Consider the following 72,089-nt stretch of genomic DNA (forward strand, 5'->3'; position numbering starts at 1 on the left):
ATGGTTTAGGGTGAGCTGGACCGCAGAGTGAAGGCAAAAGGGCCAACAATTGCTAAGCATCACTGGGAACTCCTTCAAGACTGTTGGGAGAACATTTCAGGTGACTACCTCTTGAAGCTCATCAAGAGAATGCCAAGAGTGTGTGAAGTGTGCAAAACAGTAACCAAAGCAAAAGGTGGCTACTTTGAAGAACCTATATGAAATATTTTTCATTGTTTCACACTTTTTGTTATGTTTATAATTCCACATGTGATAATTCACAGTTTTGATGCCTTCAGTGTGAATCTACAATTTTCATAGTCATGAAAATAAAGAAAACTCTTTGAATGAAAAGGTGTGTCCAAACTTTTGGTCTGTACTTTGTATGTATATATGTATATATATTCAGAGCCCGAGTGCACAGGACCATCATTAAATATTAATAATAAAATAAGCTAATTCATATGGAGAACAGGATGGAGCAGCAGTGTTAGGCCTTTTTCTAAAGTAGTGGCCCTTCTCAAGTGCACAGCAGCAACATCAGAGACTTCAGGAGGAGACATGCTGGTGCCTCCAGATGCAGCACAGAGAGGAAGTGCCCAGAGGAGCATCACTAGAATGACGAGCATTTGCCTTTTGAGTATTTGCCTCCACTGATGCACTTATAGTTGAGCTGATGTGCCTGTATAATGCCATTAAACAGATACACATCTCCAAAAGCAGAACCAGATGCACTGTTGTCCTTCACTTGAAAGCAAAAGAAAACATTTTTGACATGGCATATATGAGAAACTGAGAACAAAAAGCAGTTCCCAGTGTTCGGTGAAGTTACATGCACGTGTGACATGTCTTATGCCACTCATTTCAATGACAAAAGAGGCGAAGGTGGCAGGCAGCTCGCATTGTGTCCCATGTTTGCTTTGGGACATGAGCAGTGTATTTACATAAACTGGATTAAATTCAAATCAAGCCGTTTCATCTCTGTCTCCCTGGATTTGAGGGGTTAAAGCATGTGTGGAGAAACGGCACCCCTCAGCAGGGGGAGAAGCGCCTCATTGTTGAGCACTGTGGAGGTCTGGGGCAGTTTTATTTCAGCAACCTCTGCGATTTTCAAATTTAACCCAGATGCCCCCGAAGGAGAAAGGCCAGCCGGCATGTATTTATGATACATTTCACGTAAATGAGGCAGTTTGGCCTTAATCCTCGCCTAATTGAGTGCCAGTCTGCCTGAGCAGAATGCTAAAGGCCAAACTGTAATACCTGAAGAATTATGGGAACAGCTGGTGCTGCCTGCCTGTCTTCAGATCTGCTCGGTTTTATTATTCTGCTCATTTCAGAGGAAGGCAAAAATGGCAGCACTCCACATTTATGTTAAATGTCAGACATTTTTACTGCTTTCCTTTCACTGGTCTTTCTTAAATTGTATCTGTCTGCTCCGTCTCATGACAAATTCTATTAAAAAGAGAGAAAAAAACTTTATTTCACGTAGATATTTATCTTTAAAAAAATTAGAGAGATTGATTTCCTGTAGCAGCCATAGAGGGGCAGCGCATCTAAATTCTGTGCATTAATTAAGCATAAAATCTCACAGTATGTAAATGAAAATCATTGTTAATGAATAATGAATTGGAGAGAGGTGTTTGCCAGAGGGAAAATAATTAATCAAACGATCAGAATGAATAGGCTGCGGGTAGTTTGGAAAAAATGTCACGTATATGTTCTGCCTTCGTCGAACGCTTTGTTTTAAAAATAAACCTGCAGAGTGCATTGTCAGTAATTTGCCAGCTTTGTAAATATGGAAGGTGAAGCCAAACGAGTTCCCATTGGTTAGTGTGTGACCTACATAGTTGTATTTACAATTCTGGGCTCTGTGATCAGCAGCTAATCATGGCTGTCCTACTTATGTAAAGTTACAGAGGGTTAGAGCGCCACCGAGAGGTGTGTCTGCAGGCATAATCAGTTTGGTTTAACCCTTGTGCTATCCTAGGCACTTTACATTGGGAGTTGGGTCATCTAGACCCCACAAGACCTTTTTTTTTTTAATGATTCAATGACCCCTCCTTAAACGTCAATGTAAGGGTGGAGTCATAGGATAGCACAAGGGTTAAATATGACTGACTTACAGTTCATAATGACTGTAATCCTTGTGTTATCTTATGGGGTCCAGAGGACCCCACCCTTACATTGACGTGTTATCCTACCAGGACAAAGGTGAATAGAGGTGAAGAGCATTTCATGCCATCCATGGACACCAGTGAAGATCACAAATCATTGAAGAAAAAAGGTTAGGGCACTGTCTTGTGGGGTCCAGATGACCCCACTCCCGATTTTAAAGTGCCTTGGATGGCACAAGGGCTAAACTGTGTGGCAACAGAGTGGTAACCAAATCAGGGTGTACCCGGCCTTCGCCCAACAGCAGACAGGATAGGTTCCAGCAACCTTCTGACCCCAAAAGGGATTCAGTGGGTTTCTTTAAATACGTCTAAAGAAACATGTAACAGTTCTTCATGTTAATGTAAATGAAGCTGTAGTTAAAAATGGAGATTATTTTACGTTTAAAACAAACATTGATTACTGATTGGAAAAGAGATATATAGATACAAACATTTGAAAGGTTTGTATATATCGCCACCTTCTGGGCACCATAAGGTAGAGGCTAAAACAGACTGTTGGTTATTAGTTCTGAATGAAAACAATATAAACATCTAACGGCTAACAACATATATTTTAAATGTCTCATTAAAACCATCAAGATGTGATGAATTCAAGTTCAAACTGATAAAATAAAATAAATGAAAATTGATTTTGGATGAAAAATCTACTGATGTGAGACTTTTGCTAATACTTAATAAATGCTGCACCTATGTGGTTTAAATTCGACTTTTTTTTGTTACCATATCAGTTCTAAGATGAGTGCCCAAGAGTTCATACCATGAACACCAAAGTTGAAGAAATTATCATGATAAGCAGTTCAAAGCAGTTTGAAAAAGATGCAAAACTTTAAATACAATTAAAACACGGAGGAAATGCCGTTGTTCTGTGGAGATGACGTGTATAGGAATTAAACCTTTGATTTGTTATCTTATAAAAATGTAACAAACAATTTAATAAAATATGCCACATAAACCTGCTTTCATTATTTTAATGGGACAATAAAATGTCTGAGTCGCAAGAGTTAAAACTGAATCTTCCCTTAATGTTCATTTCAGTAGCATTTACAAGCTTACATAAATTATTAAATTTGGCTTTAACATTATTTTAACATTTAGCACTTGGGACTGCATTTTGCTAAGAATGTGTTCTGATGAGCGGTAATGATGAAGCTGTTGAGCTGAAACAAAAAACAAAAGAAAACAACGTGACAACTTAAAATCACTTTTAGCAAACTCATTGACAGGAAACGTTCAATGATTTTTGATTATTATATAAAGAATTTAATGAAAAAATAAGGAACCAGAATCAAACTATTTCCATTTAGTTTTAAAATTCCACACTAAATTATTTTCCACAAGGTGGCAGTATACCACAGCAAATATCTTCTACAATCCTTATAGCCCAAATTCTGCAGATTGTTCATACAGTAGTATGACATTACATTATATCATAATAGATTACATGGCTTATGTTAGCCTAAAATTGAAACATTTTAACGCTTGTGCTATCCTAGGCACTTTAACATTGGGAGTTGGGTCATCTAGACCAGTGTTTTTCAACCTTTTCTGAGCCACGGCACACTTTAACCTTAAAAAAAAACCCGCGGCACACCAGCATCCAAAAAAAAAAAAAAAAGGAGAAACTCAGTCTGTATTGATCTGCAGTCCCTCCACAATCTCATATGCATTTTTGAGATAATTGTTGCAGAAAAAGCTGGAAACTGCAGCTGTTTTTTTCTAAAAGATGCAATAAAAGTTAAGTCAGAAGATTTAAAAACAGTTTGATGTGTGTTCGTTGGTTTCAAGACGTTTAACAACAGATCTCCTTGTGCGCTGTCACTCACACAACCCAATGCATCATGGGAGATGTAGTGCATAAAACGGCAAAAGATCGCTTTTCGGAGCTTCATTGTTTTGTTCACTTGTTCCACGGTCTGACACCGGATTCTGTGGAAAGCTACACCGCTAAAGACGATTTTTGTTAGAACTGAGCGACTTTACGAGCTAAATCGGGACAAGGAAGTGAAGACTTTAACCACTTCTGATTGGTCAGACTGATGACATGTGATTAAGCTCCCCAAGAATGATTGGTGGAGACAGTTAAAGCGACGGGACTTTTCCAAAATACAGCCGGAGCTGCAGCTGAATCGTGGTAACGTCATTCTTATCAAAATGTCTTTAATAGATTTAAATAAACGCAAAAAAAAGTATTTTACGATCTTTTATATTCCTAACTCCTCAGTGTTTTATCAGGGCCTGTTTGAATGAACAGAGAGCTGAAATCCTGGAGATGGGAAATGTTAAATCAGTTAATGAGGGCAATTTCCCACGGCACACTTGACCATCTCCCACGGCACACTAGTGTGCCGCGGCACACTGGTTGAAAAACACTGATCTAGACCCCACAAGACAAGAACTTTTTCTTCAAGGATTTGTGATCTTTCCATAGATTACATGAAATCCTCTCCTTTATCCACCTTTGTCATGGTAGGGATAACACGTCAATGGTCATCTTGACCCCATAGGATAGCACAAGGGTTAATGCAGTAATTGAATGAAAGATCATCTTAAAGGTGAGTTTGTCTGTCTGGAACACATTATGTCTTAATGCTGTTTTTTTTTTGGCCTGAGCTTTTTTTTTTAATTTTTCTTCAAGAGCATCATATTTTGAAAACATAGATACCACATTTTGACAATTTGATTTGCCAAATTTGACATTTTTTTACCATCTAAAAGAGGATTTTGATTTTGGATCTCACTGGCCCACCAGCTTTCCTTCCAGACTAAGCAGCATGTTTTGGAATTTATTTCAATAGGTGAAACTTTGGTCCAGTTTCAATTAGGGAGATTTACCTTATCTTCAGGTATACTGGGTTGCTGATTTTTCTCTCCACGTCACTTATCAATTACTCCTCACTATGAGCCAATATCTAAAGTCCGCACTTTATTCACAGTCAATTACAATCAGATTCCTGCCTTTAAATTCATTGACGTTTGTTTATGTGCATTCCAGACATTTTGCTGGCTCGCCTTCAACCCGTTCTTCTCCTGGCTCTTTGATTCGAAGCGGTCTGGCCTTAACCGCCATCAGCGTCTGACCTCAGGGGTCTCTTGACTTGGTTTGAGGTCATCACAAGCAAGCAACATGTCTCCAGCCCAGAGCCCAACCAACAAAGACGACTGACTGTTCATGCTAAATTCCTGTCTAAATCTGTCAATCAAGATCTCCCATTAATGAAATAACTACTGTTAACCACTTTTAGGATTTGTTTTCTTACTTATCTCATGTTTTTTAAAGGTAAATTGCGGGAAAAAAATTCATTTTATCAATACGTATTCCATTAGGTTTCACAGTGGCGCAACAGTTAGCGCTCTCACCGCACAGCGAGAATACCTTGGTTCAAATCGTAGCAGGGACCTTTCTGAGTGGAGTTTGCATGTTTTTCTCGTGCATGTGTGAGTTTTCTCCAGGCACTCCAGCTTCCTCCCACTGTCCAAAAACAGGATGCACAGGTTACTTGGTGTCTTTAAATTGCTTCCAGGTGTGCGTCCTTGCAACACACACTCACACACCTGTTCAGGACGGACCTTGACTTGGTCCAATAGTAGCTGGGTTGACTCCAGCCACCCCATGACAGTGTAAGGGCATAATGTGGGTTCTCAAGATGGATGGATTTTTAATTATCCTGAAAGTGGTTATTGTGCAAAAAATACAAAATACTTTTTCTGTTTTATTCCATATAAAATAGAATAAAAGTGAATTCAGAAACAGGTTCTAAAGAGTTATAACAAGGTTTATTACAACTTTTTAAATTTAAAACAGAACTTTTACGTTACAAGAACATTTGAAACACAGAGTCACATCCCGTTTTCAGCAGTTAAGCCAGGGTAAAACAAATCACCAAAGCTTTGAATGAATCAAGTTGGAATAACTTGTCTTATTTTCTAAAATGAGACTATAAATAAACAAATTCTCGCAGAGAATTGTTATCTCATGCAGATAGCACATAACAGTAAAACCTTAAAAATCACATAAGAAAACAATGCCTTAGCTGTTTGTAAAACTACACAGTAGTAAGCCAGTAGAGACTAGGAGAAAAAGGCCGACTTCAAGACATGAAATTTTGCTTCATCTTTTGAGTGACAGCTCCAAACTGTTAGAGCTGTTTTTATCATGTTTCTCTAATGTACATGATGTGATTCCAGTTCACATCTGAGTGTTTTCTTTTTACATGAAAACCTACAGAGGCAGAGAGAAATGCATCCTAAAGAGACATCCGTTTTCAGCTTTTAAGACTATTTGTGATGCAAAGAGCTCAGCTACTGAATTCAAGTCCTATAAAATCAAAAAGGACCGCGCACATTGGATCCTTTATGTCATTTACAATGCCTTCTAAAGATGCCAGGAAGTTCATTTAAGGAAACAATGCATTATATGCTACAGCCACAGAAAACAAAATGCTTCTGCAAAGCTTTTATGTTCATGGGACTTTTTTTTCATGATGACAGAACAGCAATCAACTCAAGCTAATCAGCATTAAAAAACTGTAATAGAAAAAAAAAAACCTACATGAAACTGAGAGAAGCCAATGTCACAATTTCAGAGTAATGAAAAGAGTACTGCAATCCTACAATCACTGCTTCAGGAACAATCAAACGACACATGGAATGTCAATGAAGCAACACGCAACTAACCAGCTCACTTCCATGAGATTATTTTACAGGCGGAGACGAGCTCAAACATTCACAGCTGATCACGCTCCATGTCTTTAAGTCCGGCAATGCGGTTCAGCTTTTTTCATTCATGTACTAAAAAGCTGCCATGCCTGACCAAACTTAGACCTGGGGTCTCTCAGAAATGTGCAAAAAAAGAAAAAGCAAAGAACAAATTACATGTCGTTGCTTATCTTCGTTATAAAGATTTAGCTTACAAAAGTAATAACGAAGCAATTGAGTTGAAATGTGCCAAAACACACTTTGGTAAAGTTGTCAACAAATCAGTGATTTAAATAAAAACATATACATAAGATTAATAAATAAGTCACAGAAATACAAAAAGAGTTAAGAACAACGAGTTTTACATCTTACACCTAAAGTGCCTGTTCTTTTGTCTTCATTAATTCCAATAAACATTGCATCTTCAAAAGACTATCAAGTATAAAATGGACCAAACATAAAAGAAATCAATCAAGAACAAATGAAAAACTGTCTGAATTGTAGCTAAGAGAAGTTTTTTTTCCCTCCGTTGGTCAGCAGTGCTCCAGTGTGGACGCTCGGGCTTAGTTTTGTACAATCAGCTTCCTGAAGGCTGGGTCTGGGCAGCGCCCTGCTGTGGCTGCCCGTCCTCTGTGCTGTGGTTGGACGGAGCCGCGGAACAGGCGGCGCTCGGGGGGGCGGTGGAAGAGGCGCTGATCCCGTTGGAGGTGCTGACGGAGCTGTGCTGGATGGCCTCGTTCTGGGGGCTGCTGGGGACGGACATCTCTTCGCAGCTCTCTTCCCTGTCCGAGACTGTGAGGGCATTAAAAAAAAGAAAATGGAACGGTCACGCTGCGTGGATTTTGAACGTGCACTTCTTCGCGTTTTGATGAAGCACATACGCTCCAGCCGACTTGCGATAGACCCTAATCACATGTAAAACAGTTCTAAGCATAGGGTGTATGCAAACTGTTTCATTAATCCCCACATTGCTACTTTTGCTCCCCTTCCTTTAATTAATGCTCCAATGTCAATTTAAACCCACATCATAAGGGTGCATTACATTCTGGGGCATGTGGCTGGGTTTCCCTTCCCTAACTGCATTCTCATTTGTTTTTTGTTACCCTGCCAACTACTGCAGCGACAGATGATTACAGCACCTGATTTTAATGATGCTCACACTGGAGAGTAAGGAAGACTTGGAGTCGAAATGCCACCAGCTGTTAGGCGCTTGCTCGGAATTAATTGGATCCTGATGGAAAAAAAAAAGAGAGACTCTACTCTCATGCTCGGTTTCATACAGGAATAAGGAGCACAATGATAATTAATATTGCTAATGATATGAAGTCACTTGTTCAGGTCCTCTGTGTAGAATGAATGGAAAACCCGGGCGAAAGGGAACCTCTAAAAATGATAAAGTGCATTTTTCTTGCCGTGGAGCTCAAAGGCAGAAAGCATCTTGGTGGTTTTGTGTTCTAGTTCAAGAGAGCATTATGAGTTTTAACAACATGTAGCGATGAACGCCTGATGTACCGTAAATGCTCTGACTTCCTGCTTCCTTGAACAAGCTGATGGTTTATCTTTTTTTTTTTTCCCTCAGCTCTCACAGTTTCTAAAGTGGGGTTTTCTGTAAACAGATGGACGGCTAGCTGTGCCAAGAGAAACCATGTCCTGGCTTGTTTGTGGGGCAGTCTGGGTAATTTCCTTCCACCTGCCTTGCCTATGCTGAAGCAGGACGATGAAGGGTAGTACTGAGTCTGGAGAGCAGCACAGCCTTAGGGGATGTGTAAGTGAGGAAACATGGAGCTTGATGAGGTCTTTACATGAGTGGATTGGTCAGAGTTAAGTGAAGCACTTTACTAATTAGGAAACAGATTACTTCAGTAAGTCTGGTGCTCATGCCTGTGGGAGACTCTTTCATTTTGCTTTTATTTGAGCAAAATATGTGTAAAGACTACAGAGTAAGAAAATACAAACACAAACAGACAAACTTCTATTTAGATGTATAGTAGTAACAATAAATGTTGAGCTTAAATAGCTATGAAATATAAAAAGTACGATATTTTTCAGAATATAAGTCACATTTTTTGCATAGTCTGGCCAGGGGTGCGACTTATTCTAAGGGGCAACTTATATGTGCTTTTTAAGAAATACATTTTGGCTCACATGTTTTTTTTTTCATACGTGGCTCACCAAAGGGCGTATCTTCCGTACATTGTAAATGAGGTATACAGTCAGTGCTTCCATGTGGTGTTTAGGCTAAAAGCTTGATAGCAGCTCCTCCCACAGGCGAAGGGAGCGTCTAGTTAATGAACAGATTTTTGGACAAGCACTAAACATCGAATTTGACCTGCGTCGACAAAGAGGCAGCGGACACCAATTTTGCTGCTACAACTTGTACTCCAGAGTGGTAGAGAGTCCAACCCCTCTCTAAGGACTGAGTTTCAGAGCCCAGGCTATGTGTGGAGGTGAGCCCGACTATATCTAGACGGTATCTCTCAACCTCTCGCACCAGCTCAGGCTCCTTCCCTCCCAGAGAGGTGACATTCCATGTCCCAAAAGCCAGGTTCCATGATCGGGGTCTGGGCCGCCGAGGCACCCGCCCTCGACTGCCACCCAAACCACATTGCACCGGCCCCTTTTGAGGTCTCCTACGGGTGGTGGGCCCATGGGAGAGTGGTCCCACGTCGCTCCTTCGGGCTGTGCCCGACCGGGACCCGTGGGAAGAGCCCCGGCCACCAGGCGCTCGCCTCCGAGCCCCGACCCTGGGCCTGGCTCCAGAGTGGGGCCCCGGTGACGCCAATCCGGGCGACGTAATCGGGTCCTCGTTGTTTCTTTTCATCAGGGGTTTCTGAACCGCTCTTTGTCTGGCTCGTCACCCAGGACCTGTCTGCCATGGGAGACCCTACCAGGGGCTTAAGCCCCAGACAGCTTAGCTCCTGGGATCACCCGAGCTCTCAAACTCCCCCACCACGTTAAGGTGGCGGTTCCTACCAATCACACCCCTCCAGGTGCCACTGTCAATGCCCACGTGGGCAATGACAGTGGCACCTGGAGGGGTGTGATTGGTAGGAACGCCCCCCCTGATCTGAACCCGAGTGGTGTTTTGTTATTGGACTTCTGTGCTCGTCATAGTTTGTCCATAACGAACACCATGTTCGAGCACAAGGGTGTCCATCAGTACACCTGGCATCAGGACGCCCTAGGCAGGAGGTCGATGATCGACTTTGTAGTTGTTTCAGGTGACCTTCGGCCCTGTGTCTTGGACACTCGGGTGAAGAGAGGGGCGGAGCTGTCCACCGATCACTACCTGGTGGTGAGTTGGATTCGCTGGCGGGGAAGGAGGCCGGAAAGACTTGGAAGACCCAAACGTACTGTGAGGGTCTGCTGGGAACGTCTGGCTGAGCTCTCCGTCAGGGAAGTCTTTAACTCCCACATCCGGGAGAACTTCAAACAGGTACCGGGGGAGGTTGGGGACATTGAGTCCGAGTGGACCATGTTTTCCACCTCCATTGTCTCTGCTGCTGCTCGGAGCTGTGGTCGCAAGGTCTCTGGTGCCTGTCGCGGCGGTAACCCCAGAACCCGGTGGTGGACACCGGAAGTAAGGGATGCCGTCAAGCTGAAGAAGGAGTCCTACCAGGCCTGGCTGGCCTGCGGGACTCCAGAGGCAGCTGACAGGTACCGGCAGTCTAAGCGAGCTGCGGCCCGGACTGTTGCGGAGGCGAAAACTCGGTCCTGGGAGGAGTTCGGTGAGGCCATGGAGAAGGACTATCGGTTGGCCTCGAAGAAATTCTGGCAAACCATCCGACGACTCAGGAGGGGAAAGCAGTTCTCCACAGGCACCGTTTTCAGTGCAGGTGGGGAGCTGTTGACTTCGACTGGGGACATCGTCGGGCGGTGGAAGGAGTACTTCGAGGATCTCCTCAATCCCACTGACACGCCTTCTTTTGAAGAAGTGGAGAGTGAGGATTTTGGGGTGGGGCTGTCCATTACCCGGGCTGAAGTCACTGAGGTAGTCAATGAGCTCCTCGGTGGCAAGGCCCCGGGGGTGGATGAAGTCCGCCCTGAGCACCTCAAGTCTCTGGATGCTGTGGGAGTGTCTTGGCTGACACGTCTCTGCAGCATCGCGTGGCGGTCGGGAACCGTACCACTGGACTGGCAGACAGGGGTGGTGGTTCCCCTCTTTAAGAAGGGGGACCGGAGGGTGTGTTCCAACCATAGGGGAATTACACTCCTCAACCTCCCTGGGAAAGTCTATGCCAGGGTACTGGAGAGGAGAGTCCGTCCGATAGTCGAACCTCGGATTCAGGAACAACAGTGCGGTTTCCGTCCTGGTCGTGGAACAGTGGACCAGCTCTACACCCTATCTAGGGTGCTGGAGGGTTTGTGGGAGTTCGCCCATCCAGTCCATATGTGTTTTGTGGATTTGGAGAAGGCGTTCGACCGCGTCCCCCGTGGCATCCTGTGGGGGGTGCTCTGGGAGTATGGGGTCCGGGGAGCCTTACTGAGGGCTGTCCGGTCTCTGTATGACCGGAGTAGGAGCTTGGTCCGCATAGCCGGCAGTAAGTCAGACCTGTTCCCGGTCCACGTTGGACTCCGGCAGGGCTGCCCTCTATCACCGGTTCTGTTCATAGTTTTTATGGACAGAATTTCTAGGCGCAGCCAGGGGCCGGAAGGGATCTGGTTTGGGGACCACAGGATTTCCTCTCTGCTTTTTGCAGATGATGTTGTCCTGTTGGCTTCATCGAACCGGGACCTCCAGCGTGCATTGGGGCGGTTTGCGGCCGAGTGTGAAGCGGCTGGGATGAGGGTCAGCACCGCTAAATCTGAGGCCATGGTCCTTGACCGGAGAAAGGTAGTTTGCCATCTCTCGGTCGGTGGAGTGTCCTTGCCCCAGGTGGAGGAGTTTAAATATCTTGGGGTCTTGTTCACGAGTGAGGGAAAATCGGAGCGTGAGATTGACAGGCGGATCGGAGCAGCGTCCGTAGTTATGCGGTCGCTCTATCGGTCCGTCGTGGTGAAGAGAGAGCTGAGCCGAAAAGCAAAGCTCTCAATTTACCGGTCGATCTACGTTCCAGTACTCACCTATGGTCATGAGCTATGGGTCATGACCGAAAGAACGAGGTCCCGAATACAAGCGGCTGAAATGAGCTTCCTCCGCAGGGTGGCTGGGCGCTCCCTTAGAGATAGGGTGAGAAGCTCGGTCACCCGCGGAGAGCTCGGAGTAGAACCGCTTCTCCTCCACATCGAAAGGAGCCAGTTGAGGTGGCTCGGGCATCTAGTTCGGATGCCTCCTGGACGCCTCCCTGGAGAGGTGTTCCGGGCATGTCCCACTGGGCGGAGGCCCCGGGGAAGACCCAGGACACGCTGGAGAGACTACGTCTCTCGGCTGGCCTGGGAACGTCTCGGGGTCCCCCCAGAGGAGCTGGAGGAAGTGGCTGGGGTGGGGGAAGTCTGGGCATCTCTGCTCAGTCTGCTGCCCCCGCGACCCGGTCCCGGATAAGCGGAGGAAGATGGATGGATGGATGGAACTTGTACTCCGTAGCGACTTATAGTCCAAAAATATGGTAAACAATAAAGCTTAGTTGTTGTGTTTTTGCAACAAAAAAATAGCAGGCAATGTTGGAACTATCCAGCTGTACAGTTTGGAGCCAGACACAAGCTCGGACGAGGAAAACAAGACGTATATGGATCTAGTCGTCTACAAGTGGATGCAACAAATGGGGCGGAGCAGGAAGCTTATGGTCCACCCAACATATCTTCTATGTCACAAATACGCTCTTTTACAAAGTGCATTTTTGCGACTCCTCCTGATTCCCAACCATTTAAAAAAAAGAAATACTCAGAAATGCAATTTTAAGCTCAACTTTCTTAATATGTCCTCTATTATCAGAAAAATGAAAAAGGAACATGTTAAAAACAGTTTTCATTGGAGTGGGTCTTTGAGAGGAGAATGTTGGCAAAATTAAGAAAATTAAGATAGATAGATGTGACAGGAAATAACGAAAAAAAAGATACTTATAATTACAAAGGGTGGGTTTGTTTGTAGGTTGGTGTGTGGTTATATATATGTATATATATGTATATATGGCTAGATTGAGGCAGACACCAAGGGTTGCAATCCCACTCGTTTTCCGCCATACAAGTTCTAACTGGCTGGACACACCAGAATTAGGGTAATCAGCTGTGAGATGGGCAAAAATATTTCAGAACATGCAGACACACCGACCTATTGCCTACTGCTGGGCTAGATGGATGTTTGATACTATAAAGAGAAAAACATGACCGTCTTTTACCAAGCTTCACATTTGCAGTTTTATTTTTAAATATTTACACTTATATCCATCCATCCATCTTCTTCCCCTCATTCCGGAGTGGGAGAGTCAAAGGTAAGAGCTCACCCTTTCCGGCAAAAAACTTTAGATTTCAAATTAAAATGGTTCCAAATAAATTACACTTCAATGACTGAAACTGAGGGGATCACAGGAGTTTTCTTTTTCAATAGGTAAATAAAATGCACAAAATGTCTTCTTTCAAACGCTTAAGAACAGGACACACCTTTTGATTGAATATAGAAAAAAGCACAAACATGTTTAGCTCTAAAGCTTGCTATAAATATTTGTACCAAATGATACAAAGCTCTGGCACCAGCACTCCCATAATGCACATGGTCAATAACATGTGCGTAATGAACGGCACAGCCCCTCGACTAGCCCACAATGAGAATGTTGTGTTGTGAAGCTTGCTGCTTTAATTGAGTCATTTGTGTGGCGATCATTGTCAATACAAAACCACCGAGGTGCTGTAGTGATGCTGGATTGGCTCATCTGCGAGCAACGATGAGTTATGAACACAAAATCATAACGACGGAGCCCCACTCTGAGGGGAAACGAAGAAAAATAGCTGATGTAGTTCTAAATGAGACCGCAGGATGACACGGAGCACAGCAGGCTGACAGGAAGAATTGAAATGACGAACCTGCAACTCGCAAAACCTTCACAAGAGGATCAGAGCAAGCAGAAGCCACTCAAAGTATCAGGTTTGTTCTTCTTCCATCATATGAAAATACAATAAAATTATTGGTCTGAGACACATAAACATAGCTTCATAGATTTGTTTTTTAGGGGTATAACATAAGTGTGCCACATTTATCCACACTTCTATTGGAAATGGAACCGAGGATGCCTTCTATTGTTTTTCAGACTTCCACAATAAGTAAGGTTATAGGATATAAAAAAATAAAAGGGGGTGAAAATATTAAAAATGTATTTTTTATTACATAAATTTTTATACATAAACATGTTCTAACCAAGTAAACCATAGAGCAGAAAATTGAACACTCAGATATAGAAACTGAAAAGTTCATTTACATATACAAACTTCATCTCTGTGCATGCTTGACCGTTTCTGGCTTTGGCTTAAACTACGTTCACATCGGCCTAAGCAACAAACGTTCAAGTGGCCACTTACAATGAAAAATCTACGTAAATGCACGTTTCAGTTTTCTCCCTTCAAAACTCTTACATTCAAGCAAGTTTCTACGCACATTTTCAGGATCTAAGTAAAAAATGTGCAGCCATTGAGCCTGTGTTGCAAGTTGAAGTAGGTCAACCAATCAGGGAATTGGCTTTGGTAATGATGCATCGATGACACCATTTAAATTCATGGAAGTGCCACCCATTTGAGAATTGATCGTGAAGATTAGCAAGATTTGCAGTGCTTCGACATTTCGTACCAAGCCTCTTTAAACTGTAGGTGGCAGACATGTGCTAGTAAACAGTAGAAAAAGAAGAAGTAGCCCATCCCTGCTTGTCCAGTGTGAACACCATGGGCTGAACCGCTTCTAGAACCCCCATTTAGTGCATTCTTGGCGTGCATCACATGCCAGGAAATAAAAGAAGCAACCAAATTTCCCCAAAGGCCTGATAATGTTTGAGAAAATAGATGGTAAAATGGAAACAAGAAGATGGAGAAAAGGTCATTTTTGATACCAAAGCCGAATCTAGCTCATCGTTTACGTCCACTTTCTATGAAAGTCTTTGAACACATTTAAAAATGCAATAAATAAGGTCTCAAACACTGACACATCAGAAGTTTGGCAAAGTTTCTTAAAACAAATATGAGCGCAGAAAAAGAAATAGCTCCTTTCTGCATGGTCATAAGTAAACATGTCCCCTAGTTGGAGCTCATTTTAGGCACGGATCACTAGGAGCCTCAGGCTGAGAATAATGGAGCATTACTCACTGTGATAGCCAGACTTCTTTTGCATGGCAGTTACAGGGCAATCTTTATGAGCCAGAAGAAGCTGCTTCAGCTGAGCCACCTCGTTTCTCAGCAGGGTCACTTCATTCTAGAGGCGAGACGAGAGACACAACAGCACTCAACCGAACAGGTTACGCTAGAGCAGAGCCTTTGTCAAACAAACAAAACATTCAGACATGTCAGGTACAGATGGACAAATTATAAAAACAAGATCAATTTTGAGAAGAAAAAAAAACTCAAGCTTGGATGTTTTTAGACAGAATTTTTTTATTATTTTTTTTTTAAAGATTTATACGTACATTATAAAATAGAAATCTATGAAACTTTTTTTTTAATCTTTAAAAATAACATTGGACTTTGAATAGTACTCTGGAGCAGTCTTATTTTGAAGGAACACCAAAAGGGGAAACTAAGATGTAGAGCTCATTTTACTGCAATACACAGTTTACCCCACAAGATGGCACTGCTTCCCTCATACGAAGAGGAGGCATTGTGTTTGTTTGTTTTTGGAAAGGTCTTGCTTTTGTATGTTTTTTTAGGTTGAAAATTTGTACTATCTACAGCACTTAGTGCTACATATGTATAAAATGCTTTATAAATAAAGTTTTGATTTGATAAATTAAAGCAGATGTTAAACAGTCAAAAACAAAATCCACTGCGCGTTCAGTTAATGTATGGTTGATCTGAATAGACCCACGCACAAAACAAACAACTTTCACGTCAGTTTATGGCTTCTTTACAGTAACAGATACATTTTTATAGTAAATCCTATACATAACAGGAGCAGATGAGGAAATTCTGAAGCCCCTTTTTGTACAGTAAACGTAGAAAGACAATAATTTCTTGAAGATCAAGCATAAAGGATTGTTCATATGCCTTTTTTTCTGAAAAAACAATGACAGACTTTTACCAGCGCACGACCCGCACATTTATCAGAAACGAGCTGTTGGGAGAGTCACGACTCCGTAGATGCAGTTGAGATTTACACTCCTGTGTCATTACAGCTCCCAAGAGGGCTGAGGATTTCTGCATGTCGTAAAAAACCGCCACATTACGCTGAAGGTGACTTTAACTGGATTTGGAGCAGCCAGGGGCTCGCGGAACACCCAATGGCAGATTTAAGCTTCTCCTCCTCTCCTTTAAAGGACTACAGGCGGCTTAATCTATTAGTCTAAAAGCAGGCAATTTATTTGATTCCATTTGTTTAGCTTTGCTGGCGCTGGCAGGCCCGAGCTATTGTAAGACAGATTTAAGCGCAGCTGGAAGAGGCGTATGTACCACAGGTATTAACTTTGCTTTCACCATGACTGCTGCCATTTACAGCCAATATAAACACTTGTAAAGATGTTCTCCTAATTTGCTTCTGGAAAGTTATGATAAAGATTAACATTTGCCCAAAAGGTGGCATCAGCAGCTTAACTTCGGCCCTGCCAAATACGTTTTAAACCCGATTACATAACTCTGCGACAACAGAAAAAAAAAAGGACTTCAGCCTGGAGCAAAACGGACTGTGGAGAGTTAAAACTTGTTTCTAACTTGATGGTAATTGAGCAAATGGGCCTTGGTGATGCTGGAAGCCCTGTGAGCCGCCTGGTCTGACACCTCATTAAAAAAGCCAGTTAAGGATGATGTTAGAATAATTGTGCATCATTAGAGGCAGTTTCGCTGATCTGCTGGGCCATGTCAGCATGGGGTTTTTATAAAAACAGCGCTGCTGATTAATGCCTTCATGTAAGAGGAGCCTTTCTTCTTCTTCACCACATCTTGTTCTCTTCTTAAAAAGTTAACAACAAAACCCAATCTATTGTTGTTCGCAATTATTTAGCGGACCTTCCTTTTATTATTATTTTGTATTTACTCTTTAATGGGAAATGGCAGATAAAAAAGGCAGCCCACCGATGAACGGTGATGGGAAGTTGATGGGGAATCCAATATTAACGCAAATGCATCTGTGCACAGCTGTGCATCCTCTCCTTCACCCCATCCAACCTGTTCTACTTTCATTGAAAAAATAAGGTGGTGCGCATGTAAACATCACATCTCACTTAACTGTCTGGAATACGGATGAGCGGCAGCCCCGACTCCCACTCATCAACAGAGACAGCGGATACATGAACTGTTTCGAACTTGTCAGCATCGGATCCTAATTGCTCGTTGCAAATTGAAGGTTCAAAAAGACACCTTTCCCTGGGAGAGTTTTTGAGGCCACTCGGTAAACTGCTGAGACAGAAGCGGCGACACGCTTGTGTGCGGCTGACATCTGGAGGATACATCTTTATTGACAGGGACACATCGATGTACAGGGCTCATACAATGCTGCTGTCACATGGCAGCTCTGCTTAATCGCCTTTAATGACTTCATCACTGGAGAGGGAAAAGCCAGCGCACACACCAACATCCCCTCATGATGAATAGGGAGACGAGCTGGCGCACACGCAAAAGCAAGAAGAGGTAAACACACAGGTTGTTTGATGCGGTGACTCAGAAGAGGATGTTGAGATTACCTGTAGTTGTCCATTCATGGAGCTGAGGTCTTCAGCTTTCTTCTCCAAAGACTGGACCCAGACTTTCCTCTTCTGCCTGCAGCGAGAAGCTGCAGCTCTGTTGCGCTCCAGGAACTTACGGCGCTTCTCGTCTGGGTCCTCGGATGTGGTCCTGCGCCGCCGGCCTCCTGTGGTTGGAGGGTTTTGTGCAGGGGGAGCTGGAGAGGCCTGTCGAGAAAACAAGAACAGGGACAGTAGGATAAATGCAGACATACTGCAGGTCAAATAGAACTGAGGTGTTTAATAAAACTAAACTATTATGGCTCTTAACGCAGATTTGTAGTTGGTGTACGTAATAATTAGAAATCGAAAAAATTATTAAAAAAAACAAAGTTTGAAGTCGTAAAGAAATGGTTAAAAGATAGACAAAACTATTTTATAAAACATCAACCAAAACTATGTTTCAGTAATCTATAACTCCCATATATTCAATACAAACCTGAATTTTCCTGAAACGGATAAAAGCATGATTTAGCACAGAATTGTATGCTTACGGGTGTCTCTGTGGTGGAGGTGGCTGGCTGCTGAAGGGAATGTGTGGACAGTTCCTCCGTTTTAGGCGGGTGAGGAGCCGGAGTCAGGACGGCGGCTGCGGCGGGAGGTGGGGTCAGACCAGGGGAAGCAGGTGCAGTGTGGGTCACTGCACTACTTTGGATTTCCCCGTTGTCTCCGTTGGTTACCTGAGGAAGCTGCTGGCTTAGTGTGGCTTTCAGCGTCTGGAAAAAGGAATTCCACAAGAAATCAGATGGAGAGAAAAAACTAACTGTAGTTTAAAGAATATTTGAGGCTGATGGACTTGAGGCTGATGATTCTCCCACCTCAGTCCCACCCCAATCATACACCCACATCAATACATGGGATTGACATTCATTAATTCTGATCAGGTTAACTCCAACCGAACCAGTTTTTTAATTGTCTCGACCAGCAGTTGAGAAAACCGATCAGAGCTGAATGCACTTTGTAGGACAGATTTTACTGCTACAATAGGGCGTTATGAATCTTTGAACACACAAGGAATACATTTGTGTAAACTCCTTTTGGGTATAAGGCTAAACTTCATTTATATTGAGAACAAAATACAAACCAGTAGTTTTCTAACCATAAAGTCAATCTAACAGTAATTCAGACCTCAACCAGAAGCCTGGACATTTGTCCTGCTAAAACACAACCAGTCATATGTTCCAACAGGGCTTCTGGTAGAGATTAGGACAATAATGGTATTGACATTGAAAAATAAAAAAATCTACATGTTAAAGCATTTCTGCACATCTCAAACCAGATATTATGAGCACTAACAAGTTAATATCACATCTCCTTAAAGACCCACTCAGCTTTTGTAATATTTTTCTGATGATGGAGGCCATGTATGAAGAAAATTAAGCTTTAAACTGCATTATTGTTATTTCTTTATTCAAATTTGTGAATCAGGAAAAGAAGAAAATGCTGCCTGAAAAAGATCCTTTTTGTGGCGTAGAGAACATGCTGGGTGTGCCACATGCCCCCCGCTCCGCTTCACAATAAGGAGGGGAAGTGAGGGTGGGGTTGCTCCACACCAGCGGCCCCCTCAACAACTCAAGAGGCAAATTTCTAAAAAACTACTGCCGCTCTGCAGAAAATGACACAGGTTTTTTTTCATTTTGGCCACATTTAGGCATAATCATATTTAAAAGGCCATCATTTACAAAAGATCAAAAGATGATTGAAGTGGGACTATATTAGAGTGGAAATAAAACGAGCCCTAATAATTCCAGTAAATAAAGATGAATTTCAAAAGTGCAATAAACAGTTCCAAGAGTAATCTCCAGCTCCAAAAACTTATGAAGGCAATTATGCATCAATGTCGCTTCTGTGTTTCAGTTAGGCAACAGAGGAGAGGCATCACTACTGACTGACTGCTTCTGTGAGTGTTCATCACACCTTGCTAAAAAGAAAAAAAGAAAAGAAAAAAACACTCCGCTGGCTCATTTATATACAAAATGTAACACCATCAAGCTTCAAACCCAAATTAAAGACAAGACTTGGAGAGAATCTGCAGTTTTTAGGAATGTTTCCATTTTCCAGTTTCAATTTTAGATGTTGTATTTGTTCTGTAGCAGAGAGCTAAACTATTAAAAAAGGTTTTTTGATCTCTTCTACCAAAAATAAAAGCCCACAAAAAGGGATGACGCTTATGGGAATTACTCCTCTACAGACCTGTGTCCTCAATTCTCAGGTCGATTCCTTCAACATCAAACTCAGAGCAAACAAGGTGAAAGTGAATGAGCCTTTCCAAGCAATAACAAAGTGAGAGGGAATACATTTACATGAGAAAACAGAGGACCGCATTATTCTAACAGCTACCTTTGCCAGACCAATCTATCTACCAAATTAGTTTATCGTGCAATACCCTTCCAGAAGCTCTCTGGCAGAAACAAGATATTATTCTCCTGGAATGGCCCATAGAAAGAGGGAACAGCTAGTCAGATTCATATTTCATCTCTGCCATGGAAACCTCATCAGTGTAATAACCCTCCATCTCATGGGTGTTATTCAACCATCTGCTACTATATTACTTATCTTTATTTTGCAACTAATTAACAGCATAATCTTCTAAATTCAGCAAGTTAATTATCATTATTGTGGCTTTTGCAGCATCATCAGTCCTTGTAAAGTGCCGTCTAAACCCCCCCCCCCCCCCCCATGAGAGCGAAGTGGGGGGGGGGGGGCAGGACGGTTGAGCTGGGGCTCTGTTTTCTTGATGCGGGCTCATTAGGTGTTTGCTGATGAGCTGCGTGGCGCCGCGAGAAAGAGGTGGGACACAGGTCAGGCAGGATTTTGCTGAACAAAAGGTTCCATGCAGGGTGAGGCTGACTTAATGTGCTTTGCTGAGCGTGTGCCAGGATGCCCCCCCCCCCCCCAGCCATCCCAGTCCCCCTGCCATCACCTAACCCTGGGCGTTGGCCCCGGTGATGGCGTGCTGAGCTCAGCACCGTCTCTGTGTTTGTCACGATCGTCTTCCCTCCTTAACATTTCGAATCAATTCTTCCCTCTCGGCACAAATTGTGCCGTCTAGCTGTTCATTTCCACAGACAGAACACGCTGTGAACACTTACACTTTCTGTGATTTCATTTTCTCACATCAAGCCCCCTAACATCTCCACTTTTAGTGGGAAGTGGCACAACCTCTAGAGGGGCTATCAAAATAAAAGTCTGTATTTTTTTCCCTTCCAACATCCATTTACAATGTAGATGTTTATAAATGTCTCATTTATATCTTCATAAGTTTAGAAGTTTCACTTTTTCTTCGTTTATTAATTTTTTAACTTGTGTTGTCCAACAGCTGAACAAACAGATGAGAGCTGAAGGCCTCTTGTGCTGGACAGATTTTACTTTTACAACATGGGTTTATGAATCTTCTAACACATCAGGAGTATATTTGAATTAATCCCTTTTGTAATTAATACTAAACTTTATTCATATTTATTACATGTGTAAAAGTTTTCTGTTGGACCGGACGGAAAAAAAGGAGGCCACTTTTTTTCCATTTATAAATAATGTTATTAGCTCTAAGTTATTTACACTTGCCTTTTTCTATGGAATTGGTTCATTTTAAGTAATTAAAACAGACAATAAAAGTAAAACAGACAAACAAAAGAACAATATTTACATAAATACATCACTCTAGGATAATATGTTGTGCAAGTCTTTTCTTTCCATTTAAATTATAACAACCAAGAGCCTCATATAAAATATTTCCCCCCGAAAAAAATCGTATTTTTGTCACTGGGAGTTTAAGAGAATGTAATAAAATACATTTCAGCTGAAAAAGTGGTTAAACTGACTGTAGCTTTAAAACTAGTTTATACAAGTGTCATTTCTATCTATAAAGAAGACATATTTGTGCATCTCTGTGGCCATCTTTATCTTCTGCACATGATAATGTCATTTGACTGGTAAAAATAAAACACACACCATCATTTTTCTTAGATTTGTGACAAGCTAGGCAGCACTTTGTGTTTCATCTTTAGCTTTTTTTCGACCTGAATAACAAAACCAGCATCAGAAAACCTGAATGCTTCAACTCAATAGACCAGAAGGGAAGTTGACAAATGAAAGGGCTAATTAAAATCTTAATGGAGAGAAAAGGCTAACTGTGTTATTGTTCCCTCATTGTTGGGCCCACTGATCATTCTGGTTGTTATCTTCCTCAAATGGGAAATAACAGCCACAGCATGGAAATGCTATTGGCTCTAAATTAAAGAAGACATAATAAGTACCAGCTTTGCTTCTGTTTGGGCGGGCGGCGGCTGCGGCGAGGGAGGTCCAGGGATTCCAGGGACGGCAGGCACGACGGTGACGGGTCTGACAAGCTGACGGCGCAGACACACACGCACACACAAACACACACAGATCACCAATGAGAAAATGAGTCTTTGGCAGCATAACGCCGGGGCCCCGCCACAGAAAACAAATGTGCCCACAGTCGTGGCCGTCTCTCAGACCCCCCCCCCCCCATATCTCAGCCTCATTAGGTCGGATGGGCAGTTATTTTGCGGAGGCAGCGCCACATGGAGATGCCGTGTGCACGCTAATGAACCTCTGCCTGCTTGAGTGAGAGCATATGGACAGGGAAGCTGAGAGGCCAGACTCAGGCCTCAATTCAAAACCACTGACAATAAGGAGGAGAGGGGGGGCAAATGATGGAGTGAAAGGCCCACCGGTGGCTTATGTTTTCCATGTACTTCTGCCCTCTTTAACTTGTCAGGAGGCTTTCCCTATCCCTGCAGACTGGGAAGATGGAGGGTTTTCCCTGCTGTGCTCCTATCAGGAGATAATCATGCGGTGCTCACTGTTCCACACAGACGACCAGAACCGCAGCGAGCAATAAGACAAGCTTCCACATGGGAGAGTTCACAACGACTACACGTTCATTTAAATACATTCTCTTTTATGAGACACTTTCACCGATTTCGACTAGATTATACTCAAGATCAGGCAGTTTTCCTAAGCATCTGTTTTTATTGAATCAGGATGAGCATTTTAAAAAGAAAGCTGGTCTTAAAAGCAACTCCATGCATTTCAAGTTCTACTCACCTAAAGCCCCAATATAAGACTCCCTTCATCCAAATACACCAGAGGTCTAAGCTTTTCTTTATGGATTCTAAATAGTTTAGGAGCTAAAATATATTAAGCTTTAAATCAGATTTAAGCTTTCTCTGTCTTCTTCTTTTTGCCTCACAGTCAACATTTGGGAAAACTACAACTCTTACTGGAAAATTAAAAGCAGCATCAATGTTAGAGCATCTGTGACATCTATGACATGCAGACACGGGATCATTGATCATATGACAATGCAAAATTCGCCCAGCAGAGGGCACTGTAAGCTAGAGCATCACAGAACACACACTTCTTGTTAAAAGACAATTAACCATCAGTAGCTACAGTCTGGCTCAGGAAAAACTGATTTTCACAGTAAGGTCAAAGTCAAAAGAGCCACATGAGGGAAGAAAAGACCATTTAGATCAGGGCTGTGCACACTTTTTTGTACTTAAATACTCAGACTTATTATGAAAAGCAGACGTTGAATTGAATCTGGCATTTATTTCTAGATTTATTTAGATGAATATGATGACAAAGTGATAAAAAGTTCCTTGGACATTTTCCCAAAACAGCTTGTTGAATTGGACCCGTGTGTTGTCATATCAACGGCGCTTCATTGCACACTGTGCCAGGGACGTTCCACATGTGTTCTGTTTGAGGTTCTTGTCTGATCTCGGGTCAGTCGGGAGAAAAAAAAGGCGCATTAGCAGCTACATCCACGATTAGGAGGTTAGGAGGAAAAAAACTCCATCTGCTAGTGAAGCGTGGCGTTAGTATATCAGAGGATGTTTACTTGGCCATTCTGCATGTCAATCAAGTGATGTATTTAAGCACAGGGGTGATGACTGGCTGACAGTGTTTAAAAAAAAAAAGGCTATTTATTTTTGATGGCCCAAAATCTAAACACACTTACTTTGGAATTAACCGTCAATCGACATATTGGGCACCTTTGATTTCAATCTTTAAAGCTGCATAAAACGTTTCAAACTGCTGACTTCTCTGATCCTGAAGCAAGGCAGCAGCTCAAGATTTGGTAGAAGTTTGGTTCGGGACTGACACTGGGGCAAAACCCAGCTCGACACTGAAAAACTTCTATCTACTGACGCGTTTGACAGAGTATGTTTTCAGTGCAATCAAAATCTCTGAATGAGAAGCTTGGTCAACACTCACAGGGATTGTAGTTGGAATATGAACACTGGAGCTGGTAATAGAGGCAGGTATAGCAACTGGCATGGTCTGACCATTAGGCAACTGTAAGAGCACAGGGAAGGTGCCAGACATCGGTCTAAGAAAACAAAGATAAAAAGAGAAGAACAAGTCACCAACAAATCTGTATTAAACACACAAATAGCAAAAATGTTAAAAACAGATGTCATATTCAAACAGACGATGGGATATGAAAATGAAGACAAAGCACTGTTACCAAAAAAACATTAAAGAGAAGCATTCCATCAGACCATAATTAAAAGAATATTCCTCACAGGTATATGGGAAATGATAACTAGCATCACAATTATCCTCAAATAATCTTCCAAACTTTTTTCTTCTTTTTTTTTAATACAGCCCCTAATTGTTCCTTTGTTTCTGCAAGGCCATCTTTAAACCATCACAATACAATTCTTCAGACCTATTCAAAAATGAATGAAGAGTTAACAACCAGATTTTTTCTCAGAACCTGTGTCCTTTGGTCATATTACAAACGTGGGCTCTGAAAATCAGCTTATGTGTACAAAAATGTGGGTTGTTTACACACTTTGCACATCATACAGGCGCTTCATTAGCTTTAGCTTGATATGGATGCTCTGGTAAATTCACTGCAGAAATGTCATATAAACATCAGAAAGAAAGAAAAATCTTTAGTTCAAGTACTTACTTTGAACAACAAATAAACCAAAGAGAAAATCTGATCTTTAACAAGATCAGTGCCTCCTGCATGTTACATTCATCTTTGTTTCATATTTTTGGAGCATAGAACGATTCTTAACTTAAGTAAAGACCTACAAATGAGCAGTAACATTGAACGTTTCCTAACATCAATGTGAGACAACAAAATACGTACTAAACATTTTTTTTTAAGTTAAATTTAACAAAAATTCACCAATAAATGTGTAATGCTGGGCTATTCCTTTATGGAAAGTGACATTTAGCACCAAAGCATTTGTATTAATTATAGATTACTGCTAATAATATAAGCATTTACTGTTTTTGAGATTAACTTGGTTTTAAATTGTACTCATCCGAAACAACAAACAGAAAAGATTTAAACTCCTTAAGCTTTTGCTCTAAAAATGAGTTTCATTCAATCATCTATTCCTTGGAATTATTAATAACGTCTGTTTTTCTTTATTTTCTACAGGTTGTTTTCTGATCGCTTTGCAAGTTACAAGAAAGTAGAGCTGCACGATATGAGGAAAACTCGCGATTTGCCTTATTAGTGATCAACATTGCGATATAATCTGCGATACATGAACAAATAGCAAAAAAACTAAATACATCATTTTGATTTCACTGCAACAGTTTAATTTAAATAAGAGTGAATATAACTTAAATTAAACTCCAAATGAGCCTCATCTACATCAGAGGGCGAGCATCTCACATAGAAGAGTTCCATCCGTTTGGTCAAATGCATAAAGGGAAACATTTCAATGTTAAATACTCTAAGCTGCCATGAGATTGTTTTAACACATTTAGGGTTAACATTTATTGCCATTTTCACCGACTTTTGCGATATGCATATATCACAGCTTGACAATGCGATAACGATAAATTTGCGACTTATTGTGCAGACCTACAAGAAAGTAAATCTACGCTACAGGATTCCAAATGTTGACTTATGCTGGTGTGTTAGAAGTAAAATAGTAGCCTAAAAATAAATCTATATTTTTGAACAGTACATAATGTGAGTAGCTTTTTAAAGATGTCGCTAAAATTGGAAGAATTCACAGTTGATTTGGCGTTTACAACAAAATGAAAGACTTACACCAGAGTGCAGATTGATTAAAAAAATAAACATAAAATACAAGCACATGCCTCACAAAATGCACAAAACTACACAAAAATGATTAAAAAAAACTAAAAACTAAGATTTGTTTTAAAAATGGACGCATTCCGTTACTTACACTATGGGTCTATTAGTGGATGGAACCTGGGTAATAACAGAGCTAGATGTTGGCGATGGGAGAGCTGGCTGTATTACAACATTAGCGTCCGTGGTTGCTAGAAGTACATTGGGAACTTGGAGGGATGCAGGATGGACTATAGTGGATGTTGGCAGTGAGGCAGGCTGCAAAGTTAAGTCCTGAAAACATCATACAAGACCTTAGCTGCAGAAATGTTTAGTGAACACCAGCTTAGTTAGTTACAAGAACTTTTTGCAAATATTTTTTTGGTTGGTTTTAGGATTTCCAAATCAAAATTAAGAGCAGTGTTTGAATAAAAAAAAAAAAGAGAGTGGGGTTTGAAAATAAAAAACAAATAAATCGAAGAATTCAAGCAGGTGAAAGAAGAAGTACAATTTCTATAGTAAATGAATGATTACAGAAACAGGAGGATTCTTAATTATTCATGTTTAATAGCACTCCTAAAACCCATTAGAGAGCTAACTAAACAGAAAAAAATCTACCTTGTCATCGTTTGTGGTGGACTCAGGATGAGGAAGGGGGCTGTTCCGATGTGCATCTACAGCTGCGGGTTCCTCAGTTTTGTTGCGTATGACTGGTGTAGCAAGAGGTGACAAATCCAGAGGTAGCTTTGGGAAGGTTAAAAGAAAAAGAAAAAAAGCAGATATAAACTCTGGACTTCAGAGATCATCCTAAGAGAAGATTTGACAGAAGTTACAGAACAAACTCAACCTTCTTCAAGTCATCTTCAGCTGCTTTTTTGAAGTCATGGTCAAAAGGACTGGCAAGTTCGTTGAAAAGCCCGACTTCCTCGCAGTTTTTCAAAAAGCGAGTGGGTGTCGGCGTTTGATCTGTAATAGAGAAAAGAAAAGATAAAAGAAGAAAAAAATCACACTTAAGGAGGCAAAAACACACAAACATCTATAGACATAAAACTTAAGAAGGACTCACCAGCAATTATGATATTGTCGGTCCTCGCTGGGCCAAACTTTAGTGTCATCTCGTGTTTGTGTCTGTGGACAGCCAAGTGGTCTTCATTTGTAAATCTCTGAGCAAGGTAAAAAGGAAATAAATGAATAAAAAAACAACTTTATTCTGCATATCCTTTGAGAGACAACAATGACTCACAATGTTAAATATGTTAAAATACTAACAATTTCAAAAAGTAAACGGTGCATTGCTAAAATCCAAAGAAATCAAACCCTAAATAAACATAAACATAGGCTTAATGTGTGTTTTTATGTTTATTGTGACTGTGCGCGTACATTTACCACAATAATTACATATTTTTACCCTTTAGCCAACTTTACTTTGGCACTAGAAATTAAACAGTTGATGTGACTTCAAAAAAGAGATGCTTTTTATTATTTGACCCTTTTGTGAATCCTCAAATTGGATGCAGACTCAGGCTTTTATTAACTCCAGTGATTCTGTTTTTAAGTGGATTTATCTGTACCACAAATAATCACAAATCCTTCAAACAGTAACTTCAGCTTTTAAAATGTCTGATAAGAATGCACAAACTACGTTTTTTAGTTGAATTATTCGATATTATCAGCAAAGATAGCAAATGTATGTAAAATGTACACATTGAGTACCCAAATATTTGGTTACCATATTTGATGCATATATATATATATATATATATATATATATATATATATTAAAGTTAGTCTCTGGAGAAATACAACTACCGTATCTCAAAACATGTAATATTATAATACCTTCAACGTTTTTAAATAATCTAGAATGTAAAGATGTAAGCTCAACAACTCCACCATATAAATTTACAACACATTGGAATTGGTTTTTTTCCTTCTATTTTTCAAAAAATAAAAATAACTGAATCACTAACTAAAAAGAAATAAAAACTATGAAGAACTATGTCAGCTTACCTGTCCACATCCTGGAGCAGTACACTGGAAGGGTTTGTCATCACTCATATTAAGAAATTCTTGCTATATTTTTGTCCTACAATAAATGAATAAAAACAACATATTTCATCTCAATTAACTTAATTTCCATTTAAAACAGAAATAAATTCAACAGCCACAGAAAAGACAACCACGTAATCGTGGCTGATCAAAAGGAGGGTTAGAGGGTTAATTTTTAGATAATAGTAGAAATGACTCGAGACTCGAGTGGGACTGTTAAGGGCAAATCTAGTGAAAGGACAAATAAGATTTTGGACAAAGCCAGTGAGGAGGTGGGGTTGCTCTGTCTGTGCTTATTTATTAGCTCGGTGATGCAGTGCAGGGTCGTTCGGTGTGTGGTCGTTCGGATTGTGTATTTTTCAACACGAACAAAGAAATTATGCATGTTTTTTGTTGGAAAAAAAAGTTTCACGTTTAATTCCGACTAAAGTCATCACACAACAAAAGCTACATTATGATCCGATCCTCCGCTCCAGCCTGAGCTGAGATAACGCACAGCCGTCGCCATGTTAGAACCAACAAATCACTAAACAGATAACCTTTTGGTATTTAATTTGAGGGGGATTAATTTCACTTGGAAGAAAATAACACCGATTTCAGATAAAGGGTGCCCTTTTTTGCATTTGTAATAAAACTCGCTTTCAATTTGAGTTGTTACTTACCCCTTTAGCCACAAACGTTGTTTTCCCAAACCCCAAAGTATCGCGAGAAAACAATTTCTTCTTCCGTAAACGTCACACTAACCCAAACGCCGTAAACATACTAATGGACACTAATAAACCCATTTACCCATAAATTTACCCATTTACCCATAAATTCAATATTTTATAAATAATTGCCATCATTTCTACTGCATTACAACTTTATTTACAGTCTACGGAACCACCTCAAGTTAACATTCCTTTTTTACTCAAAGGCCAAATTTCTTTAAAACAATTCAATTTAGAGAAACATTATCGTGTACTCTATATTAAATTAAATCACAAGGAACTATTTTTGATTGAAGCAGTAAACAAACCACATGGGTAATTTATATTACAAAAAAAAAAAAACATTTGGTCAACTTTGTTGCCAAATATTACTAATTTACTGACTTCCAAATGACAATTACTTTTTAACTGAGAATTTTGTTCTGATGGACCGTTTTAGTGGCAACTCATTCATTTGACAAACCTCGAAACCCTGTTGGGGTCGGGAAATAAATTCAAAAACCCAAATTATAATTCAATCTAGATTTATTCAACGTGATTTACAAAAGCAAGTAATCACTTGTTGCCTCTTACAGTTCTACTTAACTGCAACTGAGTTAAGTGCTTATGACGGTGGACCCCATATAACTCTCAGAAAGCAAGTTGATTCACAAGGGGAGAAGATGTTCTGACATTTGTGAGAGCAAACTGCTTTCAGTTACCATGATATTCCAGACATAGACGTTGCTGCCACTGATAAATACTCAAATGCATGTATTAAATTCACGCACATTGTTATGTTTGTACATGTTTTGTTTAATTTTGACTGTGTCGGAAAGACTTGAAAAATTTACATTTCCATGACACCAACACTGAACAATTTTAGAAGCCACAATAAAATATGTAGTCACATCTGTAATGAAAGTGTTGGGAGGGCAGTGCTTTACATTGCAAACAGGATCAGAAAAGCAACCATCAAACAGAATAGTCCCATAGCTTCAGACAGGGCGAAACCCAGGATGGCATATGAGAACAGCTGCTGCTTCAAAGATGGGTTCCTGCAAACAAAAAGAAGTCAATAAATGTAAAGAAAACATTTGAATTGTACCCCAAAAAAACATGTACACAGTGACCAAATGGCAACAAACCTGGCATAGCCAATAATGAGACTACCGAACACTGTTCCAATTCCAGCACCAGATCCAGCGACTCCGACTGTAGCGGCTCCAGCACCAATGAACTTGGCGGCGGTGTCAATGTCCCTGCTGATGGCACTGGTCTGGAAGCCTCTCAGTGTGACCTGTGTGAGGGGGCTTTGTGGCATCACAGCAACAGAGCTCTGCAGCGAAAGACAAAAAATGAAAACATTCACTTCAAAGAAACACCACAGACAGGCATGGGAAATACAGTTACTGTTAAAAAAACACCACAAGTAGTCAATAATACAAAAGTGTTTATAAACTTTGTTTATCCTTACCTCTGTTTTGCCATCAGGCCTGGAGAGCACAGAGGCAGACATGGGTCTGTAAAGAGCCCGGGAACCAGCACGGACCTGCGGATCAACAAAAAAGAAAAGGATCAGTTTAGTTAGGTTGGAAGTTTTGTGTTTTAGGTCCATATATGCAAAAAGCCTTTCAATGACACTTGGTAAATGTTTATACAGTTGAATATACACAGTTTTGTGTTATGCAAGCATGGACGTCACCACAATTGCTGGTGTCAAGCTTACAATTAGTTTTGTTTCTGTCACACTTTAATGGACACAAGGACAAACCTGACAAAAATCCCTGTTTCCTTCACAAAAAAACATGCCTTTTTATTCAAAAGCAAGTCATATGACCTTAGAGGCATAACATACAACACATAAGTAAAATAAAATAAAAATCCCAAACATCTAACTTGACCATGTATGCATTTGTCTTCAGGGTCTTCCATTGAGTTTACCCAGTCTTTAAGCTAAACTTAACTTAGCTAAAAGAGAAGCTAAATGACCTTAGCCAACATTCACCACTGTAAAATGCATTTAGGAGCAAGAGTAGCCCTTGTGCAGCCTTCGACTCAAAAACATGTAAGACAAAACGCAAAGATAATGCAGTACTTTGGCCCTTATCATGTAAAACATGCGTCAATTCCTTTGTAGATATATAGCTACAAGCTAACCTGCCGGCCTTGTCAGCGTACACCCTTGCAATAAGCTACACTCAAGATCAACCAGAGGCCTTCCCGATAATGGAAGCTATGACAATTGCCTAGTTTTCCCGAATGCAGATTTACAAAGATTAAAAACTCACCAGAGCCGGCGTGGAAACAAACTTCGCACAGGCGTACATTTTTCAAGTTTAGGTAGTTTTAACCGGTTCGGTCAAATATGGTTGAAGCCCGGGTCTCTCTGCGGAAAGAAGATTGGATTGAAGTAAGGTCAAACGGGTGTGAAAATAATCCACAGGTAAAATAAATACATCTGTATGTAAATTCACATTCATTCTGCACATTGTATTTACTTGTGCAATGCAATAAGAAGCCACAAGACAGGATGAACGCGGATTTATAGAGATCTGCTTCTCATTCATACAGCCATTACTTACCTACCGACTGCAGAGGTCGAACCACAGTGGAGTACTGCGCCTGCGCGTTGTGATACGTGTAAAGTCCCGGATGATGACAAGGGAAGGTCATTTAACAAAGCTTTATTTACAACAAGTAGAGAACAACAAATTTATCATTAGTTTAACTAAACACACGCTGACATAGAAACGTTTACTTTAATATTTTTTTTGAAACAACAAAATAAGAAAAAGTCAAACTAAATATGTTTTTTAGATTTTAAAGTGTCTTTAGGTCAGTTTTCTGGAAGCTTAATTGTCAATTGTGTCTGCTCCCATACCATCTGAATCTGACACTAAACTATGAGCTGTGGGTAGTGGAGAAGGTTGTTCAGCCGGATTTGTAATTACGATGAACGATTCTATAACAGCCGTTGAGTGACAAGGAGTTTCTTTGTTGGATGCTAGTTGAAAAAGAGACATTTAGATGTGACTTTTTAAAATTTTACAGAGATTTTAATCAGCAGTTTACAATCAAGGTTGTCCAGAACCACTACACAAAAACATGCTGAAAAAAAATCCCACAACAAATTAAGCTATATTTATTATGATAATCCAATTCAGTCTAGCACAACCAGGTTGTTTAAATTGGTTGTGGTCAACATGATAGATATTAAATTGTTTGTGTTTGTTTAATTTTACTAACCCACTTATTTTTACTTTATTCTATGTGCTTATAAATAAATGATTGACTATTGACCTCTTTTGTTTGCCCCTCCAACAATTTCTCAAGAAAACCACATAGCAAGGAACAGTTTTATGCTTAAATGTGAAGAATTCTAGAAATAATTATCCGAGGACAATTTTAAAACATGCTCTTGCATATTTTCCTGTTCATAATCTAATAAAAACAGCACTTTTTTCCCAATGAAAAAGAGTTATCATAATAAATTGCAACGTTATTGGCATATTTTTTATGGTTTCTTCCGCCACACTTTCTATATGGAAAAGTAATTCTCTGAACGTCCAGCAGAGGATGCAATGTGTTTTTGCTGTAATCAAAGCCATTGTTTGGGCTGCACAACATTTAAAAAAAAGAAGATAATTGGGATTTAGTCTTGCATAGGCAATGCAATCGAAGGGAATTTGTTTAATTTTAAAATTAAACATTTTCCTGTAAGTGAAAAGATTTAGTCAAGATTCCCCTTTAACTACATTTATGTTTGGTTTGAATACAGTTACCTTCTGTTTATAGTTCACGCACACTTCATTCTTTTGAAAGTAAAGGCTGGAGTTCTGCCAGCTGATATAAGGACCAATTTTGATTGATGAAAGAGGAGAAAATTCTCAAGTACAAGTCAAATCTTCCACAAAAACTCAATCTATACATAAAACTCGCTATCACGTGGTTTGCAACGGGTATTTTCTTGCACCACATTTACAGCACTAACCATTGTGCCACCCTTATAAACCACTATATGACATATTTGATTTCACACTGGTGATGCTGAATTCCTGCTAATGCGTGATGTAAAATGAAGGATTGAACAGCGGGCCTGAATGTTCTGCAGCGACTTATAGGTCACCGCTAACCGAATGATAAAACATGAACATTCACAAAACATTAATTGCAAGACAGCATTTATCAAAGTGGCCGTTAACTACCTGAGGTCAATGTCATACTGTCTAATTAACTGGGGTGGCTGTGTGGTCCTACATGGCAGTGGAAGGTGGAGAGAGCAGCTTCCCCCCTCACCCCACCACCATTTACCCGCCTTTTACTTCCTCCCACTCTGAGGCGCAAACTTGCTGTCTGCTTCCTGCATAGAACACAGTGAGACACTCTATTTGCATGCCCACCCCATCAAGCTGGATGCACTCAGACTGGTAATAAAAGGCATTGACCCCCTTAACCTTTATGAATTACAATTTGTGCCTGCAGCACGTCCTGTCAGAGGCCTCAGAAAAGCAGGCACCTCTGCTGAGATGTGTGCGTGTTGTTTTGCAGTTGTTAAGGAGAGGGGAAAAGGTTTTTACAGCTCCTCGTCGGAGCGTCTGACAAGCAGGGAGGAGGCAGTCTGACAGCAGAAGCAGGTTAGGGAGGGACTGCAACACTGTTGATGGCTCCATGCTAATCTCCATTCTTGGATGCTGCACAAACTACAGAGATTTCTTTCTTTGTCAAGACCAGGGAAAGATAGCCTAAAGGGCTGCAGTTCAACCAAGCTCTATCTCTTTATTTGTGTTAAGCATGCTTTTTTCAGAGTTTTTTTTTTTTTAACAAAGATGAAACAAAAAGTGTAATCAAGTATTATGAACTCATCTTCTCCCAGTGAGAATTTTGATTTAGGTGCCATAGGGTCATGTTAAGTTGAGTTCAATGTCACATGATTTTGAAAAAAAAATCAGTCTAGGTTTGGACATTGCATGCAGGAATGACGAGGATGCAAATGGGTTTAGTCCTCTGACCGATCAAACTCCTTAAAGACAGACTTGACAGGAAACACAGACATCAACAGACATCAGAGATTCTCAACGTTAGCAAGCGTGCAATATTTATGTTCATTATGAAATTAAACTAACAGGCATAATAGAATCTACTTCGAATTTGCTGCTTAAAAGTCAATACAGAATCTTACTTTTGGAACATTATTCATAAAACATAATGTGCTATGTACCCCTAATCATTAAACGTTAACACTTCAGATTACTGACATAGTAAATGTTTGCCCTAACATAATACGCAATTGTGAATTATTGTTTCTATAAAGAGGCAAATCTCTGTAGTTTACAGTTGGAGTACTAAGTCGAAATGAAAGTAATCTAACAAAAATAAACAAATCAGTCTTTATCCCTATATCCCTATTAGCATTCATAAAACAGTTTTTCATTAAAAGCAGACAAATATGTGTTGCTGGTGAGCAGACTGGTTGGATATGTCCATGGAAAAGCTGACGTTTCCAGCATCATTAGTCTTAATCGTGAGTTTTTAGAAAAGTCTAACAACTTGATATCCATCAAATGTCCAAGGAGTCTTTTGTTTTGTGCCCAAATAATCCCTCTGAGGAGGTGCCATGATGCTAGTCCTGGCCAGAATTTAAATATTGTTTAAAACTGACACACCCTTCTCACAAATACCAGCATGAACTGAGCTTTAATCCTCTTTTCTCTCTCTGTTTAACATCAGGAAATGCAGTCAGTTGTTGTGTGAACAGGAGCGTGGCTGACAGGGGCAGCCGTGCGATGATTGGTTTACGGATCTCTGCTTTCTCTGTCTTCGCGGTCACTAAGATTTACAATCAAATGGCTTATGACACTTTAGTGAAAGCCACCACAACCGATGACAGGATAAGGAAAGCAGCCGGACACTTCCAAAGTCTGCTTGACCTCTGTCTGCAGTTTGTAATAATGCTCTGCTGCTTTCTCTTGCATTTTTTTATAACGCATCCAGCATACATACAGGATGCATGCGAGTTTTATCAGACAGAAGGTTGTTAAGGATCCCATATGGAAACTGGATTTGATAGACAGACTCTATAAGGTGCCCACTATATGCACACAGTGCATTTTAGGCTGCAGTCAAACTGCAGTTTCAGTTTACCACACAAAAGAGCGATTAAATGTGATTTAAAGGCCAATCTGAAATGGCATTGCCCGCCCCCTACTATTGAAATATTACTGCCCTGCTGCTCGCAGTTTTGGATTGAATTTAGTGCAGTTATCTAGCTAAGTTAATTTCAGTTGCCACTCTAAAATTTATATCTACATTTCAGTTTAAATATCCTTTAATTGCAAAATGCATGTTGCCCTGAAAAAGGCTATTTTTTTGTTGGGAAAAAAGACATTTTAAGGTAATTAAAGCTGCTATTTAACTAAAACCACCACTCAAGCTTTGGTGAATACATCTGCAAATTGTTATTTCAGTGAAACCTAATGCAGATTTTGTTTCAATCATTAACACATTACCCAAACAACAGTGGATGTGGGCCTTGTAAAGTCCGAAGCTTATATTCCCAGAGTGTTTACTTATCAGTCTTATGATTTTTATAGGACACATATGGCTGCAGTTTACTCTGCTTAATTAAATCGTTTTAAACTAGGATTAGGTTTTCAGAGCAGCAATACATTATATAAAGTCCAATTCCTCATAGGCTGTCCAGTGTGCAGCTTCTGAAATTTTCAACTGCACAACCCTCCCACAGATCGCAGCATCAGACTCTGGGCTGTCACAACAGTATTTAGTAAAAGAGCTCTTCCTGCTTTTAATGGCCTGACCTACATCCCAGTTCTGAGAGCTAATAAAGGCAGTCTGGTGTAGGTCTTGGAGCTGCACAATGTCACTCACAGATGCTCAACTCAGCAAAATCCGGAATGCTCAATTAGTTGCTTTTATGGTCCCCATTAATATGCATTAACTCTCTGTCCAGTGCACAGGCAAAAACTAAGTTACTGCAAACTGCATGTCTGCCAGGTCAAAATGAACCTTGAAACAAAACACACTAGTTTGCATCACAAAACACTAGAGTGTCAAAATAGTTTACATATTGAAAACGAGCTTTGTTTGATTCACTTTCCCTTTACACCTTTATCAGTTACATTGCAGAATTCTGCAAAAGAAGGAATGTTTTGTGGATTTGTGGATTGTTTTTTTCTTATTTCAAAGAAAAAAACTAAAATTCTCTCTTGTTTTGGCTTCTAAATTATAATTTGTTGTCAAACGCACTACCATGTGAAATAACATTCCAGGATGGTAATAGGGAGACTGGATTTTGCATTAAAAATGCATCACAGCTCCAGTTTCAGCACCTCCCCTGTAGCAAGACAGTAATAGCTCATCACAGAAACCCACACAATCTGGTACCACTCCTCCCACACAATGAACCGATCTGGCACACAGCAAGCTGAATCAATCATGGCACTTTATTATCCTGTCACTGGTCTGTTTCCTGCAAGTGTGTTTACCCTGTCCGTGGCCCTGCAATCGGTGCTGTTCAGTGTACATTAGGACAGACATAATTGAGAATGTGGGCGGCCCGAAGTACAGGGCTCAACCTGTTGTCGTTAATCTGTCATATTGTCATGAGTCACTCTGGCAGTGACCCATAGGAGCTTCTACTTTGGTGGCATTGCTGATGGCGCTTTGTTGTTTGGGGCAAAGGGCTTCACCTGTATTTTAAGTTTATTGGTCGCCCCCAACAGAGAGGCCCAAAGAAGGTGTGATCTACTGCCCAACCTCTGGCCTCAATTTTCGCCTTCTTTTTTAATTGGTGTTGGCTTCTTTATGCTGAGCTGTTACTCTATTAAAACTCATCACCTCCACTTTCAACAAGAGTAGTCATGATCTGGCACATTAAAGGTCAAACTTATTCCAGTGTGTTATGAGAAAATTAGGAAAAACTTAAAGGAGGAGCAGTCATGCCCCATTTAATAAAAGCTCAATATTGCTTTTTGTATTAAGTAAAATAATTCAGGCACTCTATCCGAGGTAATTGGAAACTTTTCAGACAGCATGACTCCCTCTCTTTAAATTAGATTACTGATGGCTGTGCTGAAATTTGCCTTCACTTTGTATAAATTAAAGCTCTGGAAAAGCATTTACAAAATAACAAGATACAAATGAATGCAATCGTACAGTTGGAAAAGGTGCATTTTACAATCAGGCCCAACATTAGAAATAATAGCTAAATCTTACCTCAGCGGCCTGTTATTAATTACCTGGCAAATAGAACCTGTCTGATTTCAAACTGAGTTATTGTGGTGCCAGGAGATCACCGACAAAAATTAAACAGCAATCAAAGTACATTTCTGTCATCATAATCCTGATTGTCAGCATCACCTTTCCCGAGATAGCTTGCAACAGCAAAATAAAAATACTTTTTAGTAAGTGGCTCCATTTTTTGATGATCATTTATCACATTTATGTCGCATTAAAGCCTTATCATAAATTACATGAATCTTCTCTATTTTTTTTGGTATGAAACACAATTTATCAAACATGAAAAAAGCGAAGCGCTGCGATCAAGCAGCTACGTATTATTTATAGACATTACAGTTTCACAAAAGTCGTTTGTGGCATTTTCTGATATGCCGCATGACATGTTTACACCACAAATGGCAGCTATAATGCAGAGTCACAGGCGGCTTTTTATCACATCATACGTCCATTTTAACAAGTCTTACTTTCGCAGAGCAAAAATTCACAAAGCAATTGGTTAGAACCTTAAAGAGGATGTAAGTTTCTGGCAGTGGCTCTTCAGATTGTGGCTTCTTTTATGGGGGGGAAATTATATCAGCCTGGAGACCAATAAGTTATGAAATGTCAGGATCCTATGCATTCTAATTGAGTGTGGAACAGTTAATGGCTGTGGAAATTCAGCCGCTTGACGTCTTATTCCCCTGTGTGCACTTTCACAGCCGAGCCCATGAGCCTCAATTAAATGACAAAATGGGCCCATTCTTGAAGATAACAACAATAAAAACACAAGCCTATAAAGCAATGATATCAGGTCTCACCTTGAATCAACAATGGCTACAACTTGCAAATGGCACAGACACTGTTCTAAAAGCCCAGGCATCTCCATGTGAGGATCTTTTTCATAATGGAGGCTTTTAGTATAAGTTGTTGCACAAATTTAACATTCTTAATCGACATGTATATTTATGTTCCATCAATACAATTCTACTAAATAGTTCAACAGGTTTGGCAAATATTTCTCTGTGTTTAAATTGCCAAGTAAGTTGTGGAAAAATCCAAAGAGAAAAATGCTTGAAGGACTTTATTTCACATTTTACAATTTACGTGTTTACTGGCATTTATCTATAAACAATTATATAAAAACTGACCATTAAAACAAAGCTTGTGACTCTTTCATATTTTATTTAGCAGTCAAATAGCTGAGCTGTGAAAACAGTGAAGGTGATTGTATTGAGGGACAAAACCATCATCCATCTTCACACAGAAACAAACGGATGAAACTCAGCCTGTCAGCTACACCCTCAGGATGTCTTTCTGGCTTTTTCTCACTCTCAAGGCCTACTTTTTTCACCTAACTAGATCGTGCCCCAAAAGAAGAATTATCCCCCCCCAAAACTTTAGTTACCTGTGTGAAAAAAAAAAAATGTTTTAAAAATCCAAAGTCAGCCTTCTGAAACCATTCCCCAATTCCAGCAGATGTCTGCAATCTATAAATACATATGGAGCATGTCCAATTAAATTCTGTGATATGGAGAGTGGGGTAAATATTGACCCAGTCCTGATTGGAGTGGATTTTTTTCATACCCTCTCTTATTGTTTTTTATAACTCGTTGACTTTTAACTCTTTACTGCTTCACTGATTTCATACAACAAACAATGTGTTTTCAATAATTCAATTTAAAGCTCACCATGAATAGAACTCAAAGGACAATGCAGTTGCAAATGAACAACGGCGATGCCTTTGGCTCCTGCAAGAGCCCTCGGCATCATGGGAAGTAGCAAATATTTATTTTACGCTTGCTTCCCATTCTCATTAAAAACGAGAAAGCTACATTTGCAAGCATGTTGTGCAACTGTAATATACAGAGTTGAAAGAGACAGATGGTAGAGTGAAAATCTCATGTGGCAGCAGCGATATGGTAATGCTGCACTCAGTGCCAGCGGTGAACTCCTTTCCAAACCATCTAAAGCCAGATTAGATCTATTAATACATGTTCATGTGCATCTATCATGTTCATGTCCACATGCATGTCCATGTGGAGAGTCTGACCACGGCAATTGTGGGGCCAAACCTCATTTATCATGCATTGTTAATGCCAAAACACTGAGAGGTGATGTTTGGGGATGGATCTGAGATCCACGTGCAGAAATGAATTACCATCTTATTTATTTATCCAGGCCTTTCTGTCAATCACTGCAATAATCAGAGCTAACTCATACAGATTTTGAGAAAATGAAAGATACATTCCTTCCAATTTTCAATTTGGAAGTGGCCACTATGGCCATGATGAATGTCGGAATGGTCCATCTTCTTTTGCTCATTTCTCCTAACCTTTCCTGACAGCTTAGATATTGCCTACCTGGTAATTTGCTCTCCAATAATTGTTACTGTGAGATTTTCCCCCCACTTTTAACAAGGATTCTTAACACCCTCTGTAGGTGACAAAATGCAATTACAAACACAAGTGCCCCATGGTGACTGGTCATCAGCAGCTGCCACCTCCATTCCCTCTGCCCCAAGTAGTCCTGCTAATGAAGAGAAAGCAAAAGACATGCAGACACAATCGGTAAACATTTTCTATGAATAAAACTTTAATTGAAAGATATGAAGCTGCTTTAGAGATTAACAACATCAGTGATTAAAACGTACGCCTGAGTCTTTTTTTCCCATCTTGCTATTTTGTTCCTGCTCAGAGATCATTTATTGCTGCATGGCTTTATTGATATATGTGTTTGATGAATGCAGATGTGGCTGTTAGGAGAGCGGCCTTGCTGATGGAGCGATCATATTGTGCAAAACACCAGGTTCAGGCGGGAACAGCTGCTGCATCTCGATCCGGTGGGACGCCATGTTCCTCCAGCACCTCCAGCGTATATCCAGACGTTCTGCTGTAAACCAACTTCTTTTTGGCACATTAACAACTCTATGAATATTATGACACATCACCACCAGCTCTCATGTCTCTCCTGCACTAAAGCCTTAATTATTCGACAAATTGCTCTGGTTATAAAACGTACATTCATCTGTAATCCTCTGTGATTACATTTTGTGTTCAATACAGGGCTTATTCTGTAATTAAAAGGATTATTAACCTTTCAAATGAAGTCATGCAGGATTAAACCCACAAATTCGACTTTGGTGCAATTTTTTTTTATAACGATAAAAAAAGTTTTTAATTTCTCATTTCCAGCTTTCTTCTCTGCTACATGTTACCATTTTCAAGAAGTACATCAGCCTTGAGCTATAGTCCATATCTTCTTCCAATTAAAGTCTACAAAATGCTGACACGTAGAGTCTGGTGTGCTAACCATCAGTGCAAATAGATGGATAATGATACTGTGAGAATCTAAGCGTGGTGAGAGCAAGGTGAAAGGGCAAATGAGTCAATAAAGAAAAAGAAGCCCACTGTAATTCAGACATTGAGATTTTTGTCAATGCAAGCTTTCCACTTCGAGAGCAAATGTGTTTAAAGTTCAAAGTTGGCCTAAGTAGACCCTGATTGCAAATCAGCATAACATTTTGGAATAATAAGAGATTTTTGATGCATTTTTGGGTTAGATAAGACCTCTTATTAATCAATACATGGCTTTTTTATGAACACATGAGCATAGCTGACCTGCAAAAACCTCGGATTTATGTGTACCGGTAAATGCAAACAATTAAAGACATTCTGTTAAGAACATCAGGTGCTTCCGTCCAATGTGGTGTAATTTTTTTCTCACTGATACCCGAACTCATCAATAATGCCATTTGGCACCAATAAGGTGAACACGGGCAAGACGCCATGATGCGCAAGCCCCCTCTGTTGTGTCAAGCGCCTAGAGAGATCTGTTTGCTTATGCGCAAGCCCTGCTGCATTATTAAGAGCATGTCTTCATTTGAATGTTCTAATTAGTTAATTAGTTGGTGGTTAAGGATGATATGAGCATCTCATCAATCTCACTATCTGTAAAAGTAAACATCCTGGGATGCCAGTGGTGAGTCATTACAGTCTTGATGGCTGTGGGAAGTGATTTTGAGGAGGAGAGGTCTGCTCGTGACACAAAACACCCTGCAGCATGAAGGAGACTGAGGAGCAATAGCTGCAAGTATTGTATGGATGGCAAGCCAAGCATGATATAATGAGGAAACAGGAGCTCAATTAAAGGTTTTTCAAGCGTAACTTTTTGGTACACATTCCCTCGCTTATCATGATGGAAAGAAATTAGAATTAGACATGAAAATGAAGGCTGCTTTTTCATTCACACGTGATTAAAATAAGGTAGGGTAAACAAGAAGAAATCGGTCATGCTTTAAATGTCAGAGTGGGTGAAGGGACGCTTTTCACACCCAGTAGATTCCTCACTTTTCCCACAGACCTTTAGCAACTCCTCCAGGCAAAGTAAAAACAGTGCAAGACAATAAGTTTGTTCCTTCTCCGTGCAGTGGAGTACATGAAAGAAAGAGGGTAGAGGAGAACAGGTTAAAAATAGTTAGCACATGCCAGCCTGTGATTGAGCTTCCAGGGCTTTGAAAATTCACTCTAATTATTCAACAGTATCCCTCTGTCATCCTTCCCTATATGAATTCCTCTGTGAGGAAGAACAAGTGACTCCAGCTAATATACATAATTCTGCTACTTAATTGGCACAGATCGGGTGAAAGTGGGCTAGGAAAAATCCTCAGAGACTAATGGGGGGCACATATCATTGGCTCCATCAGAACAGCAGTCCCATAGGTGATAGAAGTCAGCAAATATTTCACAAGCTTCTGAAACAGTAATGCTGTCAGGTGTATTTATAGCAGGCTGGCCCATGACTGATGCTAATGCCATGGAAATTATGCAGTTCACTATTGCTTTCATAACGGTATTACTTAAACAGCAAGGTTAACTAAACTAGTCATTTAAATGATAAGTGGACCACTGACACATGCCACAAATATAAATTAGGAAGACTACTGTGTGAAGTTCACTTTGTCCTTTTGAATATTCTGGTCTTAGATTATATGTTGTGTTTTTGAAAGGGGGTACAAAAAATGGTTGCATTAAAAGGGTGATGTAAAGGCAAATATGGTGACTTAATTCATTCTCTTGAAGAGGAGGATGTGAATGATAGACCTTAATAAAGGCATAATATTATCTAATGTTATTAGAGGAAATGCATTGTCTCAATCATAAAGTGCTAGTTTATTTCAGTTGTTGCAAAAAGTACCTTATCTTAAAAAAAGAAAAATTCAAACAAGATTTTTTGTAATTTTGAATAAAATAAGTACAAAATAAATGCTATTTGTAAAGCACTTCAACTTAAAACCCGAAATGATAGTTTTGGAAGAGTAAAACAATAGATGCACATTTAAAAGGCACAACATCTATTTGACTGTTGTTAACCAAGCAATACAACAATTTAAAGTGAAAACTGAGGTATAGATGGCGTTTCATCGCTGCCATATATTGAACGAGCGCAAAGACAACTGAGTGGGTGTATTCAGGAACTGAGTGACTGATCTAACTGAGCGACCCTGCATTTTACAACTGCACACCTGCAATCCTAACCACGCGGTGATCCTGCGCACTCACTTCGCTATTGCGAGCTTGCTGGGTTTGCGCAAGTCATCAATCAGCCTCCAAAAATCCATCAAAGTCCTCATCTTCTGTATCTGAAATGAACAAAACAAACACGCCAGGCTCCCTTTCGTTATTCTCTCGTTGCCGGGCGGCTCCAAAGAACAGTGCAAGCAGACGCATCAGCCCAAGCTTTAGTTCTACAGTCCAAAAGTGTGACGTAACTCGCCAGGCGCTGCCTCCCAGTAAAAGGAGCAGAGGATGGACAGTATTTCATTGTAAGCTGCTGGAAATTGTTGCGCTCGAGTTGATCTTCCAACACAGGCAACCTCGCCTTGGTTCTGCCGAAACTCAGCTGCTGCTGCGTCTTCTTGTCTTGTCGGAGTTTGTTTTCCAGTATCCAAACTTGCGAACCATGGATTCATTCTTCTTGAATTTTTTGGCAGCTGCTCGATTCCCACGTTCCTCCTCGCAGCTGATAGCTTTAGTTTAAACTGTGCTTCATAATCGTGTCTCTTTGCATTTCCATGGTTTCCAAAATGAAGTTGTTCTGCATTATGCACACGTCTGCACCGTTGTACTATGGGGGGGGGGGGGGGGGGGGTCTTCTTTCACGTCCTCACTTCTCTCCGTACCGTTGTCATGATGTTTTTTCCTAGGTCCTCTTTACCGAAGTCACACAACAACACATTAGGGCAGCTCCGTACATTTTGGGGAAAATGTAAGACTTTTATGTTCGCCTTATGGTTGTAAAAAGTACGATATATAGAAAATATGATAAAAGGCAGAGAGCCGCATGCAGCTCAAGAGCCGTCTGATAACCCCCCCCGCTCTAATAAAAAGAAAGTCCCGCCCCGCTGCCTCGCCAGATTTGACACGCAAATTTCGGCCAATCAGATAAACCAGAAAAGTTACTGCCTCAAAGTGACAAAATCGCCCCCTCAACACTACCCGCCATCCCAGCGAACGCGCAGGAGTGAAGTGAGCCCACAGGATCACAGTTCAGTTAGGATTGCAGGCGTACAGTAGTAAAATGCGGGGTCGCTTGGTTATAATTGCGCCTGCGCGGTTGTAAGTTTCGTCTCACTCAGTTCCTGAATACGCCCGCCCGCTCAGTTGTCTTTACGCTCGATCAATATATGGCAGCGATGAAACGCCAGAGGTATATTTATGTTGTACTTATTCTGGGAAATGAGTGCTGAAAGCTGACAGACTTGACTTTGACTGAATGTTTTGACACTGAGACAACACCCTAAAGGTTTGAAACCTTTAGGGGCATTTATTAGTTTTTACTCTTTTCCTGACAAATATTTAAAAACTAAGGCCGTCTAGAGTAGTTACAAAAACATGCACAAGAGTAAGTCTGATATTTAAATCTGTAAAATTTCACAATAAGTAGCAATTGCGGTTTTTGCACCCTGGGGTGTCAAAAAGTCTTAAATTAGAATGCATCTTTGTGTGTTTCCTAAATTGAAATCTGATGACTATACGCTGTTAAATCATGAACAGTTTCCAACAGCATAAATTTAAGTTTTATAGTTAACTGCAGTGTACAATGAGTGCATTATGTAACAACTTGATATTTAGGTGCTGCTGCAGAACATCTAACTTGTTGTTCAGAAGTCTTTTGTTAAACTGTGTGAACTGATCACTGTGAAAGACGATCACTCAACCCACAATTTGTGGATTAAAAATACTAAAACATTTGAACTTTTCCATGGGCTTCAACTAAAATTGACTTGGTATTGCTGGTCACAGACAGACAAACAGGCAAATGCAAATTAGTTTGGGATTTGTTAGAGATTTTTTTTTTTCTGGATACCTATGGGGTGTTATTAAAACAGACGTTGGCCTTTTTTTTCCTTTCAAAAATTAATCAGGGGATATTGCTCGTTTTTTTAAATAGGAGAACACAACCGAACTTGCTTGCTGCTCACACATGCAAATGTAAATTACTTTTTTCCCCACCCAATATGAAATGTTTTGCATATAACTCTGAATTTTTCATTGACAATCAGCTGACCACGTCTACACTATAATCTGTCTTTGGACTCCATCAGGATTACATTTCTTTGAGCTCAATCTTGTAACTTATTTTGAAAATTGCAAATAAAAGACTTGTCATGTCTTTAGTTTAAAATGTAACTTAAATACAACTCTTAAAGCAATTAATTGTCTGAGTGGTATTAATATTCTATAGTCGTGTATATGACTGAGAGGTCCTATGTGCACTTTTCTTTCCTTTCATTCCTTTATTTTTAAATCAATTTTCAAAATTTTTCTTTTCTTTTAAAGTAAATTTTACATTGATTATTTCTATGATGTATTGTGATTTTGATGCATTTTTCTGTTTTGTTATGCACCTTGAATTATTTTGTGTGCGAATTGTGCTACACAAATAAACTTGCCTTGCCTTGCCAAATGTTGCATTTACATTTCCAATGGTTTAGGCCATGGGTCAACAACGATTACCACATTTAGTGAAAATTCAAAATGCTCTCCTTAACAACTGTGCCATCACCACCTATAATGGGAACTATGACACAAAGAAATTCAAATAACTTTTCCAGTACATTTAAAATTTGATTGAATTCACAAACAGTAGGTCAAATAGCATGCTTTAAACATATTTTGACTTTACCTCCAAAAAGTGCTGCATTTGTGGTATGTCCGACCTACAACAATAGAAAAAAATACCATCAGTGTTTCTAAGAACTTCATAACCATTAACATGAGAGAAAAATGCGCATGTTTTTGGTTTATTCACCTTTTGTTACTTCATAAAACAGGGCCTGAGCAACTTAATGTAAGTCAATTCTGTCATGGTGCTAATAGTAATATACATTTTCCTCAATTGGACAGCGTCAGTACTCTTATAAAAGGATGTTGGCGTGTGAAACTGGAATTCCTTCCCAATCTTTTCTCTGTGTGGAGCTCCTCAATGAATCATCACAGCTTCTGATTTCCTTGATAGATTCTCTGATGCTCATTAACAATCTTTACAGGAATGATCTCAAAAAAGAACTGACAAACAAATATATAATTTATCAAAAATTTAAATTATAACATGTTATAGTTAATCCATCCGTCCAAAGCCGTTGATTCAAGGTCATGGAGTAGCTGGAGCCCCATCCCAGCTTCTGTAGGGCAAAGGCAGGGTACATCCTGGACAGATCACAAGTCCATTGCAAGACCAATATACAGTATATAATTTAAAAAAAAAAACAATTTAATGAAGTGAATAATGCTGTAAAACAAGAAACACAGCTGCAATTAAAGCCTTGATATTAAATACATGAAAAGAAGAAGTCGATAAAAAAAGAACATTGTTTTATTATTTATTATTATTATTATTTATCATTTTTAGTGGTGGCTTTTAAACAAAGAAAGTCCCAAGACTTGACCTTTAAGCCTCAAGGAAGTCATTGTGGAGAAAATCAAGCAAATGGCATAATGGCTTCGGTCAAGTGAGTCATAAATTAACTCACATAAAAATATCCACTCAGGTTAGTGCAGGGAACATTTTTGTCCCAGAGGCTGATCACTTCTAAGTGATGATGCCTTAATGAATGACTGCAAAGAAAACTTGACTCCATGCAAAGCATCCTTCAAAAATCATAAGTTTGCTGTTACATCATTTAAAAGTTTTGTTTTACTCTACCTATTGCCCTGGTGAAGATTAGTTTCGTGGTGAACCCTTTTAAACCTTATGTTATCTGTTATCTTGCATTACAAATGAAACAATGTTTGACACAAATTTGCTACTGAACCCTTCAGTTACATGAACGTTGGTCTTTCAGAACACTTTTTCAGTCACCCAATGTGGAAACTGCATCATGTTATCATGTTACCAATGAAAAATCACGGCCATCACATGACCTTTCAGCTTATTCAGATATCTCACCAAAGATGGAAGAAGATGGTTTCTTTGAGTACAGCCCCTGAGTGATGAACAAACAGCAGTAAAATTTTCACTATTAAATGCGGTGGGCCAACAACAGCTTCTCATGGACTTCAATGATGTGAGATGTCAGGTGAGCAGTCTGTATTGAGACGAAAGAGAATTTCTTTGATTTTGAAGCAAGGCAGGATGCCATTCTGAGGACTGAAGACATGTCTCAGAGCCAAAGTTAAGAGGTAATCCAAACAAAAAGGAACCACAAAAAGTTGTTTTTTATGCTGTAAAAGAAAGCCCACTGACCCCTCTTTCCTTTCCCCTTTCCACGAGAATCTAGGAAAATAGAAGCACTCAAGCTGAGGATTGCTTTTAAAGCAGAGATGACTTTTTCCATTGTGGAGAGAAGCTGTTGAGTTAGCCCGCGGAGAGGGATCATGAGTACAATATTGACTTTAAATTACAGCAATAGCTGCTGCTCATGCTGTCTCAAGACCATGCTGTGGATCAAACACAAAGATCAGGCTCGGATTAGGGAAAAGCCACTGACAAGCACAGAGCCGCCTCTGCTGCCGCAGCACCAACACTCACACTGCACCACCCAGATCTCCATCTAAGCTCTCCTCCGCCTTGCAACATACTAACACACCTTGGACTCTGACCTTGCACTTCTCTCATTTGTATTTCCTACTGCTGAAAACAATCCAGAAAAAAGCTATTCAGATGTGAGACATAAAGGTAAATGATTTTGAAAATCTTTCATCCTAAATGATAACATTTGCTCATGTAACTCAAATGTGTGTGGATGGTGTTTTCCGCAATTCTTTACCTTGAGACAAGTGCAGGATATGACTAGCGTGATAAATGATCATTGCTCGTGCCTGGCGTGACAAAGAAACTGCAGAAGGATCTGCATGTGTGCCATCCTTTCACCATCATTAGGTGTAATTGGGACTCATAGTGAGGCGTGTTCTTTTTTCCACTGCAGAAGTGGGGGAATGAAGCTGCTGCTTTAATAGAACAAGTTACAGAGAAAGGCATGTCTGGGTCTGCAACTAACAGACAGAATGAACTTTCAACAGAGATTTGCATCTGTCAAAATCTCCAAAGCTCAGTGCTAAAGAACTTTTATTTTCAAGTTGGACGGCCATTTTTGTTATCACGCTGAAGTTGTTACATGTTTGTTCCTTTGAACACAGTACCTATTATGGTGCTGCTCGTTAGCCATGTGGAACTTTAACAACAAGGTTAACTCGTGACGCAAATCCTGCTGCCCTTTTATTTTAAAAGTCCAAACAACACATTTATATCCTTTAAGGTGGTATCAGAGTAGAAACCTTTAATGAGAAATGTTTGTCCTTGTTATGTCTTTCTCCTCAAATCTGTAAATATGATCCTGTAACACAGCAGAAGTTCTGGCAGCAGCAGCAGAAATCCAAAGTCTTGTTTCATGACCTCAGCCTGTATTTCATTTCCCCTTCTTTGAGTTAAAGCTCCCCCTCCTGCACAATACTCTCGCACACACACGCACACACATATGCGTGCACACTCGCACGCACACAAGCACACAGCATCTTTAGCATTTAGAATTAATTGCACAGTTATCCTCAAATTAATTCCTAACTGTTTTACAACACACACAGAGAAAAGGGCAAAGCAATTATTATTCTGTTTTCACCTTACAGAGGGGGATATTATGCAAATGATCTTCTCTACATGAGGAAGAAAAGGGGGCTTGATTTTCCTCAGCAGATGTTGCTTAGACAGTCTACTGTTCTGGAGGGGACAGAAGTAGGAATGCTGTGAAGATCTGATCGCTCCACCTGGCTTCCTACTGACTCCTTATCTGAGCAATAATAGAAAACACACTGATTAATTATTTATTTCAAAGAGCTGTTTGTTGTGGATCTCTTGCTGGACAACCAAGGTTAAAATGAGCGTTCTCTGCATTGTCTGGAAGTATTTTACAACTTTTGTGCTCATGAGCTTGAGGTGTTTCTTGATGGAAGACAAAGTCACTGGCTTAGGTAGCCTGGCAAAATATTTTATTTGCCTTTTTCCCAGGAATCCACACAAAGACGGAGCTGCAACCCTGTGAACCAGACATGATGTGACTGACAGGCTCACAAAGACTGATGCTCACTTTCAGTGAGGACAGAGGGCATCACACCTGCCTAGGATACCCACTGCGAGCGTTTATTAATCAGAGACCTTGAGACCTTGTAGAAATTGCTAAATAAAAAAAAAAACTAAAGCGTGCAGCAGATCCCACTTCTTAACAGTCAAGAACCATACTGCTTTGGAAGCTGAAGAAAACCTTTTTTTTTCCTAAACAAAAGCTTTAATGAGCTGTAATTATGAGTTAAGGTCAAAACACTTATCATCCTTACAAATCAGGAGAAGATGTGCTCATGGAAATAAGCTCCCATGAGTATCCATCATCACTTCAAAAAACTGCATGCAGTGGCACAGCTCCAGGTGCTCCGGCAAATTGGGCTTTTCGATGTGGAATGGATCAAACGTCAGCTCAATATCCATTATTCTCCCCCAATGTGATCTGCATTCTTTTTTTGAGTGGGTGAGAGTTATTGTGTACCTCGTTGCGAATGTGTTTGGGCCAAACTTAATCATTATGTCAGGCTGTTAATAAAAGGTTATTAAAAGAACAAAGATCCAGGTTTTACATATGTTAGGCAGGGGAGGTCTCTGTAACCCCTGTCTCAGAGGTAAAGATGGGCCCTCATGACAAATGATGCTCATGCTGGGATCAGATAGTTAACAAGAGATCTCCTTATTAACCAGGTCTGCATAGATAATTGGCACTTGAGCCTCACATTTTCAATGTGGCCTGAGTCGTGTCATTTATCAAGAAGCAAGCATGCTGTCAGTGCTCCATAATAAGCTGCGGTAACTGATGAATCAAGATAAAGCAGCTCGGTCGAAAACGACAGAGGGAAAGAAAATGGGCCACAACCATGTTATAAGGGCTTAGCTTAATATTCATAACAATAAAGTGGAGTTACAGCGTTACAACCTCCAACAGTGAAACTCAAGGTCATAAAAAGCAGCTCCTGCTCGGTGGAATCTTGATAAAACATTGTTTTCCAAACACTGAGAGACCTTTAAAAGTGCTTAACAGAATTTTTACACGTAAGAAATGATTTAGTTTAAAAGCATGGTAGTTCTCTGAAAAAAAGGAATGTTCGTTGTTTCAATCAATTAAAGACCGACTCCAATGAAAATCATGTTTTTGGTGTTTTTAAAGTGTTCTTGTGGCATTTTTCTGATGATTGAGGACATCATCAAAAGCATTAGGCTTAAAATTACATTTCTGAGTATTTATTCATTCAAATCATGGAGCAGCCAAATATAGCTAGACAACTGATTCCATGTACGTCTTGGGTGTGAAAGGCTGTAAGTTGATGGGAGAGAGTTTAAACAAATGGATTACGGAAAATTTGGGCAGACGTACCAAGAGTCCTGCCCACATTTCAGAGGGGAATTCCTAATGAACTCCTGCAGAAACTATGTCCTAAAAAACTATTTTTTTTTCATTGTAGCTTAATTAAATATGTAATTCCTACGCTTTTAAAATAATTCAAAAGATGATCGGAGTGGAACTATAAAATGGATTATATAGATAAAGAATTCCTGCTGCTGTTATGTATACATTTTATGTTTTATTTATTATCAAAATCAGATCTTTGCTTTTTTCCCCCTTGATTTTGTGACTTTTTAGCTATGCAAACTATGCCTGTCAAGACGGAAATTGATTTCACTGCTGCCTTTGGTTCGATTTCAGCTATTGTTCTCAGTTTATGCAATCTGCTGCTATTATACTATTTAATTGGTCTTAGCTAAACAATAAAGATGCTCATTATGGCTGCTTTGGCTTCACAAGTATACTAAGGAAAACAAATCATGATACAGAGCGAGAACACACCATTTCCTTGTCAGAACAAAATGATGAGCCGCACTTACAACAAACTCACTTCCTTCCAGTTGATGCTCGCAGCTGATAGTCACTGGCCATGTTGCGTTCTGTGACTGTAAATGTGTGCCACACGTGTGGGATCTCCATCCCTCTGCGTTTCTTGCTGGTATATGAGTGCAGTTAATTACAGATGATGGGCTAGTGATCAGCTGTAGGTATGGGAGTCACCTCAGGCCTCTCCCAGCCGTGCACCTGCAGCACTCCCTCCTTCTGTCTGGCTTGTTTGGCAGCGGCTCCATTCCCTAAGTCTCCAGCTGTCCAGTGGGGTGCGCCAAGTCACAGCAGGAGTGCCTGCCTCCTTTTTGGGAAGGTGAGGTGTCTGTTTGGGAGGACGTGGAGGCGCTCAGATTGCTCACCAGAAGACCGAGCATGCTGCCAGCACTAAGCATGTTTGCCTACACGCCCCTGCCTCGCCAGTTAGACCTCATGGTTGGAGGAAATGATGGAGAGAATCTGGGATCTACAAGGGGGGTGGATCCAAAGGAATCTGAGAGACAGAAACGAAAGCCGAGCCTTGGACAGCCCGCCCTCACATGGTAGTCTGAATCTCCTTGTTGGGTTTGTTATGAAGGGGTCGGGTGGTGGAAGGCGGATCTGGTTTGGATTCCTATTTTAAATAACTTTGTATTTTACAAGAAGCTTTTCAATTTGGAAATTTAAACTTTTAAAGGATTAGGAAAATATTGCTAAACCTTAAGGGGAGAAAAATTCCTTTAATTGAACAATAAACAGAAAAATACATTATACAAAATGGTTGTAAACAAGATAAAATGACATCTGGTCTCGTGATGTCCACTTATGTTAAAAATCAATGAATAATAATCTTTATCGTAAGGAAAAAAAACATTAAAAATCTGATTTGCAGCAGAATATAAACAAAAAATTGTAGGCACAGACACATAAACACACTCAAAAATAGCAATTGCATAATGATAATCATTAGCTGTGGGACAAGCTCTCTACAAAAAACCCTCGTTCAATAATACACAACAATGCTCAGTACTTCCAGATGGTGTTACTTTCATGAGCCCACAGGGGGCTCTAGTGTTCTACAGATTTGAATGCCAAGAGTCTATTAACTGCAGCTTTGAGACCACAACTACAGATTGTGTTGAGGTTGGACCTTTTGAACTGTTATAAGACTGATGAGAAACATTAACCAAATTCATGCACAAATCTTAAGATACGGAGACGCTAATTATGCCTTTTTTAAATACAAGTGTAATACAGTTGCAAGAAAGTACACAATGTGGCCGACGAATCAAAGGGGAAAAGCATGAAACGCAGGAATTGATACGTATCTTTGTGCTTATATATTTGTGTATGGGTGTGTGTGGTGGAGGCTGGGAGGGTGTGCGTATGTCTGTATGAAATTCCAAGGTGGTGAACAGTACTTGATGAGCAAGCTCTGGAGACCTCTGAATTTTAATGATGTTGGAGATGATATTGTGTGTCCTTCAGCTTGTTATACTGACACCAGCACTCCATAAATCATCATACCTAGCTATCGTAAAATCAATACCAAACTGCTACCTCAGCGCTAACCCGTAATAAGTTTTTCAGCCTTCTAACAGCTTAAACTTTGCTGTAATGCTGTTCGACCTATAGGTTAAGATCAGAGCATGCTTAATTTGTTTTGTAATAGAGACTTTCTAATCCTTAATGAAGCGCCTATTAGGGAGGCTTTTTTTGGCACATTGGTGATCAGTTGGTGGAACAGCCACTGCAATTAAGTTTGAATCTTTGTCCTGGAGCAAAAGAAAGAAAGAGAAAATAAAAAAAGGAAGCTTGAGTGGTCAATAAATGTTAATCTAGTCAGAACTCGTCTGTGGCTTTGAATAGGACTCACACTGGGTTTTTTTTCTCGTGCACGTTTCATCCTTCTCCTAAGAGAGGCCATCCCTTAAGGATACTGCCACTGATCCCGAGACCAGACTACCACTCACTAATAAGAGCCCATGTGTAAGCAATATTGTTCACTTTAAATGCATTATTAGTGAGCTTTCTGTAAAACATAAGCCATAAATTCAGCCACAGGAAGAAAAAAAATGACACCAGCTTTACTACAAGAAATCCGAAATAATGGGACCGCTTTGAACTTAACAGTAATATAGCCAAATAATCACTCTGAGGTTCAACTGAGCTATTCCAACCACTTGTATTCATATATTCTATGTACAAAAAAGGATCCATGCACGCTTTTGTCCAAACGCCACAACGACACAAATAACAACAACAAAAAGAAAGAAAAAAATGACAAGCCTCAAGTAACCATGTTTTTTTTTCCAGAATGATAGCTATAACTGGGGCAGCATTTCTGAGTAGCACAACATATGTAAAAGCCTTTGCACAAGAGAGAACCCATTGCCACAATTTCTGAAGCGTAAACAGCCTATGAAAGTCAAATGGATGTGTGGCATAATCTGACACAGCGAGTCGCCGCTTCAAAAACAGCCTTAACAAACCACAAATCCAGACTGCAGGGCCAATGGCAGCAGGATTTTTAGATACTCCAAAGGCAATTGAGTTATATTATCCGTCGACAATAAAATGAGACTTGCACTTTAGACATGTCTGTTTTTAAAAGAAAATGAGGATCAGACTTGAAACTATCTGTGTTAGTTGTTTAACTGAGCTGGTTTCATGATGAAGATTTATGAAATCAATTAAAACTTTATTTTAATTTTCAGCACTTTTTAAAAAACTAATAAATCAGAATTAAAGTGCCCTGACGCAATAAATAATATTCCTCAGGTTAGTTTACCTTGTTTTTTTTACTTTCAGAAACAAAAAGAAGGATTGTGATCTCTCAGAAAACATTTTCTCAGAAATTGTACTTGCTGCCACTGAAACATCGGCGTTTTGAATTTTTTAATGATTAAATGCCAAACAAGACAAAATAAAGTATGCGAAGACTTTGAAAACAAAGCATTGTTAAATACATGGCAGCTATGGTAATATTTTGATCCAAAACATGTGCGAGTTATTTGGACAGATTTAGTATTTGGACAAAGAGTAAATACTTATATCACTTATGAACTGTTGACTTAGTTGATTTATTCTTAGAATAAGATACTGGGGAAATAAACCTAACAAAATGCTAAAAAAAAATTGTTTTCAAACTTTAAACTGTAAATGTAGATTTTTTTAAAATGATTTTTTCTTTATTTATAAAATAAATAAAAGTAAAATACAAAGTAAATTAATCATAAAAAAGTAGTAATAAAAGTAAAATTACATTAAATAAAAAATAAATTACAAATAGACAAATATCTTTGTTTTTCAAAAACAAAATGGAAATTTGTTGTTGTAGATATGAACTTTTGTCTGTTTTTTTAGGTATTAATCAGAGTGCCCCCACCATTGGTTTATTTGGTAAAGTTTTAAAATGTACATTTTGACATAACATATTTAAAATAAAAAAATTAGTAAAAAAAAAGAAACACTCATTTTGCAATTCCAAGAATATTTAAAAAAAAATACATTTTTTTGTCCTTTGGTCTTCAACTGTTTCTCTAAAAAAATATCATCATGCAGGATTTAATGCGAGATAAATATCTGCTTCATGTTTCATTGAAACATGGGGGCAGTGCAGCCTGGTATCCGTGAGATGAGATCTGTTATTGTGGACGGGTTAGGTCAAATGCAGCGTGACCTGCCACTTTGGACAGAGATTTAAAAAGTGAAGCCCGACCCCAGTGAGGAGCAGTCTTTCTTCACTGTCAAGAATCTTCTTATATTGCATAACAGCACTTTTGTGCTCAAATTATTGACCTAATTCTAGTTAAATTAAACACTAATACTGTACACAAATGTTTTATTATTATAAAAAAAGACATCATTGGAAATTTACATTGGTGGGATTCCTTTTATTTCAACTTTTCAGCTTTGAAAATATTTTTTATAAAAGGCTGTTTTTCACAAGTGTATAGTCTGCCAAAAAGTCCAATCTTGCCCTTTGCTGTCCATGTACAGAGAAGGAGGCGTGGATAATAAAGGTGTCTTTATGATGAGAGCAACAAAAAACTTAAGAAAAATATATATCAAGAGGTGAAAATTACATTGCTCTGTGATGGGGTGGGAAGAATAAAGAAGGCATTTCTGAGCAAGCCGGCAACATAACCTTCAGAAACATCCTATTTTTCATTTGAGTTGTGTCAGCCAGGTTTGCCTTTAATAACATTCATCCCAGTAGCAAGGAGAGGATAACTCAAGCTTTAGGCACATAATGAATGGGAGAACAGGCCTCTGTGCTGTTAAGAACAGGATGGCTTGCCAAACAGGCGAAGCCGCACTGCTGCACTTGTGGCAAGCCTCTTATTGCACAGCTTTGTCCTGCTTTCACGCCATGCAAATGAACAGTCAGAGGCTTTCTGAGGTGGCTCTCAAATGTGGCCTTGTTAATTACTGTCATTAAAGCAAGGGCTCAGCGACAATACTAACAAGCCACCATGCTCATGATCTCTGCTTTTAGAAGTCCTCCCAGGTGATAAAAACACATCACAACACGGAAGGAAAATTACGATTTGCCAAATTTGCTGACGGGGTGGAAATTTTCTGCTGGCTCTCAGCACCCTGCTGATGATGGATGCATTCTTGACACAGTCTTGGTGTTTAGACTTAAGAAATAATGAGTATCAATGTCCCAGCCTCAGAATATGCAAAGATGAAGGAGTGCTGTGTGAGTTTAATTAAGGGAGGCAGAGGCAGTACGGCTTTTGAATGGACTGACCCAACATGATCAGATTCTTATTGCTGTCATTTTCATGGAGAAAGAAATGACAGTCAAGCACAAACAGCCCTTCAAAGAACTCCTATAATATTTTGTCTGTCCATCTCTGATAATTCTGTAAACTTGGTATCAGTGGTCATACTTTAGTTTACAGATAACATCTGAATAAATGTGAAAAAGGACTGTTTTATAATTGGTTTTCACTTCTTCATTACAACCGTGGGGTCCTTAGCACTTATTGTTTCCACAGTCAAGTGAAGCATTTTGTTTTACAAATGCCCTCTGGCAATTCATGCTTGCCAGATCGGAAGGGGAGGGAAAACTGTTTCTCATACTTTAAAGAGCAAACCAAAACATGGCCCATTATGTCTGTGATGCATCAACTCCCACGTGTGGCCACAAATTTAGTTTCTCCTCTAAAAGTGGAGGGTGACACGGTCAATAGATTCAACACACAAGGCCACTTCCAGGCTAATATAGAAAACCTTCTGGTTTTTTTCCCTCTTTTTCCTGTCTCAGCTTCGCTTCTTCACTCCCGTCCCTATCTCTGTTTCTCAAACGTCTGTGGTGCTGAGGACAAATCAAAAGCTCCATTTTACTAATGTAACACTGAGCAGACTGTGAGGTGGCTGTGGGGATAATGAGGAAATTCAAAGATGTGAAACAGACAGACTGAAATGGATAATTAGGACAGAAAGTTTCTGCGATGCCAATGACACTCTACAGGAAATAGGATCATTAAGTTCCACAAAAAAATGACTGCACAGAGTATACATTGTTCATCCTTTTCATTCTTTTTATTAAACTTTTTATTTCAACCATTACAACCAGATTCAGTATAACTTCAGCCTTCCCTCCTTTTCTTTTAGAGACATGTCAGAAGAAATCCATTTTCTAAAAGGACCTGTGAATACATGCTGCTAAATTACAGCTTTGACCTGCCAGAGAATTAGATGTTTGTCATCCTTTTGCTCAACCGCACATCATTTCATATTGTGCAAACCAAGAGCCCCTGTTACAAAGTTAAAATCAGGGACAAAAAAATGTAGTAACAAGTCTAAGAAAAGGACAGCAGTTATTTTATGCAGCACCAGAGACTGGTGCAGCCAAACTGGATAATAAGCTGGAGTAACTGCTCAAAGGTGTTTGAGGGAGATATCATGTTATGTTGCTCTATTATGATTAGATTTCTCCTTGACAATATGAAAAGATCAAATCGATATCTACTGAGATTTTTATGATCCACATGACTCCCCCACCCCCCTCCAGTTCTTCCTTCTCCAAGCTCCATGGAGAGGACATGATCTGACTTCAGCACACCACCATCCGGCTTTCCTCTGCTCCTGTGCAACTCCATTTAGTACAGAGATCAACAAAATGACCTGGATTTTGAAACTGTTCCCAAATGTTGCTGTTTGGATATCGATGACAGGACCCATTTTGCTCCACTTTAAAGCAATTCAATTAGGAGTCATTAGTCCTCTGAGTGATTACCAGTGCCCTATCGATGGAGAGAAAGAACACACTAATTAAAGGGCATTTAAATGTTTTCTCATTGCAGAGTAATGGGGGAGAAACAGTGTTTAAAACGCAGTTTGAAGGAAAACATCCCTGCACAGCAAATGACCGACATACCGTCTTCACTTGCTCTCTGCAAAATCCCTTTATAGACACATATGCAGTAATGGATCCCACGGGAAAACCTAAATCTGGTCACAAAAGAGGCAGCGGCTCTACTAAAACACAGGTAAACATCAAGATGATAAGCTTATTCACTTAAGAAAAAAAATTAAAAGACTTGTAAATGGCGGAATTGATGGAACATTCATGTTAGGCTTTCATACCGTGGTGGATATGTGAAAAGGAATTTACCACTCAGAGGAAGGGTTGGATTATATTTCATTTTTAATTGCCTGTCAGAGTTGTGCATCTTTGAATTCATTGTATCAAAGATGGATAGGCACTTTCACTGCCTATCATGAAGTTAATTCCATTCTTAGATGAATCGTAGTGATTATACTGAAGGAAGGTGCTTCCCTTTACCATAATACGTTGCTACTTTTCTTGTCCAATCACTCTCTAAGCTGTGGAAGTCATCAGAAGTGAAACAAGCTATGAGGTATGAGGTAGATAAATACAAAACGTGCTGGTTTTAAGACACAGAAGCACATCCTGATTGAAATGTTTATACAATATGGATCAGATTTTATTTTCTAGAAACTTAATTATGCTCAGCACTATCAGGTTTCTACAACTTCACAGTGTTGAGAGGACTGCTTTTTGGTAACATTTTGAGAGAAATATTGATTAAAGTGTGATAAAAGAAAGCTATAGTTCCCAAGGCAAAACCTAAACAGGGATGATTAAATATGCAGAATAGAGGTAGAACCTAAATCTCATAGAAAAACCTGTTGTGCTGCTTTGTATATAGCAAACAAGCTCTTTCTGTAATCTATTCATGCAATGTTTTTAAATTGAAAAGATTATATTTACTCGTGATTAATTAAGGACATTCTAAACTGTGTCCCCATTTCAGTTGACATTTAGGGGTTTTTCCACGTTGGGAAATGATAAAAGGACATATGAGATAAAAGAAATTGTAGCAAAAAACACCTTAAGATATAGTTCTACATAAAAAAGAAATAAAATCTATTATCATGTGAAGGTACAGATGATGAAAGAGTGATGGACAGCATTTAAACCCAGACTGATTTATATCCAATTTTGTTTATATATGATCCTTTTCTTTTTATATACCGTACATAAACTAAATGTCATGCCACAGTTGAACCCTAGCATAACATCTGCATCAGTATCTTTGTTAGAACTCAACCCTAATAGCCCGAAAATGTGATTGATTGAAAAAAACTTTACATACTTAGTTTTGTCTTTACACAATAAACAGTTTTTGTCTGAAAGAAATCAAAACATGACGCTGACATTTCTTTATAATAGTTTTAATGCTGTGTTTACTATAAAAGCAAAGAAGTTGTACATTTTGTTAATAAAATTATTTTATTGATGATTATAATTTATTAGTACGTATTCCTATTTGTTGTTTTTACATATTCATTAAAAAAACATTTTAGAAAAATTCAAGTTTAATTTTGAAATTCACATTATTTTAGAGAAACTTCTCATGTGTTGCTAAATTTCTAAAATAAGTTAGACAATCTTATTGTATGTTTTTTTTTTTTTTTAACATGGAGCAGCAGCTCAAACTGAAGCTTTACCAGAGATCTTACATCGTACTAATTTTAAAAAGTTAAAAAGAACTGGGACACAGGTGCTGTTTTCTCAATGTCCTTTAATTCAAAAGATAATTCATCTATTGTAATGCTCGTCGCCTTTTACTTTCACTGCTTTATTTTAAGCTGCTCTTGCAGAGTATATGAGCAGCTGTCATAATATTTGACAATAGATCTTATATTCTGTCGCTGCTTTATGGTGTCGGAGAGAAGACACCAACAATACAATAATGGAATTCATATTTTTGTAAGGACATACTTCTTTCTGTTAGGATTTTACAAGTTTGCTGAAATATAGAGCACATCCTGAACACTTTGCCACCTTATTGTGGGGCTTAGGCCGGCGGCAGTGTAGGACAGCGGAGCCGCCATCAGAGAGTGTGCACGGATGAATAGAGCTGTTGCTGCAAAATGTTTTGGCCCTTCAAGGAAGTTAGAAAAGCACTGTTTGAATATACACAATTTACCATTTTATGGGAAAACAACTAAATTAGAATCACTGGTCCTAATGTGCTTAAATCTTTGGGAAAAGGAAAGCATAGACCACATGAAAACCATATACAGACAATCAAGTTCTTTAACTTTGGCTTTTTGCACCCCATAACAATAATGTACCAATGTGCAGTGCATGACGACTGATGGGCTACAACTATTTTTCATTTCTTTGTGAATTTTTGTTTTTTAATAGAAGCAGATCATGTTAATGCTTCAAAAACAGAAGAGTGTCAAAGACACACGAATAAGAAACCTTCTGATGAAGGTAATTAATGAAAACATGAAATAAAACGAAGAAAAATGATATTCAACATAAAAAACCTTATCTTTGTACATTTGTAAGCCTGTTTTAACTTTTTTACTTTGATTCTAGAGGGCATGTTTAATGTGAACTTATCTGCGGTAAATCTTTTTCATGCTTTGCTGTTTATAGATGTTTTGAGATGTGATGAATATTCCTATCCAAGATGTCTTTCTAAATGAATGAGAACAAAACATTCCCAGCTGTGATTTTGTAGTGAAAAATAAAGTGCATCCAATGCAGCCTGGTATAAATATTTATTTTGAACAAAAATCCCCTTTGTTGTCTTCCAAGGCCTAAAAAAAGCTCCTTAAAGACCCACTTCGATAAAAAAATGTTGTTTTGGATGTTTTTAACACGTTTTTGTAGTATTTTTCTCATGATGGAGGACATGTATGAAAGAATTTAAGCTTAAAACTCAATTTGAGTATTTCTTTATTCAAATTGTGGTGAATAAGGATCAGATGAAAAAATGCCATTTAAAAAAGCTCTCATCTGTGACATAGTAACTGCAATAGGTGCGCTAAAGTCTCACCGCTCTGCTCCATTCTGAGACATCCACTTGCAGACAACTAAATCCATTAACCTCTTTGTTTCCCCCGCCTGAGCTTTGATCTGGCTCAAAACTGTACGGCTGGATAACTGCTTGCGATTTTTGTTGCCCTGCTGATGTAAACAAATGGATCATTGGAAATAAGTAGAGGCTTACTTCTGCTGCAACAGTCCACAACTCTGAGGAGAATTTCTAATGAACCTCTGCCGCTCTGCAGAAATTATGTCCTAGAAAACAATAAAGATTTTTTTATTGTGGCTTAAAATAGCATAATCATAATTAAAATACCACTGGAAACACTTTAAAAATAGATCAAAACAGAATTGGAGTGGGACTTTAAGCGTTTTGATAAATTCAAGGTTTATCATTTCTTCTAGGCTGGACATCAGACACATTTATAGATTTCTTTGTGTAAATGATGGGACGGATGGAGCCTTTATGTTGATGTAACATGCCCCTCCGGCCTGCTTTGCCCATAACAATAAAATAATTCCTTACAATAGTGGTTTGGAATGCCTCTCAGCAACAACGTTCAAAATCAAATTGTATTTGAAAAGCGTTCCCATTTGGATAACTATGATTACAGTGTTTTTGGGCAAAAAGAAAAAAATGTGTTGTTTTCTCGAACATAGTTTCTGCAGACCGGCAGGACTTGATTAGAAATTCACCTCTGTGTTGTGGGCAGGATAGTTAGTGCTGGGCAACCCCACCCCCTGAGCAGCCCGAAGTATGGCCCTTAAAATATATATATATATATATATATATATATATATATATATATATATATATATATATATATATATATATATATATATATATATATATATATATATATATATATATATATTTTATACATACAGATATACATACATATATATATCATATATGATATATATATGTATTTTTATCACAAATAGGGTCTTTTTCAAACTGCACTTTTTAAAATCTCCTCCTGAGTCTCAATCTTTTGAAAAAGAAAAATAGCTCAGAAACACAATTGAGGTTAATTCTCCAGATATATGTCCTCCATCAGAGAAATGCCACAAGAGCAAAACACAATTTTCATCAATGTGGGTTTTAAAGGAGTGGGTAGAGAGCTGCTGCAAAGTCATACTGAGAGACCAATAATAATTCTGATTTGACCGTGCTTTGGTCAAAAATCAAAAACAACCACAATGAAGAGCCTTTTTGCTTTAGCATTGCCTCTTGTTTTGCAAAAATATTAACAGCACAAACATTGCTTACTTTGGTCAGTTTGTCTCCAATGTTGGACATTTTGTACTGTTTTAAAGAAGTGTATAATCCCTCCTTGTAGTACAGTTTCTTTGCTAACATTTAGTTTTGGGAGAACCATGATGTCTGAAAATAACATTCTTTCCCACAAACAAAAACATGCATATATATATATATATATATTTTTGACATCTGACAGTCAAGTTAAGGTTTTATAGATGTAAATGAGACAAACTGAAATAAACAAACAAAAAAAAAGTTGGTTTTCAGTTCTGCTCAGTGCTTTTTATAATTTACTGCAGTTAGAATAAAATGACATGACATGCTATGAGTAGAAGATTCCGTCAGCTCTAAAGTGCAGAAAGTGAGAATTGAAAAAGTCAAAAACAGCTGTTCCCTGAATGTTGATCATGACAAGAATTCTTTTTATTTCCCTAAAACTCATTAGTTCTTATGCACATACTGAAAACTAGATGATGGAATCTTGCATGCTGACTGCCTTCCTCTGTTTTTGTTCCGAAGCTGAAATAACTATGACAAATGTCCCCTTGGTCTGACTTTTATTCCTCACCTTATTCCCAATGTCATTCATTTGCCACTGAAGGTAACAAGCCTTTTCCACTCCGTGCTCTGTAACGGCAGACCTTTAATAGCCATTTCCCGGTGTGGCGACGGGAGAGAGGGGGAACAAGTTTATTTGTGTGTCTGCACATGCTTCTCCAGCGATTCTCTCTGCTCCACTCACCCAGCTGCTGGCTGAAGGAGTGATTCATGGGCCTGACAGATGCCTGGTGCAGCTGGATCTGTCCTTGATCATCCCAAAAGCCTGGACAGCACTGTCATTCACCATTGCCCAAATTATCTCTGTATTGACTGCAGAACCCTCTGTGACAGCACTGTAATGGCTAATTACCCAGGATGCTTTGGGTACTTTTAAACCCCAGAGTGTTCTCTCTAGCTGTCTTGCCAGGCTGCTGCTGCTGCTACCATGTTGCTGTGTAGGACCACTGTTTTGTTTTTCTGCCCCACCTGGGCTCCAAAGATACTGAAGCAAAATGTCAAAAGAAATAAAAGTGCAGCATTCTTTTCTCCACAGCACTTTTCATGTGGAGTTGTGGCACATACAGCTTCAGAGAGGCAAATGCGAGCATAAATTGTTGTTTATGGTTTGTCTGTTTCCTTATCCTTGCCTGTGTCAGGGGAATTGCCTCCTTAAACACAAAGTTAATTATCAAAATCTGTCTAAGGATGTCAGAAAATGATCCATTTGAAATCTCTTACAGTTTGAAAATATGACAAAGTCCTCTATAGTTTATGCCAAAATGTTCTCTCATGACATCAACTGCAAGCACACAATTTTAAAGGTAGCAATGTCACTTTAGAGTGAGGGGAATTTCAGGGTGACAGGCAGAAGTGAAAAGAAATGGAGAGACGGAAGGAGAGGAAAGAGAAGGTGAGGGAATAGAGGGTACAAAATCCCATCCTGACTGTTAGAGAAGATGATGAGGTCCCTTGAGAATGGACGGAGGAGAGAGGAAGCAGCTTTTCCTCACAAAGACTCTAGTAATTTGCCACATTCTGTCCGCACACTAGGCGTGGAAGCTGCTCTGTCTTTAATTACCAGGAACCAACCCATCCCCCTCCCTGCTCTTCAGTGTCCTGTCCTCCTCACGTTACGATCTTCCTTCAGTCGATGTCTCCTGCTCCCAAGTATCCTCTCTTCTCCATTCCCATCAGTGTTGGAGTAGGAATGATTGGCCGAAGCTTCTGTCTGCAGGGAGCGGAAGAATGGACACCAAATAAAGTGATAAAAGCTGAGAGAGTGACCCTGACTCAGATAGCAGCTGTGATCTTGATGGACAGAAGCATTTTAATGACACCAAGGTTTCACCTAGATAAACTATCGGTCCTGACAGCCCTGTTATCCACGGACATGAAAAAAACCCTCCTGATGACGGATCAGAATTTACACCTCAATGACAACTAATTATTTATTCCAATCATGGCAGGAGCAATCCAGCAATTCTTGAAACTGCTTAGGCTTTCCAGAAATGAGTAAACACTCAAATGTGTTTCCTGAGACGGTGCAACTGCTGCAGCTTGTAGCAACATCACTGTCAGGGAACAGCCAGAGTGTAGGGGCCGTGGCCTTTTCGTCTGGCCGTCGTCTGTCATCTCCAAGATGGCGCCGTTGTTTCCCTCTGCTTTATTTGCATTTCAGGTTTCGCATACATCTGTGTTTCTGTATGCATCCAGGCTTCGCAAAATCTAAACTCAGAGGGAGATCTGGTAACTACACTACAATCCTGACCTGCTACACCCAGATATGCTCCGCCAAAGAGGAGAGGCTGTGCTGGTGCTGGTGCTGCAGTGTTTGTGTGTTCTTTCAGTGAACAGGCGGTGGGAGGGTCTGATTTTCCTGAGGGTGAAAGGGTTAGAGGGGTGTGTGTGTCTGTGTTACCAGTCACCTGCTGCTAAATCCTATTATCAAGGCCTGGGGGTTAAACCAACCATCACCATTAAAGGCCTGTCAGGGGAAAGCCCACAAATAATAGGGCTGATCGCTACAACTCACAAATAATTAGGTGCTTTGATAGAGGATAATCAATTAGTGATAATAGGAGGTGACTTGGCATTTTGTGATGTATCAAAGATGAAAGGAAATAATACTGAAGACAGCAATTTTCCAGTCCTAAATTATGTTTGATTAAAATTAAAAAAATCTTCTCAGAGTTTTATGAGATTTTTGTTTTTAATTTAGATTTTCATTTTTTGAAGGTTGAGTCACGGCATCTAGACCTTGCCACTCATCCTAGTAGTGTCATCTGTCCTTTTATGCATAGAAGTAAAATAGAAAACTTTTATCCTCATTGTGTTTTGTGAAATTTGTGAACAGGATGCAAATTAATGCCATATCTTTGTATTTTTCTCTTTTAAGTGTTCATATATTGATAGGAAAATACTCAAATGACACAAAAGAAACAGAAATTAATTATCTAAAGTATGTTTAGCTCAATAAGCTATATAATTAAAGTTTCATGGGAAATGGCAAGACTGTTTCTCTAAACTTGACTAACAGATAAAAGAGTACTTACCTTTTGGCCCTATTTTCTTACATACATGTCAAGCTTATAAAGTGTAAACATTTCCATATGCTTCCTAGGAAGGATGCAAGGGGGGAAAAAAAATTCATCAACGCAAGTGTTTAATGAGATTTGAAGTGACAGTTTACATCTCCAGCCACAATTAACACATTGATGGTGTTTTTCGTCGGGCCCCTCACAGTGATAATGCCTGTTGTCAAATCTGTTTAGCGCGCCAAATCTCCTGGAGCCTTCAGCTAGGCGGCAAGCTTTTGACAGATTGAAGGTTCAGAGATAGGCTATCATGACAGATGGAAGCTGGCATCGATGTTCAGCTCTCGCCAATCACAGGGGACCTGCCCCCCTTATTCTGCGGGGCGCAGCTCCGCAACCTTCCCCCCTCTGATGGGAGCAGGGGATGGCATTGTTAAGCAGTGCATCTGTGAGACTGAGTCTCCTCTGATGGAAGCATAAGGCAAAGAGCTCTCAAGCAAAAGACGGCCACTGCTGTAAGCGCATTTCAGATATGATGGGAGGTGAGCTCTAGGGAATTGTGGAAGAGAAAAAGTTTGAAACATTTTGAGGAGCAGTGGAGGACCCAAGAGAGAGAAGAGTGACTGCAGAAAGACTCAGCTATTCAGTAATCATTAAATTTGATCATTACCTAAATGCTGGCAAATGTTCTGTTCAGTCACAGCACAGTGGAATTTGACAGAAAGATTTACTTGATCACTCTCATATCTGATGGGAAGAATGCCATTTTTTCATGGCCAGCCAAATCACACCTGTTAAATGCTCAGTACTGAGAAGGAAAATCAATTTAGATAGCGCAGGCTTGCATATAAAGTCTTCCTTGGAACTCATACTACAGTATGATTACCCTTAATTAGATCCATCTGAAATGGTGGCACAGGAGAAACTCATTAAACTGAGCTTGTTCTAATCAGACAGGCTTATATGGATTTTGCCGACATCAGAAATTGTTCTGAAAAGAAAAATACACCAGGGCCTCTGAAACAGAGGAGGGGATCTGATAATTAAGTATCTGCCATGCGCTGATGATATCACAAGTGTTAATGATCACTATAATGACAGTTCACACAGCATCCAGTTAATTTACAATACACCTACTGTGAGGCACCACTGTGACAGACACAGCAAACACAGCTAAATGAAAACAGTTTAGTATGAATTAAGAAGACATAAGCTAAGTCCAAAAGGTAGTTTTTCAGGAAAGGAATTAAGTGCTTACTTGCGCTGAAACATTGCTGCAGGAGCTAAGTTTGAGATGCAGAGATGTTGATTTGCTTGCTGGCAGGCAACCCTTGAAGTTGTTTGGTCTCTCCCTCCCTGTTTAGGCGAACACATTGTTGATTCAGACCCATCATGTTGAGGCTTGAGGTCACCCTGTCTCAGGCTTGGCTAGTTAGCAGCAGCCCACCTGATAGCCCAAAGGAAATCACAGCAGCCGCACTCACAGGAGAGGGCCTGACAGCCAGGCCCTGCACCAGAGAGAGGGGTCCAGCTATGGGGGTGGAGCGAGGAGGGTCAGGGTGAGGGGGGGGGGCTTAAAATGAAAAGCAAGATGGTTTGAGAAGGGAGGCGCATGTTTTTGAGTGTTAGGGTGGAGGGGGCAAAAAGAAGGGAGGGATTAGATCGAGCTAAAGAGCGTGCAAAACTGCACAGTGGTGGTTTAGCTGAAAAAGGGCGGACAAAGTGAGTGATATTCACAGTTTATTGTGACACTAAAGAAAAAAAGAGTCAGAAAAAAGGAGAAACTGTTCTGGGTGAATCTGTGGAAAAATAAGAAAACTGAAGTCCAGTAAACAGAGCAACGAGGAACCTCATTCATAAAGATGGATGCTTCAAATTTCCATGGGGGTGGAGAGGTTTCTATTCAGGAGTATAAATGGATCTATTAAAGATGCTGGTGGGGTGGTCATGTTGTGCAGTTTTTGCAACGACTAGCAGCAAAACTGCCCTGTGTAAATGAGTCGAGGCATAATTTGAAGCTATCCTGGGGCAGCAGTGCTGCTCTTACAGAGAAAATGTTGGCTGTAAAATGCAGTGATGAACAGCAGACATTTCCAGTTCACAAGACTTCCAGTCTCTCTTGAGAGTCTGCTTCATCCCTATTATAGCCAATAATAGCCCATTGTAGTCAAATGCTCTTTCTCTTCACTGTGACTGAATGAGGACGCATTATTTACTGAGAGGAGACAACACTTATACGCTGCTGCAGAAAACTGCTGACAGGAAGAGGACAAAAATCATGGGTTTTCCCTTTTAGGAGACATTCTACTTCTTTATATTTATAGCTCTGTTTAATAGGATCCCACAATCTAGGGATACAGATCCACACAACTTGCATTGTTGCTCCACCTTCATGTCCAAGTGCAAAGTGTGAAATCCTTTGAAATTTAATGTTATTCTTCAACTAGTTGCATTGACGTCTGTGAATTCACTTGGTTTAAAATGACATGATAATTTAAAGCCTCTAGTTCATTAACCTGTAACATTTCACATATTTGCATTCACAAATTATTTGATCAATATATGATTGTGAAAGTTCATACTAGTAAAACAATGCCCCTTTTTAGCAGCAGTCTAACTTCAAATTGCAGATCTAAACCTTACAGTATTCCTGAACAGTTTATTTAGGTCCCCATTTTCTGCTTATGTCCAAAAGCACCCTGAGACAAATGCCTAACCACAAAGTCATACACCATTAATGCAGTCAGTGGTGCTGCAGCCTCAGAATCTTATTATCTTAGTTGGTTCAGCCTCATTAGCTGTTCCATGCATATTAATGGGCAGGAAATGGAAAACTATACTCCATTTAAGAACAAAACACACTCAAAGTACTTGCTGTTTCTGGGCTATAGGACATAACTCACTCTGCAAATTGCTATCATCGAGCTTGTGGCAGAACCCTGCTGTTTTCTTTACCCAAAAGCCGTTGGTTTCCTTGCAGATACAGAGTTTCATTAACCTGCACTGCATTCAGGCGCCATTATGGTTGTAATTATGACACACACTCCTGTGATGAACTGCCTGGGTTCTCAGGGACTTTTATGTCCGGTGCTCCTGTCACCAAGGCCAGGGTCGTCCCCGCATGGAGGGAAGAAGTGCTAATCTCACATGGCATTGAAGTTAGCTTTGTAGACTTATGTAGGCTTATCTATCATGGTCATGGCTTCATAAGGTAGAGGAGTTTTAGGTGGAAGCCACTAAAAAAGAAAGGAGAGCAAATTGAAGTCCTCTCATCTACCTTCTCACTGTTCCCAGACTGCATCAGTCAAAAGTAAGAAGAAAAGAGTGAGGATCTACTAAGGATAAAATAAAAACACCTTAATGGAGCAGAGGTCCTCTTTGTTCAGTTTGCTTTCCACAGAACAAAGGAAAGAAGAGAAATTAGTTCTTCATACTTTTGTAATTAGCATGCGCTTATTAGTAGTGCAGGACAACAAAAGTCTATCTCCCATTCTATACTCAGCACATCTGCCAAGAGAGCAATGGAGACCTTAACTTGGGAAACAAATAAAACCTCTGTCCAGTGTCTCATTATCCATGAAAGTATCTCCAGACTTCTTCTGTCTAATCAAAGAGAAAGGAAACACTGGAACGGGCTGAAAAATTCTAACATAAGGGAGAGTGAAACCATTCCCCCAGCATTCGACGAATCTCACTCACAGCAGATAGTGAAGGTATGAAGATCCTTTGGCAGGTGCTGTGGGCTGTCAGAGCTAGACAAGCTCTGCTGCTGGATAACATCTTGCCAAATGCTTGAAGCTTGTCAGTTAGCAGTTTGCCAGGAAGAAGTGGACAGATACTAACCTCTCAGAGAAAAAGACTGACCACAACTTGCAAGCCTTGAAAGAAAGTTTCTCAGTAAAATTTGGAAGTCATACACTTTAAAATGATAAAAAAAAAAGTCTGGAAAAATAGGTTTTGTTGCAATCTAAGATAGCTGTTTAACATTTTTTTTAAATGGGCCAGAGTATATGTTTGTTTGGGGACATAAGATTTTTCTTCAAATTAAATTGAATAAACTTTAATAATTAGCAGCTTCCTGGTGGACTATATTCAGTTACCTGATTGCCAACAAGTAATTTAATGGTTGAAATCCGAAGCCAGAACTTTACAGTTCATTTAGCCAATACGCCACACCTTTTATTGACTTCTCTAAAATTATTATCAGTAAGTTTAATAAGTAAAAATAAGCTACTAAATAAAAACTAATGCACACTACATGTTTGGCTCTGGCATTAGGACAATATAACCATCAAATTTTGTTCATGTTTTTGCACCTATTTCATTATTTTGTATTTCCTTTTGAAAATAAAAAATAAACACCATGAACAGAAGAGCATTAATGAATGACATTGTTCAAAGTTCAAAAATCTCTTAAATGGAAGCAACAATTCTGCAGCCAAATAATTAAGACCATACTGAATGAGCTTGGAGAAAATTTTATAACTGCTGATAAGTAAAATGAACACAATGGAATACTTTCATGAGAAATGTTGGATTTTGGAATTCATAGGGTACTTTTATGGGAAACCATCTATGAAACATGTTTGGAGTCCAAGCAGAACATCCAATGGGAAGCCCCGATCTTGATACTCATTTTTCTAAAAGAACATGACAAGGAGGCATAAAAATTTGTTTGGCCCCAAAGCCCATGATGAATCTATGGTATGTGCCAGGACAATTTCAGTCCAAGTAGGTTGTGTTTTGAAACCCATGAGGATCTGCTGCCAACCCTCCCATGCCAGACTCCACAGGATGCTGTGTATACAGGACAAAGTGATTTTGGCAAGGGTGTCAGAAGTCAGATATATCAAAATTCGTCATGGAGATTGGAGACACTCGACATAAAGTGAGTTAGATGTTTTTGTATCTCTACAAAAATTGCTTCGTAATTAAATAAAATACACCTACTAAAGCCGTAGAACTGTATACAAAAACAAAGTATAAGGCATTTTGCGTCAGTCGTGAATTCAGTGCCTCTGAGGGTTCCAGTCTGATTAAATAAAGGAAAAATAACAAATGCTAGAAAAATAAGCTAAAGGTCAGATTGTGAGTTAAGGGTTACCTTTTTATCAGTGACACATGGTTTCTTACTCAGGGCTTTGGAGAAAAACAAGGTTTGAAGGCAGAAAAAAGATAACAAGGACTATTGGCTCTTGAAAGTCAAAGAGCCTTTCTCTGCTCCTCTACGATCTTGAGAAAAAGAAATCGTATACGTTTCTCTCACGTTTTCCCAAATTATTTTCAAGTAAGAAATACAGGTCTGGAGGAAGAGCCTGAGGGGAGTTTGGATTAGATAGGTAAAAATTGTCCTGTGAAGGAGAGGCTCATTGAAAGAAGGGAGGAGATTAATCCTACCCTAAGGAAATAAAACGAGTGACCCTAAAGATCCAGTTTTCTGTCCACCTCACATATTTTAAGACTGATTCTTTCTCTTAAGATTTTTCTTCACTAAACGACCATTCATTTTTTGCCATTTTAATTAATAATGGTTGCCAGCAACTTTAAATTTAACAAGCAGAATCATGATGTTGAGAAATCATGTTTTAATCATGTTTACTTTTTATCAAAAATCAAGCATAAAACAAAAACTAATTCGGCCCATTACCTTGAGGATGTTCTGCTACCTTTGCTTAAAAAACAAACAATGACTTTGTATCTACTGGGTTAACTTAGTTAAAAAATAATTTGAAACCTGACTTCTACACCACCCCAATGAAAAATATGCTAAAAAGTGTGTGCTGTTACTTATGTTAATGCAACTTTTGCTTTTAGAAAATTTTTCCAATTAAGACCACAACACCCATTTTTTTTAACTTCTTTCACTTCGACAGTTTCAGTATCACTTTATTTATATTTTTTGTTACAACATAAGGCTTAAACTAAATTATAGCAACTGATACAGTTCTAAAGTATGTGCCAGTGTAGCAGAAAAAGTATAAACACAGTCAAGTAATAAAGAAACTGTGTTTGAAAACTATTTATTCTGGCTTGTCTCTGCTCCTGCTCCTGTACTAGGCAGTGGACCCTGCCGCTGGCTCGTCTCGCACCCCCAGTCATTCCCCAACTCCATCTGGATGAAGCCCATCTGCTGGACTATTTAAACGTGTGCACACGTTTAAATAGTTGCATGGTTGCAGAGTTAGATGAGCTAATTCTTAAGGAGTTTCCTTACCGAGAAGGAGGGTCTAAGGGAAGTTTAGCCTAGTCTGTTAAGTTTAGTTTAGTCAATACCTGTTGAACTCTATGACTTCATGTTCATTATGATCTCATGTTTATTATAATTACTGGTATGAAGCCCATTGATATGAATATTGTTGTAATATAGGGCTATATAAATAAAATTGAACTGAATTGGTACTGATAATATTCAATTAATATTATTCTAACTGCAAACAACACACACACACACAGGTCAAACATGGGTGATTGAGTGATGGACTAGTATTCTTTAATAAGTAAAAGCGCCACGGTTTAAACAGAAAAGAACTCAAAAACCAGCACAAATACCAAAACAGTGGAGAGAAGTGATTGCTAAACTTGACTAAACAAAAGCGATGCTCCAACAGAGTACAGAAGCAGAGACACTAAAATGCAGCTCAAACAAATAAACCAAAAGTGCAGGCAGCTGTGCGCCCCTCCCCGGAGAACCACAGGTGAGAGGGCGGAGCTCTTCAGGAGAAGTCATAGCCAACCTGTACAGAAAACAAAAGAATGAGGTTAAAACAAAACAAAAACTGACACACTATCAAATTTACAATTCCTCACACATGCTTTTTTTTTTTTTTTTACACTTGGCAACAAATATGTTTTAATTTTAGTTGGATCTCTGACAACATTGCCACTTAAGTCCCTGAAAAATGATTTTCATTTTGGCTTCTCCACATTGGTTCAAAGGTTGCAGGGCTGCTTCTCACTGGAAACAGAATAAATGTACAACTGATAATAAACTTGAACACATGCTGTCAAAAAGAGTGTCATTTTGGGTAACTCTTAACAGTGATGATTCTAACATCATTTTCAAACACCCAGGATACTGTGTTGTTTGTAAAATTATTTGTGAATTCCTGATTGAAAAACACATCTGACGTGTACACACTGTTAACGTGCAACACTGCTTCCAATAAGCTCTTTCTAAATAATTTTGCTTTAATTATAACTGCCATAACAATGAGCCAGGGTGAGATAAATAAATAGATAAACTGTCCTCACTGGAATTGTGCTGATGCGGAGGCCTGCCTAGGCATTATAAACCTAATTAGCAGAAGATTACTATGCAGTGTGCAAGGCTGTGGTCCAGAAAGACATCATTAGGTCTTCTGATGGGGATATGCCTTCAGCACATTGATTGTTTTTTCGCTCCAAGAACAATGCAGATTGCGGACTTTATAATTGGGCTTTCAGGTCACTTGTGACTTCAGTTTGACTCTGTATGGCTGGTGATCTCCATTCAAACAAAGGGGCAGATAGCAAAAAGGCATTCCTGCTAAACTCAAGGAATGCAGAGGATGTTATGGATTATGATTAAAATCATACAGCAGGACTGCATAATTACCCTGGTGAAAACGATGATAGAGCTTTACTTTCAATTCAAATCTAAAGAACATTATGGATGCTCACTTAGTTACTGCTGTATGTATGAATAACAGAAAACACTATTGTTTATAATTTACAATAATACATTTCAACTATGAAGAACAAATGCACAAAAAAAGTTTGCTTAAAAGTGCAATGTTTCTTTTTCTTTAATCCTTTAATCCAATTAATCTGACATGGTCACTGATTAGAGGAATTCAGTCCGCAGTCATTAGTCTTAAATCTTCTAAAGTTCGCTGTCTACAATCATTACATAGTTTTGATGTGATTATGTGAAACTGAGACATGCTCTGAAAATGTCTTGTCTCTCGTTTTGATTTTCACGCAGATAGACATTGACCGTCTGTGATCCTGGCAGAGCTTTGAATGACAGATGAAAGACACATATGAACACATTTGATATCTAATAGCTCAAGTTTGATCAAACTGATCAATTTAAACGCAAATTCACTCAAAACATTGACATGAGACTTTTCTGGTCATTCAAACTCATATTTGAGAAATTTTTCTTTTCTATTTTTAAATTGTTTTTTTTAAATAGATTCGGATAAAAATCAACAGTTTTGTTCTTGTTTTACAATTTATGTATTAGTTAATATTTTTAGTTGTTAATTTTAATGTATGACTGTTACACGGACCAGGAAGCACTTTTTAAATTACATTTATTGTTCTATTGGCAATGACAATATATA

General features: G+C 39.4%; 2 protein-coding genes across 8 annotated transcripts; both read right to left on the reverse strand.

Moving 5' to 3' along the window:
• Positions 1-5,905: 5,905 nt before the first annotated feature.
• On the reverse strand, positions 5,906-28,518 carry atf2 (activating transcription factor 2). 5 transcript variants are annotated; one of them, XR_002872454.2, is made up of 13 exons: positions 28,427-28,518; positions 27,726-27,801; positions 26,782-26,878; positions 26,563-26,681; positions 26,334-26,459; positions 25,831-26,009; positions 23,882-23,996; positions 21,889-21,981; positions 18,127-18,348; positions 17,594-17,800; positions 15,072-15,177; positions 7,988-8,079; positions 7,506-7,640 (listed from the first exon to the last, which is right to left on the reverse strand). XR_002872454.2 is itself a non-coding variant. In XM_023950608.2 (12 exons), exons 2-12 carry the CDS (start codon positions 27,764-27,766, stop codon positions 7,426-7,428), a joined length of 1,485 nt encoding a protein of 494 aa, XP_023806376.1. In that variant the 5' UTR covers positions 27,767-27,801; positions 28,427-28,518; the 3' UTR covers positions 5,906-7,425. The 5 variants fall into 5 exon arrangements, 3 of the variants coding, with proteins under 3 accessions (XP_023806376.1, XP_023806374.1, XP_023806377.1); XR_013652635.1 differs by lacking the exon at positions 7,988-8,079 and having other exon boundaries at positions 5,906-7,640; positions 15,072-17,513; XM_023950608.2 differs by lacking the exon at positions 7,988-8,079 and having other exon boundaries at positions 5,906-7,640; positions 26,782-26,843.
• A 463-nt stretch (positions 28,519-28,981) lies between these two features.
• Positions 28,982-31,143, reverse strand: atp5mc3a (ATP synthase membrane subunit c locus 3a). Of its 3 annotated transcripts, none has more exons than XM_004081765.5 (5): positions 31,039-31,143; positions 30,745-30,842; positions 29,931-30,005; positions 29,602-29,792; positions 28,982-29,511 (listed from the first exon to the last, which is right to left on the reverse strand). In XM_004081765.5, the coding sequence occupies exons 2-5, from the start codon at positions 30,781-30,783 to the stop codon at positions 29,397-29,399; spliced, it is 420 nt and encodes a 139-aa protein (XP_004081813.1). In that variant the 5' UTR covers positions 30,784-30,842; positions 31,039-31,143; the 3' UTR covers positions 28,982-29,396. The 3 variants fall into 3 exon arrangements, with proteins under 3 accessions (XP_004081813.1, XP_011488096.1, XP_004081814.1); XM_011489794.4 differs by having other exon boundaries at positions 31,043-31,097; XM_004081766.4 differs by having other exon boundaries at positions 30,955-31,057.
• Between the last annotated feature and the right edge of the window lie 40,946 nt (positions 31,144-72,089).

This window comes from Oryzias latipes, chromosome 21 (genome assembly GCF_053564925.1).
Source record: "Oryzias latipes strain Hd-rR chromosome 21, Olatipes_Hd-rR_3.1".
NCBI classification, from domain to species: domain Eukaryota; kingdom Metazoa; phylum Chordata; class Actinopteri; order Beloniformes; family Adrianichthyidae; genus Oryzias; species Oryzias latipes.

Coding starts and splice junctions, on each gene's coding strand:
- atf2 (XM_023950606.2), bottom strand. CDS start 27,773: ATGAGTGATGACAAACCCTTCCAGTGTACTGCTCCAGGATGTGGACAG. Junction 26,682..26,781: donor CGACAATATCATAATTGCTG/GTGAGTCCTTCT, acceptor TCTCTATTACAG/ATCAAACGCCGACACCCACT. Junction 17,801..18,126: donor CCTCCACCACAGAGACACCC/GTAAGCATACAA, acceptor TTTTCTCGACAG/GCCTCTCCAGCTCCCCCTGC.
- atp5mc3a (XM_004081765.5), bottom strand. CDS start 30,783: ATGTACGCCTGTGCGAAGTTTGTTTCCACGCCGGCTCTG. Junction 29,793..29,930: donor GGCCTGATGGCAAAACAGAG/GTAAGGATAAAC, acceptor CTTTCGCTGCAG/AGCTCTGTTGCTGTGATGCC. Junction 29,512..29,601: donor CTCATTATTGGCTATGCCAG/GTTTGTTGCCAT, acceptor TTTTGTTTGCAG/GAACCCATCTTTGAAGCAGC.